General features: G+C 37.7%; 1 protein-coding gene across 2 annotated transcripts; it reads left to right on the forward strand.

Annotated features, from left to right (window-relative positions):
* Positions 1 to 2,965: 2,965 nt before the first annotated feature.
* On the forward strand, positions 2,966 to 53,904 carry LOC140518715 (serine protease inhibitor Kazal-type 1-like). Of its 2 annotated transcripts, XM_072631066.1 has the most exons (5): positions 2,966 to 3,111; positions 12,590 to 12,621; positions 15,254 to 15,357; positions 45,731 to 45,775; positions 51,407 to 53,904. In XM_072631066.1, exons 1-4 carry the CDS (start codon positions 3,060 to 3,062, stop codon positions 45,765 to 45,767), a joined length of 225 nt encoding a protein of 74 aa, XP_072487167.1. In that variant the 5' UTR covers positions 2,966 to 3,059; the 3' UTR covers positions 45,768 to 45,775; positions 51,407 to 53,904. The 2 variants fall into 2 exon arrangements, with proteins under 2 accessions (XP_072487167.1, XP_072487166.1); XM_072631065.1 differs by lacking the exons at positions 45,731 to 45,775; positions 51,407 to 53,904 and adding an exon at positions 21,685 to 21,809 and having other exon boundaries at positions 2,968 to 3,111.
* Positions 53,905 to 72,089: the final 18,185 nt, after the last annotated feature.

The following is a 72,089-nucleotide window of genomic DNA, read 5'->3' on the forward strand; positions in this document are numbered from 1 at the left end:
ATAAATTAAGGAAAATATGGGATTTTGTGGGACTGGAATAATTGTCTGTTGTTTCCCAGTTGTGGTGGCTGTGGATCTGTGGGGCCCTGGGAAGTGGGAATTGCCATAACCCGGGCTCTGGTGGATTAGCCCCACTCCTGACTGCTGGAGAAGTGAAGGCCCTGAAAGTGTGCTGTATTCAGAAACTCAAGAATAGCTGCGAAAGTTTGGAATGGAGTTCTGGAAACTGAGAAGAAAACTGCCTTTATACTGACCTAGAAGAACGGGAAAACTGCCAGTGTGACAACTCTGGTGAGGTGAGAGGAAAAATGCAGAAATATCAATGTGCCAAACTTGGAAAGGTGAGAGAAACAGGATCAGAAAGCTGCCTGATTGCAGACTCAGGTGGGAACTGGGAGTGGCTGGTTCCTACTGGAGGAAAATGAACCCAGGAGCTCAGAGTTCAGCCCTGGGGCAAGGTAGGGACTACATAGCAAGGCACTGATTGTTCATTTTGACAGCTTTTTCCTGGGACAGTTGGAGCCCCAGGGGGTCGAGTTGCCTATGATGGGGGGGGGACAGGGTCCTGTACCCCCAAGATTCCACCCTGATGACTTTCTTGTCTAGCTGACCCTCAGGACTTAGAAGCAGGGGCTGGACCTTTGTGAAGACCTGGACTTGACTCATTAGAAACTATACCTGAGGGTAACTGCAATGGCAGTGTGGGGAGGAGGACACACCCCTAAGAGGAGTTTGCTTGGACCTTTCTGTCTGGGATTGGAAGAAGGAAGAGATGTTTGCTCTCTTCTCAAAGAATGATGTTATATTATGCTTTGGGTTTGTTTAAAGCCATATGGCCACTCTGGTCATTAGTTACTACATTATGCATTCTGTAATTGTGAATTATTTTATATTTACTTAAGAAATATTTATGCCTCTATTTGTTTGAGGATCCATGGCCATTTAGATTGTAAGGTCAAGGATCCTGAAAGGGTGGAGTGTGATGGCAAACCAAGTAGGATCTTTGGCACTTTTAATTTTATCATAATCAAGAAGTATATTGGCTCTATTTGTTCCAGGATCTATGGTCAATTAAATTGTAAGGCCAAGGATCCTGGAAGGGTGGAGTGTGATGGCAAGCAAAGTAGGATATTTTGCTGTTTTTATTTTAATGTAATCAAGTGCCTCTGATTGAATCTTGCCTTTATCAACCAAGAGTCTTTACTAGGAGTAAAGTACAGAAACAAGAGTTTCTTTAAGTAGAAACAGCATATGTATTTGTATTGCTAATTATTATAATGTGATTAAAGATCTTCCCTACCCATGAATGGGCCTGACCATTAAAGGGAGTATGATTAGGGAAGATTTATAGGAAGGCCCACACCTTTTGAAAATGAGGCATTGGTTCTCAAGGGTTGGGAAGCCCTTTTGGTCTAAAAAAAGTATAAACACCCCGAGTTGAAGTTTTACTTGGGGTTTAGTTTTTGGAAGAAGCTTTGTGTGCCAGATGAGACTCTGAGCAGCTGCTAAGGAGCCCCCCAGCTTTGAAAACCCAGATTTTGGTGCTCCTCTCTCTGTTAACTATGGGAAGATAGTTGGGCCTAGCTGTTGATTTGTAATTGTATTTTGTATTGTAATGCAAATTGTATTTTGTATTGTAACTTGTATTTCTCATGTCAGAACTTTTTCAAGCACCGTCTGTTGATTTCCTGAACTAAGTGAATGATATATGTGCTTGATTAAAAGAAATCGTGAACCCCTCAAAATTTGCCTTTCCTTTTAGAAAAGCAGATCAAAGAACCTATGATAATTGGCCCCCTGTGTATGTCAGGTGCCTACTGTTACTCATGCAACAGTGAAATTAGACCTGCAGGCAACTGGGTACAGAAATCTATCTTGTCCTACAATAAAATAGAGGGGAAAGGGATAAGAGAAGAAGAGGTGGGTTGTGATAGAAAGGAAGGCAGATTGGGAGAAGGGGTTATCAGAATACATGCCATCTTGGGGTGGGTGGAGGGAATAGGTGGGAGAAAATTTGAAGCTCAAAATCTTGTGCAAGTGAATATTGAAAATTGAAGATAATTTTTTTTTTTTAAAAAAAGCAGACCTTGGAAGAAAATATAGACTATCTAGTTCTACTCAATCTGTAGTAGAATTGCTACCACTGCTCTTAAGCCGGGGAAAGGAAGAAAACATGCATTTATTAAATTTCTACTATTTTCCAGGCACAATGCTAAGAACTTTACGAATATTATCCCATTTGATCCTTGTAACAAATCTGGGAGATAAGTTCTATTATTATTCTTATTTTACACTTGAGAAGACTGAGGCAGACAGAAACTAAATGACTGGCCAAGGTCACACCACTTGTAATGCAGGGGGTCAAATTTGAATTCAGGTTCTCTTGACTCCAGGCCCAGTTCTCAACTTACTTCACTAACTAGAAATCACAGATACACACACACAAATGCACACATATATATGCACACATTAACAAACCCACACACAAAGGATGGAAGTCTAGTGGATGGAGGCAAAAATGAAGGAGTCTATGGAACATAAAAATCCAAGGTCAGATTCTAAGAATGCACACAAACATATAGGAGGAATACTGAGTAGAGGTACACACACCAAATGGAAAGATCAGGAGCACACACACAAGAGAGAGACTGGGAGAAGAGGATAAACACAAGGATGAAGGAGGTAAATGTTGGGGGCTAAAGGTGAGGACATAAACATATTTACTCACTAGATGGGCGGTTGTGAGAGAGGATTAGGTAAGTCACCCACAGACCTAGGTACACACATACAGAACAGAAGTTGGGGGTTGGATGAGAGCATGGCAAGTGAATTTGGCTCTCCAAGGACAGTGACCATCTCTAGCAAGTTAGGTAAGAGGGCAGAGGTCCACTTAGGGCTTGCATGTGGCAGTAAGTCACGTGAGAACATGATGTAATTCAGCAGGTGGAGCCCATGGCCCCTACATAAAGCAGCCTCCTAGACTCCTGTGAACTCAGGACACCTACCCTTCTTTGAAATCTTTCCATTTCAGCCTCAGCTAGAGGTAAAGAAATCTGGTCATGAGGCCTCTTGGAATAGTTCTGCTGCTCTCCCTGGCTTTATGCTTCTTGGGTAAGTTTCTCCTTGGGCATAGTACCGTCTCAATGGGGCCAGTACCCCTCAGACAGTCCTTCATCCAGAGCTCAATTTGACTCTAGCTACCCTGTCATGGGAGTTTTTGCTCCATTGAGAGAATTCCTGAGGCTAGAAGTTTTCTCACCAACCATGCTGGGTGGGAGGGAACAAGGGGTTTACTAACCCTATTTTACAGAGAGGAAAACAGATTCCAGATAGGTCAACTGGGAACACAACTAATAGGTGGCCAACATGACCTTTAAACCTAGGTCCCTCCTGGTTATAGGACCCAGTATACAGACTGCACCCATGAGGACCTGTGTCTGGGGTATGGAGAAAAGACATTGATAATGATATAACAGACAGAATTCCTATACTAGACAGGAGGTTGGATGAGAATTTTTACTTTCTTTTATGGCACAAGAAAGTGCAACAAAGAGGCAGAGGCAGGGACAGAAGCAGAGACAAAGGCAGAGACAGTAAGACTGATAGACACACGAAGAGAGAGACAACAAATGCTAGGTGGCATTCTTGGATTCAGGAAGACCTGAATTCAAATTCTGCCTCAGACACTAAAATGGGGAAAATAATAACATGTAACTCACAAGGATGTCATGAAGATATAATGAGATCAACATGTAAGGAGCTTAAATGCTAGCTATTACATAGTATTATTATTGTTTCAGTGATTTCATTTGATCCTAAAAACGTATAGGTGTGTTAGTAATTGTTGCATTTATTATACACAGGAGAAAGTGGAGCTAAGTGAATCTCCCAGAGTCATAGAGCTGGTGGCTAGGTCAGGATGTGGATCCAGATCTCTAGATCCCCAAACCAATTCCCTCACATCCACAGTCTGTTACTTGGGTTATTTAGTACAGATTCAAAAATGAGACGAGATGATGTGAAAAGAGCTCTCAACTTAAGGTCTGGATGCTTGACTTGGAAGCTTGGCTCTGATTATTAGCTGTGAGACAAATGAAAATTCATCACTCTGAGTCTCAGTTTTCCGATTTGACACTTGAGATTTTATGAGGTTGTGAGGAAGTAACTTTTATACATACTAAAGGGCCATCTCAATTGTGAGCTTCTAACAAAAATTGTAACAGAATTCTAACATACACAGGATGTATACTAACATACTCATGAGAGTATGTTAGAAATCTGCAAGTCCTACCTTTCTTATTTCTATAGATGAGCAAAAGGTGGCACAAGGACGTTATGCAATTTGCCCAGGTACTAAATATCTGTAGTGGGATTTAAATCCAGATCTTCATGACTGCTGGAATGTAAGGGCACTCTGTAACACTGCAAGTTTCAGAGCAGAGAAGGTCCTGTGTGGGTTAAGGGAGTATAATTAGTGAGACTTCCCTCCACAGATGAAATCACAAGTCTAAAGCCCACCCCACAGAACAAATTTATAGGACATGGAATCCATCCTCTGTCTGAGGCCAAGAATCCCTTCTGTCGATATCCCGGGAAGAAATTAGCCAAACCCTGCAGGAAAAATGCTGATAAGAAACTCATTGCTTCCCAGTGTTGCCCACTCCATTTTTTGTACACATATCCTTCTTATAGTCAGTCCAAACAGTTACACTCTATGACACACTTTACTCCATTCTTCTCTCTGGGGCCAAACAAAAGAAATCTAATTCCTTATTGACATGGCACCATACAATCACCAAGAATTAGCAGAGCTTCATCAAGAATAGGACATTCCTAACATGCATCATATCATGGACAGGAGAATTAACCTGGTGAGGTCATTGAACTACTGCAAATACAGACTGCCTTAGATTCTAGGAAAATGTTTGACAAAATATCTCATGCTATTCTTGTGGACAAGACAGGGAATCACAAGCCACAAAAGATAGGAGGAAGTGACTTCAGAGCTGTTTTAAGAGAGCCAAAGAAATGTCTCAGGATCATTGACTTAGAGATGGAAGAGACCTTGGAGAGCATGGAAATGAGGAAAGGGAAGGGCACTTGGATAGAGAGTCTAAATGACCTGTCACCCATCTCAAAAATAGAAAATGGCAGAACCACAATTTCAAGACAGGTTCCTTGACTGCAAATCCATCATACTTCCCATTGCATCAGGTCACACCAGTCATTGCTGCTTGAAAAGCAACTCACTTGAAAAGAGGTCCCTAGTGGGGGGCTCTAGGGAACTGCACTTTACCTTCACTGATTGATAATTTATTAGTCATTTTGATAGAGGCAAAGATGGCATGCTTGTTAAATTTTCTGATTGCAACAAATCCAGGAGGGAGAGCAAATACACACTGAGTGACAGGATTCAAAAAGTTATTGACAGGATAGAATATTAGATCAAATATACTGAGATAAAATATTAAGAAGAATATAAGTAAAAGTTCTCACTTGGGTCCAAAATGTCAACCTCACAAGTATAAGATGAGAATATGACTATCCTACTGTAGTTCACCCTTAAAAACTGTTAATGTCTTAGCTCAATGTGGATTTACTGTTCAGTATCATAGCGCAAAACAAGTTAATGTTTCCTTAGGCTTCATTCACAGAAGAATGTGTTCAATCTAGGGAAGTTATAATTCCATTATACACTGCCCTATTCAGACAACATAGCCAGTATTGTGTTCAGGATTTTGAGTGGCCCATGAAAAATGCAGGGGTTGCGAAAAAAAGTAAAGGTGAAATGGGTGTTTTGTCCATGCCCTGCTTAACCTCCCTTCCACTCATCACTATTGTGCCTCTCATGTAATTTAATTGGTGGATCCCCACAGTACACTCTCCTGTTTCTCCATGACCTGCAGCAAATAACCATTGTTACAGCTTTACTTGGAAACTAAGCTGCTACAAACCTGTCTATGACCCAAAGTTTAGTCTATTTTAATTTTGTCCCCTATCTGCCACCAAGATCTGCAGGTCTGCAGTACCAAATGCCACATTTAAGGAGAAATATTTACAAGTTTGGGAAAATACAAAGAAGATAGACTAAAATAGTGAAAAGCTTTCATATCATGACGTATGAGGATTCTCGAATTGAATTGAGTATGTTTACCCTGGAGAAGAGAAGATTTAGAAAGAACATGATTGCTGTCTTCAAGTATTTGGAAGGTCATCTGGTATAAGGATTAGTCATCTCCTGGTCATCCAAGGGGCTAGAATTAGGAGCAATGGGTAGGAGTTATAAAGGGGAAAATGCTTCATATTGGGGATAATTCCCCAAAATTTAGTGATCTAATAATGAAACAGGTTGCTGCTGGAAGTAGCTCCTTCCATCATTTATATCTTGACTAGACTCATTCCCTAAAAATTTGCAAATTCCCACCCACTGAAGGTGTTCAAATAAAGTCAGAAGACAAGTTAGGTATTTTCTGGGGTATATTCTTGTACAGGCTCTAATTAGACCAGATAGCACCTGAGGACTCTTCCAAGTTAAGCATCCTTTTATTGTGTCACTAAAATGTCCTTTCTTTTCTAGGGTAAACACATTTTCTTTAACTAAATCCTCATATTGTCTGATTTCCAGGTCCCTTCCCACAATTCTAAGACTGAATAGAAGCCCAATTTTCATATTTTAATATTCAACAAGGCAGTTTCTTAGAATCTTGATTCTAAAATCCAGTGATTTTAGAATTCTAAGATTCTCTGATTTGAGAATTTAGGAATGCTCTGATTCTAGGAAATTGTATAGGTGAATGTTGCATTTCCTAGGCTGTCCTAGTAAACAGGCTTGGTCATGGCTACTTTATCTATATCTCTCTACAACCCTTTGCGGCACAATCAAGAGCTACAATTGTAAATTAAAAAGAGGAAAATATAGGTATTATGAAAGGAAAAATTTCTTTACAATAAGAGATATTCAATAGTGAAATGACCTGTCTCAAGATGTGGTGAGTTTCCCGCCTTGGAGGTCTTCAAGTACTAGCTGGATGACCATTTGTTATATATGATAATATAAACATTATTTCTTATATAGAGGCTGGACTAGATGTCTGCTGAGGTCCCTTTCAATTCTCCAATTCTGTGATTCTCTGCCCACAAAACTACCTAAACCTCCTTCTACATTAAAAAGTAAAAACCCACTCTAGATCATTCCTACTTATTGTCATCCTCTTTTTTCTTGTCTTTGCCAGCCAAACTCCTTGAAAAAGCTATTTCCAGTTGGTACCTACACTTTCTTTCCTCTCTCTCTGCTAAACCCTCTAGAATCTGCATTCTGACCAAATCACTCAAATGAAATTGTTTTCTCTAAATTTATCTGTGGCATCTAACTTGCCATCTCTTAGCTTTTCCTTAATTTTCATCCTTAAATTGTGCAACAAGCAAAAGCATTAAGCACCCATTCCCCTCTGAATTTTCATGACACTGCCATCTCTTGGTTCTCTTCCTAGCCATCTGACTGCTCCTTGTTCTCCTTTGCTAGGTCACCATCAATGTCATTCTTGCCAACTCTGGGCTTGTCCCCAAGTCCCTAACATTGGGCCTCTTCTCTTTTCTTGCTATACTCTCTCATCTGGTCACCTTTTCAGTCCTTGTAGGTGAAACTATCAACTCTAAGTAGCAGAGTATGAGATCTATATATCTAGACCTGACTCTCTCTTGAGCTCCAGTTATGTGTCACCAACTACCTGTTGGTTTTTTCAGTATGGATATCCCAGAAATTCAGAATGTCCAAAATAAGTACCTTTACCCCCCAAAACATTACCCTTCCAAATACCCCTATTATTGTCAAAAAAATCATCATCTTAAACCATTTAGTTTAAGTATTTTGCAACCTAAATTCACAACCTTGGTGTGGCATTCAATTTTTAAGTCTTGCTAACCATATGTATCCAGAAACCAAAATTTGCCATTTCTACTTCCATAACATTCCCTTTGTAAAATACAGAATCCTTCCACCTAGGAAATCATGCCTCTCCCCGCCACCTCCAAGCAGTGGGACAAGTTTGATACAAAAGGAAGAGGGAGCTCCAGATTCATTATAGGTAGTAGTTTAATCAATCGCGTTGCATTATGGGCAGTATGATGGATCCTTCCAAGAGTTGACAATTTTTGGTGCAGGCCAGAGGCCAGACCACAGGTTGAATCACTGTAAAACCCCCAGGAAATCTCAGTGGTAATTATGAAAGTCAAAGAAAGGGAGTTGGAGCCATAGAGTACATCACTGATGATGGATAGATATTTTGGATTTCTGCTTAGTAATAAGCTCATTTCCAAGATTGGGCATTAAGCCAATGTAGATGATTAAATGCCCATGTGCAAGATTTTATACTGGTCATGTACTGAACATGAACGGGTAACTGTGTCTTTGTTATGGCTTTCATCAGTCACAATATCTAAGTTATGAATCAGGGCCTAAATTATGATTCATTTTCTAAGTTTTGATTTTTAATAGGTTACCATGTCTGGGCTCCCACATTTCAAAGAGTTAATGGTTTTTCCTTTCTTACTTATGATTTTTGCCCAATCAAGACCTCAAACCCTGGTCTACACTTACACAGTCACCACCCTCATTTAAATCCTTATCCCTTTTCAACCTTGACTTGCAATATTTGATCCTCCTGTTGTTCTCCAGTCTCTCTTCTCTCCAGTCCTTCCCCAACCCAGCTATTGAAATGATTTCCCTAAAACACAGGTATAACCATGTCATCCCCTACTCAAGTAGTTTTCAAAGCTCCAGTGGTTTGCTGTTGTCTCTAGGGTCAAATATTAGACTCATTTGCCTAACGTTTATGAGTTGACCCTTCTTTGGTTCTCCAATCTCCACATCATTCCCCTCCACATGCTCTACAATCAAGCCATATGGCACTGTTTGCCTCTTCTCCCTCCAGACACTGCATCTCCCAATTCCATCCCTTTGCACAGGCTGCTTGCTATGTCCAGAATGTTTTCCCTCACTTCTTTCTCTTGGACCCCCTGATCTACAACTCCTTCAAGACTCAGTCACCTTCTGCTGAGGTCTATCTTGATCTCCTCAGCAATTAGTGCCTTCCCAGGCAAGGTTATATTGCCTCTGATTTATATGTCATTTATAGCCCTCTGTATGTACAAATTATGTCCCCCATTTGAACATAAGTTCTTTGAGGGTAGAGATAGTTTGTCTTTGTATTTGCAATATTTCAAATAGTTCCAAACACATAATACATACTTAAATAAGACTTATTGATTGATGAATAACCCTGTGAGAGAGTTATTTTCCCCAGTTTACAAAAGAGGAAATGGACCCTTAGAAGAAAGAAAAGTGACTCACTCAAGCCCTCACAGCTGGTCATTGTCAGAGCCAAACTTCAACCCCTAGGTCTCTAATTCTACTTTTGTTCTCTTTTCATCTACATTACCCTGCCTTCCAGGTGATACACACTCGAGAAACGTATAAGAGAAGAAATGCTTGTTACATGATACTTTGTATTCATATTTGTATTTAAACCATACTTCATATTCATTTAGAACTTAATACTCTCTCAAGCAATTTTGCACCTACTGTCTAATCAGTGGCCCATTACAGCCCCTTTGAAATAAATAGAACAAAGGCTGCTATGTCCATTTTGCAAATGGGCAAGTTCAGACCAGAACTGAACAGTAGCTGATTCCAGATCATACAGCTGAAGACAGAGCCATGACTGAAGCCTGGGTCTTCTTCCACCAAATACTCTGACTTGAAAGCATTTGAATCCTACATTTTGTGGATAGGGAATGACAAGAGCTTTGGATTCCTTCTCTGCTGTCCAGGAATTAGGGTTATTTTTCACCTAGTTTAACTACCTTTTCTGAGAATCATTTTCAAAACCCTGAGAAACACAATAAGTTAGATAGAAAGGTCATTCTCTTGTAATAGAATAAAACATCAGCAGATTTCAGGTAATAATTACTTTAAGATTTTCAGAGATCTTAGATTTCTTTCATATAACTTCTTTGCTCCTCTAGAGAAAAATTGCTGCCCCATTCTTCTCCTGACCAACCAACATCTTAACATTCTTTTTCATGAATTACTATGGTCAAAATATGGGTCCTCTAGAAACCATTCTTCTGAGGATAAGCATTTGCACAGTTAGCTAGTCTGATTGCTCAGAACACAAACATACCCTCTGAGATTACAGCATTACTGCCTTGAATGAACCTCCCAAAGTTTGTGCTTTCCTAACATAGCATTCAAGAATGCCTCAATGAGGTAACAGAAAAGTTTTTAATGAAGACAGCCAAGAATAATAATTTCAATTTAGATAAGAGAATTGGGGTTCAAATCTTCCATTTACTGCCTGAGTAATTTTGAGTCTTAATTTCCTCGTCATCAAAATCACTGGGTTAGCATAGATGACTCTGAGGTCCTTTCTAGTTCTATGTCTATAATTCTATAAAGGAATGCTTTTATTGGCAAAGCATTTTATTTATAATACCTCTATAAGGCAGATAGAATAAGTATCATTAATACTTTTTTACAACTTAGGAACTCAGTGTCAGAGAGAAGTAGCTCTTCAATCTTCCCCAAAACAGTGACTGGCAGAGTCAAGGCTGAAGCCAAGTTCTTCCAGCTCAAAATGCAGCAATCTTTTCAGTTCACAAATCCGAGGGAAAGGGTCTAGGAGTGAGAACATTGAAAGAGTCTGAGTAAGATGTAACTCATTTTGCAAGTCATCCAGAAAAGATGAAAAACAATCTCACAGAATTATTTATTTTATTCACTTAAAAATAGATTTAGACAATACCAGAGGTAGATTGACCCTTGAGAAGATGAAACATGCTATCCATTACATAACATTGATAAATTTAGGGTGTGAAATGAGATCTATATTCTTGTGCACAGTGATTGGGGGATTTGTTTTGTTTTACTATGCATAGGTACTATGATTTATTTTTTTCATTTTTCCCAATGAGGGGATTCAAAGAAGAAACATTACATTCCTATTTTTCTATTTCTTTGTTTTTTAATAGAAAAGTGGGTGGGGGAGATGGTATATATGTGATAAATTGCCTGCATGTTCAAATGGTATCACTGTATCAATAAAACTGAAAGTGGTGACCAAAAAGGGAAAGTGAAAGGTGATGTAATTTTGCATTTTTGTCTAGATAGACTAGATCTAGATTAAGAGTGTAACTAGTGGCTTAATAATGAATATTTATGATCAGGCAAAGAAAGGAGACTATTTAATTATATAGATCAAATCAAGGGTTTGAAAAAGAAAGTCTAGGATGGCTCTCAGGCTGTAATTCTAGTTGCCTCTCGTTGCCCTTGACAGAAACAGGGACAGTTGGAGGGAGGGTAGGTTTGGGGGAGAATGTGATGAGTTTTCATTTTGGACATATTGAAATTTAGGATGCCTGTGGAACACCCAGGATGAGGTTTGTCCAGGGGCAATCCATGATGTAGAATTAGAGCTCAGGAAATACATGAAGACTGGCTATGTGGTTTTCTGAGTCATGTGCAAAGAGATGAGGTGATCAAGTCACTCAGACAGAGAATGTTGAGAGAGTAGAGAGCCCAAGACAAAGCCCTGGAGTATGCCTATGCATGGGGTTAACAGAATGTATATGATGAGGCAACAAAGCAGAATGTGGTGGAGCTATCCAAAAGGAAGGAGGAAAACCAGGAGAGAGCAATGCTGTGGAAACCCAAAGGGGAGAAAATACCTAGGATATTGGAGTGATCAACAATGTTGCAAAGTTCAGAAGGAAATCAAGATGCATAAAGACTGAGAAGAGGACATTTAATTTAACAGCCAGGAGATTTGAGAGAGTGGTGATTATCCAAACAGACCAAGCATGTTCTCATTTTTATGACTACTCAGTTTATGTTGCTTGAAATTTCCTGCCTTCCTACTTCTGCCTGTCAAAATATCAGTTCCAAACCCACAATGATCCAAGAAGTTTTGACCTTTCCTACAGTATTTATCAGATTTTGCATCGTCTTATATTTATTTGCATTTGTGCCTTTTCCCATGAGAAGGTCTCTTATTTATATCTGTACCCCATTCTGGCTTCTCCAGAATTATAACATCTCAATAAATCTTGATTAAATTAAAAGAAGAATATAGGATATAGAACACAGATTGTTAGAACTGAAAGTGACCTTCAAACATGAAACCTGAAGTGACAGACCTGTAAGGGAACCCTTAGACCATCTAGTTAAACTGAATAGAAATTGAATTGCAATGACAGAAAGAGACTGGTCCAAGGTCACATAATGATTGCATAGCACAGTAAGGACTATGCCCCAGGGTCCTGATCACCAGATTCAAGTGAAATAATGCATAGAAAAACACTGAGTCTTTGTTCAATTGACTGGACTTTTGTCTAATTCTGCCACATTTTAAGGGAGAGGGGCTTGTGGTAAGACCAGTAGAGCAGTGTCACAGCATCCAACCAGCTGAGGGGTGGGTGAAGAGGCTAGGGCTGTAATCCAGATTCTTCTTGTTCCCTTTTTATCCCTCTCTATCCCCAAAGTATCTGTCTAATAGACAAGACAAGCCTAATCCTTTGAAAATTTGTTTCCTAGACACCGCACAAGCTTCAACGGATGTCCTAGATGTAAGACGAGCCTCTAATTTATCATCTGAACACAATTCCCATGCTGTGGTGGAGGGACCAGTGATTTCCACAATTCAGTATTTCCCTTCTAATGGCCTTCAGCACCGGAATGGCACCATGCTTTTACCAAGATCAATAGTTGTTTCCTCTATCTGAACCTCAGCTTTCTTCACAGTTAAATGAAGAGATGGGACAAAGTGATCTCTGACATCCTATGTCTTTCATATTCTGAGGTTCCTTCTAGCTCTGACAGTCTAAGTTCTGTGCTTGACATTCCATGTCCTATGTCCTGGTCTCCTTTCCAGCTCTATCTTCTGTGCTCTATGTTCCAATATTCTGGGTTCTGGGTTCTGGGTTCTGAGATCCCTTCTAGCTCCAACATTCTTTATGTCCCTTCCAGAACAGACATTTTGTGTTCTGTGAGTATCATTCCATGTTCTATATTCTACCTTCCAGCTCTGTTCCACTGTGCTCTATGCTCTGACAAGCTGTATTCTATGTTCTAATCAGGCTTGTTTCTCTAACATTCTGTGTTTTTTGCTCTGAAGTCCAATGCATCTCTCAGTGTTCTCCACTATTTGTTCTGACATCTCTCTTAGCTCTCCCATTGTCAAACAAAATGACACTCTTTGTAATGATGCAAACTTCAAAGATTGTTTTCTTTCTCTTATTAATGATCATTTCAGTGTCTTTTCTGCTTGTTGATAAAAATTAAACAGAGATAGACAGGAAAGATTCTCTGAAAGGGAGAGTGGCCCTCATTCTATAGGATCCAGAGCATTTCATGGGGGCATTTATCTGTGTCAGCTGTAAGTAATGAGCACCATTCTTCTCTCCACTGACCTGTTCTATGGGCCTCTGTTTCCTTTTCTGTAAAAATAGGGGAAATAACCAATGCTTTCACTCCCTTGGAAGATGTTTGTGGGTTTCAAATGAGAAAATATGTTCCAATCACATTACAAAGTGTGAAACACTACAGAAATGGGAACTTCAAATGGCAGCTACCCCATGATGACCACCCCACATAATGTGTCATATCTTTACATCAGGTGATCATGGAATAGCTTTCAAAGTCTCCATTTCTGTACTTCATAAAATATAAATAAACATATATATGTATTTTTTCTCATTTGAGAATATATTTTCTCATATATATTTACTTTCTCACTTCCACAAAAGTTATCCAAAAGAGGGAAAGCAAGACTTATTTCTCCCATTTTACAGAAAAAGAAGCTAAGACCCAAACAGGAAAAGTTACGAGAAGAGGACATGAGGGTCCACTTTGTCCAACGTTTCATTTAAAGATGGGGAACTAAAGCCAAGAGAAGATATGCTAATGTGAAACTAAGTTACCTTAAGAGAGGAATCATGTCCAGAATAAGAGACACGATAATCATATTATGCTCTGCTGTGGTTAGACCGCACCGTCAATATTTATTAAATTCCATTATGGGCAATAAGTATTAGGAAGTGCCTTGCTTAACTGCAGCAAACAAGACAAGGATGAGTAAGGTTGGTGATGTGACATATTATGCCCTCTGAAGAACATTTAAAGAAATTATGAGTGTTAGCCTGGGGAGGAGGAGATTTTAAAAGAATAGGACTGCTGAAGGGTGTCAGGTAGAGAGTGAATCATCTGATTTTTCTCAGTCCCAGAAAGTAGAAGTAGGATTGATGGAATCTATCTACAAGATGGCAGATTTTTGCCTCAATCTAAAATGAAAAAATTTATAATAAAAGCAATCCTAAAGTGAAATAGTCTGCCTTGGGAGTTAGAGAGCTCTCCATGAGTGGAAGCATTTCAGCAGCAACTGGACAAGCCCCTTTAGGAGGTTGTAGCAGAGATTTCCTTTTAGGAATTATTGGTCTCTTTTGCTTCTGAGCTTCCCCCCCACTCTGAGATTCCATCATTCTGTCAAGTGACTTGTCCAAGGTCAAAGGGCCAGATTGAGACATAAACAGATGTCATTTGATTTTTCATAAAATTCCAGCAATTCAATTCAACAAGCATTTGTTAAATACTTTCTATGAGCTGAGCAAGAAGAAGCATGACATCTGAATAGAGAGCAGGCCTTGGAATTAGGAAGACATGAGTTAGAGCCCTATATCTGTCCCCTACTGTCCATGTGACTCTGGGTAAGTAATTTAACTCTTTGTGACCTCTTTTGGGAGTTTTCTTGGGAAAGGTACTGGAATGTTTTGTTATTTCCTTCTTCAGCTCATTTTACCAATGAATAAACTGAAGCAGAGTTAATTGATTTGCCCAGGGTTATATAGCTAGTAAGTATTCAAGTTTGGATTTGAACTCAAGTCTTCCTGACTACAGGCCTGGCATATTATCCACTGTGCCACAGAGCTGTATATAATTGTTTATTTGTTATCCCCTCATTAGACTGTTGATGGCAATCCTGCAATCAACAGTCAATCTTGTCTCTCTGTCCCTGGATGGCAACAATGGTGTTTTACTATGCTTTGCATTTTCAGTGCTGAGTATACTGCCTGGAACATAATAAGTGATTAATAAATGTTTATTGACTGACTGACTAAATCCCGGCTCTGAAGTTCTGAGTATCTAGGTGTCTTAGATATAGTAGGAGAATCTTTTTTTATTACTTCTTTATTTATCTTCTAGCCTAACTGCTATCCTAAGCCAGGATGCCCCAGAACCTATAAGCCTGTCTGTGGCACTGATGGAAAGACTTATAGCAACACATGCTTGCTGTGTCATGAAAATAAGTAAGTAGCACTATGACTTTCTTCTGAGGTAATATTTGAAAGCAAATTATACTCACTTCCTAGAACATGAGAGGACCTTAGAAGTCATCTATTCATCTATTCTAGTTCTTAACTAAGGATCTTCAGGGTGGCCCCTTGCCAACAACTCAATGGGAAAACATCATGGGGTTGATGAATTTGGATGGGGAAAAAAATTCCATCTTTATTTTCACTATCCTCAAACTGAAATTTCTCATTTCCTTTAATTATGAAAGTAGGCAACAAACTGAAAAGGGGTCTATCAGCTTTGCCAAACTCCCAAAGAGTTCTCTCTCTCTTTCTCTCTGTCTATGTCTCCATCTCTGTCTCTCTCTCCATCTCTCTGTCTCTTTCTGTCTGTCTGTCTCTCTGTCTGTCTCTCTGTCTCTCTCTCTCTCACTCACACACACACACACACACACACACACACACACACACACTTTTAAAAAGAAGACAAAACAAAACTCTGATCTAGTCCAAAATCTTCATTTGGTAGAGACCATAAAGGAGAGGGTGCTGACTTGCTCAAGGCCTCCCAGGTAATAAGTTACAGAAATGGAATTCAAGCCTAGGTGTCCTAGCACCTAATCCAGTGTCTTTTCTACTATACAATGATATCTCTAATCACTTGTATCTCTCTAGATGTGAACAAGGTTCAAATGGTCAGTGAGAGAGGAATGGAGATGATACAAATTGGATCATGAGTACAACGAAGTCAAGGAAGAATACAGCAGATAGTGAGAAGTCTCTCTTAAAGAGTTCCCTTGAGGACATTTTACAAGGTGGAAGAGGAAGGGGAACAATCTTGGTCTTATAGCCAGGAAACTCAGGATCTACTCCTAACTCAGCTACTCACTTGTATCATGATCCTGGGCAGGTCACCTCACCTCTGTATGTCTTGGTTTCCTTTTCTGTCAAATGGAGGATTTGGACCAGATGGTCTTTAAGTGCCATTCCCTGAACTTCTATCTACAGGTAGAGCTTTGTGTTCTATAATCTTCCTTATTAGAAGATCCATGAGTGTTACCCAGAGAGTATTGTTTTACGGAGATTAAGCATCTAAGAACTAGGGCATGGCCTCCAGTTCAAAGCCCAGAGGATCTAAACTCTGATTCCCCTCTACCACCATATTCTCTGACCAACATCTGTCATATTCCTTTTTTTCATGCGTTCTCAACACTCTGGCTGGGGCAATATATAAAGTGGACATACATATAAAGCGGTGTACATTCATAGATTCATTCTCAGTTAATCTCCTTCATGCAGTCTTAATCTCAGCCAAACAGATTTGCTTGCTATTCTCTTCACATGAAATTCCACCTTCTTCTTTTATGTCTTGCCATAGGATGTATCCTATGCCTGGTATGCCATCCCTGCACATCTTTGCCTCTGGGACTCCCTAACTCCATCAAGGCTCTTTTTAAATTATCACCTACTACATGAAATACATGATTTTTTTTTCCTTCTGGCCATTTGTTGAGTCATTCTCCCCATTCTTTCAGCCAATTACATTGTGCTTACTGAGTATACATTTTGCATTTCACTCAAGTAGCTTAAGCTTCTTGAAAGCAAGGATCTTTTTATGTCTCGGTTTGTTTGTTTATTCCTACTATCTATCCCTCAGCAGGCGCTTAGTAAATACTTCCTGAATTGAATTAAATGGAATCTGAAAGCCTACTCAAAATATACACTACCAGATTAGGAAGGGACTTTATAGACTATGCAGGACAGCTATTATATTTTAAAGGAAAGGAAATTGAATTCCAGGGAAGAAAATTTCCTTGCCAAAGATCACACACATCACTAGCAAAAGATAATGAAAATCTTTTCTACAATTTGCAGATCACTGCCCTTTCCTAAGGGCTACCAGATCTGGCCTCAGAAAATGACTAGCTGTTCGTATCTGGGCAAGTTACATAACCCTGCTTGCATCAGTTTTATCACCTGTAAAATGAGCTGAAGAAGGAAATGGCAAATCACTCCAATTGCTATTCATTCTTTGTTCTCAAAAAGGATCTGAATCTTTAGCAAGACACCCTCAAATGGTGTCCTTGAGAATAGGACAGGGCTGTAATGACTGAAGGACAATAACAAAAACAAAGAAGTTCAAAGGAGGAAAATGTCAGTGAGATGTGGAGGAGCAAGGGAGGTGGAGAAGGTGAGACTTGAAAGATGAATATAATTTGAACAACTTAAGGAAAGGGGGAGGACCTTCCATACCAAAGGAACAACTTGATAAAACAGTCAAAGAAGGACTGTGCCTTTTGAGACTATAGAATCTGGGGTCTAACTTTGAGACTGAGGTTTAAGATCTAAATTTCTTCCTTGCATAGGACATATTTCCAAATTATTTTGCAGTTTTACCCCATTTTTCCCCCATTGTGGCTTTCTCCTTATTGGGGACTGGGACAGAGGGGAACTATAAAGGGCTGCTATACCATGTTGGTCCCTGACTTGTGCCTCTCAGGGTGAGGGATTATGAAGAACCCTCATTTCTTGAGCCTGGCTTAGTATTTTGAGACATTCCAAGTGGCTGATAATTTCAGTTCATTTACAAACCTTACTAAGGTGAACTTGGAATCACTTGATAATTTTCCCATGGTCTGGATAAGTGATTGGCATGAACTTACATCTTTATCAGCCTTAGGGGGCACAAATTAAAATGATGTGTTCTGGATTTCTAGAATTCTCCCAGGTTCTGAGATAAAGTCATAAACTCATAGAATAAAGAATGTCAGAGCTGGAAGTGACCTTAGAACACAAACCTTAAAATGTACCTATACCTTAAATATATATATTTCCTATTGACTAGAACCTCTAGGGAACCTCTGTATTTATGTCTGAATCAAGGATTCTTCCTTTCTTTTATATCTTAAATCACTTTGGCAGTCTGGTGGAACCCTTTTCAGAATCATATTTTTAAGAGAATAAAACAAAAGACATAGGATTACAAAGTAAATTGAAATAGTCAACAAAATATTAAGAACAGAAAAAAGTCCTCAGAGTTCAAAAACTCTTAGTAAGCCTTTGTCTTACTAGACTGATTGTCCAAATTCAGGGTGATGAAAATGTTATGTTATATTGTGCATCAAAAATAAGTAATTTATAGACTCTAATCAAATTTGGTTGTATAGCCCATAAGAAATTTTTAAATGTAATATTTTTCTTAAAAGAAGCAAAGATAATACATAGGATAGACGCAATAATTAAGATGATTAAACTGAAGAGGAGCAGGATCCTAGCATAGCAATGGACTTAATTCATGTGAGAACTAGGAGTCCTGGGAAAAGAGAGGACAGGAAAAATGGAAGAACTCTGAGGCCAGTAAAAATATTAATAGGTAACACTGATATAGCACCTACAATGTACAAGGAAATGCACTAAGGATTTTTCAATTACTCTCATTTACTCCTCAATATAACCTTGGGGGAAGGTGCTAATATTACTCATTGTTTTTGGAAGACAGAACCAAAATATTTATTCACATACCAGAAAGCCAAGTCCATCATAATTACAAAGAAATCTACTCACAATAACAAGACAGAGGGAAATACCATCCCCAAGCCTTCCTTCTACTAGGCTTTCCACAAATCAGCTCCCTTAAACAAATCACAAAAAAGCTCTCTCACTCACATTAGCCAGCTGCCTTTCCCAGCTATGATTATACTCTTAACTTCCTCTCAGGTCTGCTCTAGATCTGCCTCTTCCTGTTCTACCCTGCCTGCTCCAATCATTCAGCAAACTCCTCCCTCCACAGACTCATGTGACGCAGACTTCCAGGTGACAGGATATGTCACATGGGTCTTATTAATGAAGGGGAAAGATCTTCCCATTTGAATTACCATCCCAAATATTTCATATGTTTTCAAATTTTGTCATTTCTACATCTTCATTGACATCTAATTCAGGCCCCCATGACCTCTCTTCTGGACTATTGAAGTACCAGCTGCCTAATTTCCTCTCATTTTTCTCCTCCTTCCATTTCATCTTTCACTCAGATGTCAAAATTATTTTTTCCCAATTTATTTACTTAGTTTTGGTTTTCCACATTCATTTCCACAAGATTTTGAGTTTCAAATTTTCTCTCCATCTCTCCCCTCCCCTACCCCAAAATACCATGCATTCTGATTACCCTTCCCCTCAATCCATCCTCCCTTCTATCACAACTCTTCCTTCTCTTATCCCTATCTTCCTTCTTTTCTTGTAGGGCAAGATAGATTTTTATACCCCATTACCTGTATTTCTTTTTTTCCCAGTTACATGAAAAAGCAATTCTCAACATTTGTTCCTAAAACTTTGAGTTGCAACTTCTCTCCCTTCCTTACTCCCTACCCATCCCCACTGAGAAGGCAAGAAATTCAATATATGCTACGTATGTGTAGTATTGCTAAAGACTTCCATAATAGTCATGTTGTAAAAGACTATGTTTCCCTCCATCCTATCCTGCCCCCCATTTATTCTATTCTCTCTTTTGACCTTATCCCTCCCCAAAAGTATTTACTTCTAATTATCCCCTCCTCTTGTTTTCCCTCCCTTCTATCATCCCCCCAATACCCCACTTATGCCTTTCTCTCCTACTTTCCTGTAGTGTAAGATTTTCATACCAAATTGAGCGTGCATGTTATTCTCTCCTTAGGCCAAATGTGATGAAAGTAAGTTTCACTTTTTCCTCTCACCTTCCCCTTTCCCCCTCCATTGAAAAAGGTTTTTCTTGCTTTTTTTATGTGAGATAATTTGCCCTGTTCCATTTCTTCCTTTCTCCTCCCAATATATTCCTCTCTCACCCCTTAATTTTATTTATTTAGATATCATCCCTTCCTTTTCAACTCACCCTGTGCCCTCTGTCCATATGTGTGTGTGTTTGTGTGTGTGTGTGTGTGTGTGTGTGTGTGTATAATCCCTCCAACTACTCAAATACTGAGAAAAGTTTCAAGTTACAAATATTACCTTTCCATGTAGGAATGTAAATAGTTCAGCTTTAGTAAATCCCTTATGATTTTTCTTTCCTGTTTGTTTTCGTGCTTCTCTTGATTCTTGTGTTGCAAAGTCAAATTTTCTATTGAGCTCTGGTCATTTCGTCAAGAATGCTTGAAAAGCCTCTATTTTGCTGAATGACATTTTTTTCCTTTGAAGTATTATGCTCGGTTTTCCTGGGTAGGTGATTATTGCTTTTAGTCCTAGTTCCTTTGACTTCTGGAACATCATATTCCAAACCCTTTGATTCCTTAATGTAGAAACTGCCAAGCCTGTGTTATACTGATTGTATTTCCACAATACTCAAATTGTTTCTTTCTGGCTGCTTGCAATAATTTCTCCTTGACCTAGGAACTCTGAAATTTGGCTGCAATATTCCTAGGAGTTTCTCTTCTTGGATCTCTTTCAAGAGGTGATCAGTGAATTCTTTCAATATTTATTTTACCCTCTGGTTCCAGAATATCAGGGCAATTATCCTTGATAATTTCGTGAAAGATTATGTCTGGGCTCACCAAGAAAGTGACCTTGTATTGTCTTATTCTTTTTTTCCCTTTTTTGGGCATTTTCCCAACCATTTACTTGACTTTTGAGATCTTTGTCAAGGGGAGGGTATTCTCTGGGGACCTGTAAGTTCTCAGTTCCTCCAAGGTGGCACAATCAAGGGAGAAGATTTTATTCCTCTCCTGACTTGTGCTCTCTAATATTATTCATTTTGAAAATGAAGACACTAAGGCAAACAGAGATTTAAGTGACTTGCTTAGTGTGCCATAACTAGTGAGTGTCTGATGCTGGATTCAAACTCAGATCTTCTAGACCCCATACTCCTCACCCCTATTTATTGTGCTTCCTAGCACAAAAGGAAAAGACCAACTAATAAGATGAAGTTGGAAAGCTCTGGATATCTTTAACCCAGAAAACAGAAAATGAGTCAGGGTGGGAAGAAAACCATAGGGGAAGAGATGTTATTCACTGCCTTTGAATATGGGAAGGATTGTTCAGGTAGGAAAAAATGCAGTTTGTTCTGCTTAGCCCCAAAAGGCAGAAACAAGAAGCAATGAGCAGACATTTCTAAGAGACTGGTTTTGATTCAAAACAAGAAATTTGTGACCAAAAACAATCTCACCATGCATGAAACAGCTGATATTCTGATGTTCTTTGTTCTAAGGCCCCTTCCAACTTCTACATCGTGTACTTTAAGGTTCCTTCCTACTCTAATGTTCTATCTTATCTTGTTCTAACAATCGCTTTCCGGGCAGAATTTTCTTTCCCCCTTAACGTCTAGATTTTGGGAATAGTGGTGACTCACAGTGCTTTATCTTTTCATTTCTTCTACAGGAAAAGACCTGTTCCTGTGGGTATCCAAAAAATAGGGAGCTGTTGAGGAACCAAAATATCCTGAGTCCCAGTGGGACAACATCATAGCTGGCCAGCCTGATTCTTTAATAAATGCATAAGATTGACTCCTGCAATTTATGTGATTTCTCAAGAAAAAAAATAAGTTGGAAAAAAGAAAGTGTGGCACTATAGATTGAAGACTGGCCTGTGGGTCAGTTTGAATTCTGCCCTTGACACAGTATTTCAAAAAAAGTTAACTTTTTTTTTTATTTTTTGTTTTCAACATTCACTTCCATAAGTTTTCAATTTTCTCCCCCTCCCTCCTCCTTCTTTCCTAAGAGAGTATGCAGTATTGTATGACTCTACACACACATTCCTAATAAACAAATATTTACATTAGTCATGTTGCATAGAATAATTATAATGAAATGGAGAGACAAGGAGAAAGAAAAAAAGAAAAGAAAATAGTCTCCTTCACTCTGCATTCTGACTCCATAGTTCTTTTTCTGGATGTGGATGGCATTTACCATCATGAGTCCCTTGGAATTGTTTTAGGCCCTTGCATTTCTGAGAAGGGCTAAGTCTATCAAAATCAGTCACCACATACTGTGGCTATTTCTGGTTTTCCTGGTTCTGCTCACTGCACTCAGCATTAGTTCATATAATAAGTCTTTCCAAGATTTTCTGAAGTCTACCTGTTCATCTTTTCTTATAGCAAAATTGTATTCCATTGCATTCATGTACAACTTGTTCAGCCTTTCCCCAATTAATGGGTATCCCCTCAATTTCCAGTTCTTGGCCACCACAAAGAGAGCTGCTATAAATATTTTTTACATGAGGGTCCTTTTCTCATTTTGATGATCTCTTTGAGATGCACCTCTAGAAGTGGTATTGCTGGGTCAAAGGGTATGCACATTTTTATAGCCCTTGGGGCATTGTTCCAAATTGCTCTCCAGAATGGTTGAATCAGCTCACAGCTCCAGCATCAATGAATTATTGTTCCAACTTTCCCACATTCTCTCCGACATTTATCATTTTCCTGTTCTGTGAAGTTTTTCAATCTAATAAGTGTAATATGGTACCTCAGAGTTGTTTTGATTTGCATCTCTCTAATCAAAAGTGATTTAGAGCATTTTTCATATCATCATAGATATCTTTAATTTCTTCCTCTGAAAATTACCTGTTCATATCCTTTGACCATTTAGCAATTAGGGAATGACTTGTATTGTTGTACATTTGACTCAGTTCTCTATATATTCTAGAAATGAAGCTTTTATCCCCCAGATTAGCTGTAAAAATTCTTTCCCAGTTTTCTACATCCCTCAGAATTTTGGTTATATTGGGTTTAGTTGTGCAAAAACTTGCCAATTAAATGTAATTAAAATTATCCATCCTGCACTTCATAATGCTTTCTATCTCTTCTTTAGTCAAAAATTCTTCTCTTCTCCATAAATCTGATAAATACACTATTCTTTGCTCCTCTAGTTTGTCCATGGTATCAATCTTTATACCTACATCGTGTACCCATTTGGACTTTATTCTTTTGTAGGGTGTCAGGCATGGGTCTATGCCTAGTTTCCACCACACTGTTATCCAGTTTTCCTAACAATTATCAAACAGTGAATTCTTACATCAGAACCTGGGGTCCTTGGGTTTATCAAACAGGAGATTGCTATATTCATTGCCTACTGTGTCTTGAGTACCTAGTATATTCCACTTGTCTACCCTTCTGTTTCTTAGCAGTACTAAGTGGTTTTGATAATTGCTGTTTTTTAACACAATTTGAGATTTGGTAGTGCTAGGCCAACTTCCTTAGCATTTTTTTTTATTAGTCCCTTGGATATTCTGGACCTTTTGTTCCTCCAGATGAATTTTGACATTATTTTATCCAGCTCTAGAAAATAATCTGATAATTTAATTAGTATGTCACTAAATAAGTAAATTAATCAAGGTAGAATTGTCATTTTTATGATATTGGCTCAACCTACCCATAAGCAACTGATGTTTTTCCACTTCCTTAGATCTGACTTTATTTGTGCAAAAACTGTCTTGTAATTGTGTTCATATAGTCCCTGGGTTTGTTTTGGCAGGTAAACTCCTAAGAATTTTATTTATTGTGTTTACTCTAGCTTTAAATGGGATTTCTCTTTCTATCTCTTGCTGTTGAACTTTTTTGCTAATATATAGGAATGCAGAAGATTTTTGTGCATTTATTTTGTAACCTGCAACGTTGTCAAAGTTGTTTATTATTTCAAATAGTTTTTTACTTGAATCTCTGGGATTTTCTAAGTATATAATCATATCATCTGCAAAGAGTGATAACTTAGTTTTTCTTTGCTGATTCTTATTCCTTCAATTTCTTTATCTTGTCTAATTGCCACAGCTAACATTTCTAGTATCATATTGAATAATAGCAGTGATAATGGACATTCTTGTTTCACTCCTGATCTTACTGGAAATGCATCTAGTTTATTTCCGTTGCATATAAAGCTTGCTGCAGGTTTTAAGTAGATACTGCTTATTATTTTATGGAAAGTTCCCTTTATTCCTATGTTCTCCAGTGTTTTTAATATGAATGAGTGTTGTATTTTGTCGAAAGTTTTTCTGCATCTATTGAGATAATCATGTGGTTTTGTTAGACTTGTTGTTGATATGATCAATAATGATAATAGTTTTCCTAATATTGAACCAGCTCTGATTCCTGGTATGAATCCTACCTGATCATAATGTATTATTCTCATGATAAGATGCTGGATTCTTTTTACTAAAATCTTATTTAAAATTTTTGCATCTATATTCATTAGAGAAATTAGTTTATAATTTTCTTTCTCTATTTTGTCTCTTCCTAGTTTGGGTATCAAAATCATATTTGTATCATAGAAAGAATTTGGGAGGATTCCTTCTTCCCCTATTTTCAAAAATACTCTGTATAGTATTGGAATTAACAGTTCTTTAAATGTTTGATAGAATTCACTTATAAATCCATCCAACCCTGGAGATTTTTTCCTAGAGAGTTCATTAATGGCTTGTTCAATTTCTTTTTCTGAGATGGGGTTGTTTAAGTATTCAAATTCCTCTTCTGTTAATCTGGGTAATTTGTATTTTTTAAAATACTCATTCATCTCATTTAGATTATCAAATTTGTGGGCATAAAGTTGGGCAAAGTAATTTCTAATTATTGTTTTCATTTCCTCCTCATTGGAGATGAGTTTACCTGTTTCATTTTTGATATTAGTAATTTGATTTTCTTCTTTCTTTTTTTAAATCAAATTGACCAAAGGTTTATTAATTTCATTAGTTTTTTCATAAAACTAACTATTGGTTTTATTTATTAATTCAATAGTTTCCTTAATTTCAATTTTTTAATCTATCCTTTGGTTTTCAGTACTTCTAATTTGGTATTTACTTGGGGATTTTCAACTGGTTCTTTTTCTAGTTTTCTCAGCTGCATGCCCAAGTCATTGATTTCCTCTTTTTCTATTTTATTTATGTAGTCATTCAAAGACATAAAACTTCCCCTAAGAATTCTTTTGCAGCATCCCATAAGATTTGGTAGGTTGTCTCATTATTGTCATTCTCTTGAATGAAGTTGTTGATTGTTTCTATGATTTCTTCTTTAACCCACTCCTTCTTTAGGAATACATTATATAGTTTCCCATTGATTTTTGGCTTGTTTTTCCATGGCCTTTTATTATATATAATTTTTATCTCACTATGATCTGAGAAGGATGCATTGATTATCTCTGCCTTTCTGCACTGGATTGTGAGGTTTTTATGTCCTAGTACATGGACAATTTTTGTACATGTGCCACATACTGCTGAGAAAAAGGTATATTCCTTTTTATTTCCATTCAATTTTCTCCAGAGATCTATCATATCTACCTTGTCCAGAGTTTTATTTACCTCCTTAACCTCTTTCTTGTTTGCTTTGAGGTTAGATTTATCAAGTTCAGAGAGGGAGAGGTTGCGGTCCCCCACTCATATAGCTTTGCTGTCAATTTCTTCCTTCAACTACCCCAACCACTCCTCTAAGAATTTGGGTGTTATACCACTTGGTGCATACATGTTTAGTAATGATATTGCTTCATTGTCTATGGTGCCTTTTAGCAGGATATAGTTTTCTTCCTTATCTCTTTTGATTAGATCTATTTCTGCTTTTGCTTTGTCTGAGATTAGGATTGCTACTCCTGCTTTTCTTACATCAGCTGAAGCACGATATATTCTGCTCCAACCTGTAACTTTTACCCTGTGTGTATCCCCTTGTTTCAAATGTGTTTCTTATAAACAACATATTGTTGGATTATGACTTTTAATCCATTCTGCTATCTGTCTAAATTTTTTGGGAGAGATCAATCTATTCACATTCACAGTTATGATTACAATCTGTGTATTTCCCTCCATCCTCTTTCCCACAATTTGGGCTTTTAGCTCTCCTGTCTCCCTTCCCCTTCTCAGTAGTTTTCACTTTTCATCACTACCTCCTACATTCTTCCCTTCCTTCTTTTAGCCCCCCTCCCTTTTCCTCCCCTTTACCCTTATTGCTTCTTCCCTCCCTTTTTGCTTTCTCTTCCATTTCTTCCCCTTTCCCCTTCTACTGCCTATAGAGCCAGTTAGAATGATATACTTAAGTTTATTGTTCCCTCCTTGAACCAAATCAGATGAGAGTACCTCTCAATCAGTGGTCATCTCCCTCCCCTCTTTCCCTCTACTATTATTTTGTACTTCTTCTTGTGATGTAATTTGCTATTTTCTACTTCCTCCTTTTCACACCTCCTGTTACAATCACTTCACATGCCTAAATCATATTTTTAACATGACATCATTGACTTTATACCTGTTCCCTCCATGTATATCCTTTTTGTATTTCATAATAAATGTACAATTCTCAAGATTAACAGGTATCATCTTCCCTTATAGGCAGGTAAACAGTTTGCCCAAATTGAGTAATAAATTTTTGGGTTTTTTTTTCACCCCTGTTTACCTTTTTATGCCTCTCTTGAGAGCTGTGTTTGAAGATCGAATTTTCTATTAAGTTCTGATGTCTTTGTCAGGAGGTCTGGAAATCCCTAATTTCATTGAATGACCATCTCCTTGTCTGAAATGTTATGCTGAACTTTGCTGGGTAGTTGATCGTGGTTGTAGTCCCAGCTCCTTTGCCTTACAGAATATCGGATTCCAATTCCTTCTATCTTTTAATGTAGAAGCTCCAAGGTCCTCTGTGTTCCTGACTGTAGCACCTCTATATTTGAATGGTTTCTTTCTGGCTACCTGTAGTATATTCTCCTTCACTTGGTAGTTCTGGAATTTGGCAACAATATTCCTTGGTGTTTTTAGTTTGGGATCCCTTTCAGGAGGCGAACAGTGGATTCTTTCAAGGACTATTTTGCCCTCTGGATCTAGGACTTCCGGGCAGTTTTCCTTGATGATTTCCTGGAGGATATTGTCCTGACTCTTTTTTTCATCATGGCTTTCTGGCAGGCCAATAATTCTTAAATTTTCTCTCCTGGATCTGTTTTCCAGGTCAGTTGTTTTTCCAATTAGATATTTTACATTTTCTTCTATCTTTTCATTCTTTAGATTCTGCTTGCCTGATTCTTGCTGTCTCACAGAGTCATTAGTTTCTACTTGCCTAATTCTAATTTTGATCAAATTGTTTACTTCAGTTAACTTTTGCATCTCCTTTTCCATCTGTCCAATTGTTCCCTTTAAGGAATTATCTTCTCCAGTCAATTTTTGTACTTCCTTTTCGATTTGTCCAATTTTTCCAGTTAGGTTTTGTGCTTCCTTTTCCTTTTGTTCAATTTTCCTTTTTAAAGAGATGTTCTCATCAGTGAATTCTTTTTTCAAACTTTTAAAATCATTGGCCAGTTTCTCTTCTATTTCCTTCTTCAGCTGTTCCAGGAGAGTGGTTTGTGCATGTGAACAGTTCATAGTCCCTTCTGAAGTTTCAGACGGAAGAACACTCTCACTACTGACCTCTTTGGGTATTCATGTTTTGGTCCTTGTCCCCATAGAAAGATTCTGTGGTTTTTTCATTCTTGTTTTGCTTTTCCTTTTTCATGATAGTGATTATGTGTTGTGGCTTCTGGTTCTTTCAATTAGAAGCTGCAGAACTTGGTGTTGAGCTGACTTGTGTGAAAAAGCTAAGAGCAAGTGTCTTTTTATCTTTTTGTTTTGTGTTTCCCCTATCAGCACTGGGGTTATCTTGTTAAGTGTGTGGGAGGGGTGGTCTGGTCACTGGAGATCTCAACTGAACTGAGGCAAAGTCAAGATCAGGGGATGATGACCCCAGCTGCCCTATTCTCTTCCCATTTCCCCTGGAGTGCTGAGGCACTCCTGGGTCCTAGTGCTAGTTTCCACCCCTCCTGGGGCTCCTGTCCTAGCACTGAGGCTCACCTGGGTGGTAGTGTGAGTTTCTACCCCTCCTGGGGCTCCTCTCTTAGAAATGAGGCTTGCCTGGGTCCTAGCATGAGTTTCTACTGCCCTGGCTCCCCTCTCCTTCTGGTTTTCTGTTCCACAGTAGGAGGAATACCCCTTAGCTATTTTCCTAGCCTCAGGTGTTATGAGATTATTTTCCCCCTCTGCTATTACCACTGATCCAGGATTTTTCTGGGGAAATATTTTATGGTTCTTTCGAGATCATCAAGGTGGGAGGAGACAACATTTCCTGATCACTCCACCATCCTGGCCCCGCTACTGTCTCAGTTCTCCCTGGAGCCCTCCTGCTCTGCTAAGCTGGACATGCTGTGCTGTGTGCTGTGGTCTCACTTCCATGGAAGAGGTCCTTCCCATCGACCTTCCAGTCTGTCCTGGGCTGTGAATCTGCCACAATCTGTCTCCTATTGGATTCTGCACCTCCAAAATTTGGTCAGATTCTCTTTTTAAAGGTATCTGAAGGAGTTTGTCTAAAACTTAGGTGAGTCATTGCTCTCACTCCACCATCTTGGCTCTGCCCCTTCTCCTTAACTTCTTTCTTGTTTTGAGGTTAAATATATCATGTTAAGAGAAGGGGAGGTTTAAGTCCCCCACTAGTAGAATTTTGCTATCTATTTCTTCCTGTAACTCCCTTCATTTCTTCGCTAACAATTTGGGTGCTGTATCACTTGGTGTGTACATATTTAATAATTATATTACTTCATTGCCTATGTTGCCTTTTAGCAGAATATAGTTTCCTTCTTTATCTCTTTTGAATAGATCTGTTTTTGCTTTTGCTTTGTCTGAGATTAGGATTCCTACTGTTGCCTTTTTTTTTTATTATTTCAGCTGAAGAATGATATATTCTACCCCAATCTTTAACCTTTACCCTGTGGGTTTTCCCCCTTTGCAGATATGTTACTTGTAGGATTATGGTATTTAATCCATTTTGCTATCTGCTTCCATTTTATGGGAGAATTCATCCTATTCATATTCAGTTACGATTACTGTCTGTATTTTTCTCTCCATCTTATTGCCCCCCTCCTCATCCTTTTATTTCTCCCTTCTCCCTTACCCTCCTTGAAACAGTTCTGCTTTTGACAACCTCCCTCAATCTGCCCTCCCTTCTATCAGCCCCCCTCCATTTCCTTTCCCTTTTCCCTTACTACTTCTTACCTCCCTTCTGATAACCTCCTCCCTTTTCTTTCCCCTTTCCCCTTCCACTGACTGTAGGGCAAGTTAGATATCTGTATTTAACTGAGTATGTTATTCCCTCATTGAATCAAATCTGATGTGAGTAAAAGTTCAAACAATGCTCATCTTCTTCCCCCTTTCCCCTCAACTATAATAGAGCACTTTCAAGCATTCTTGATAAAAGAGCAGAGATAAACAGCAAATCTGACTTTCAAATATAAGAATCAAGAGAAGACTGAAAAGGTAATCAGGAAAGAGATATCATAAGGGACTTATTAAATTTAAACTGCTTACATTCCTACTTGGAAAGATGATATTTGTAACCTTTTTCAATATTATTGAAGTTGGAGAGAATAATAAAATTAAGGGGTGAGAGAAAAATGTATTGGAGAATGAGAAAGGGAGAGGTAGAATGGGGTCAACTATCTCACATAAAAGAGGCAAGAAAAAAACTTTTACAATGGGAGAGAAGACAGGAGAGATGAGAGGGAATAAGTGAAACTTAATCTCATTGAATATGGCTTAAGGAGGGAATGACATACACAAGTGCATATGAAAATCTTTCTTACCCTAGAGGAAAGTAGGGAAAAAGTGGTAAAGAGAGACTGAGTTGTTAGAAGGGATAGTAAATGGAGGAGGAAGTAATCAGAAGCAAAGACTTTTAAGGAGAGATAGGGTCAAAGGAGAGAATAGAATAAGTGGGGGGGTTAGGAAGGAGGGAAATAGAGTTAGTCTTTCACAACCTTAGTGTGATGGAAGTGTTTTGCATGAAAAGCGGGTCAACACCTTGCTAAAGGAGACCCAAAAAAATGCTGAAGAAAATAACATCTTGAAAAATAGGCTAACTCAATTGGGAAAAGAGGTTCAAAAAGCCAATGAGGAGAAGAATGCTTTAAAAAGCAGAATTAGCCAAATGGAAAAGGAGGTTCAAAAGCTGACTGAAGAAAATAGTTCTTTCAAAATTAGAATGGAACAGATGGAAGCTAATGACTTTATGAGAAAACAAGAAATCACAAAACAAAACCAAAAAAATGAAAAAATGGAAGATAATGTGAAATATCTCATTGGAAAAACAACTGACCTGGAAAATAGATCCAGGAGAGACAATTTAAAAATTATGGGACTACCTGAAAGCCATGATCAAGAAAAAGAGCCTAGACATCATCTTTCATGAAATTATCAAGGAAAACTTCCCTGATATTCTAGAACCAGAGGGCAAAATAAATATTGAAAGAATCCACCAATCACCTCCTGAAAGAGATCCAAAAAGAGAAACTCCTAGGAACATTGTGGCCAAATTCCAGAATTCCATGGTCAAGGAGAATATATTGCAAGCAGCTAGAAAGAAACAATTCAAATATTGTGGAAATACAATCAGGACAAAACAAGATCTAGTAGTTTCTATATTAAGGGATCGAAGGGTATGGAGTATGATATTCCAGAATTCAAAGGAATTAGAATTAAAACCAAGAATCACCTACCCAGCAAAACTGAGGGTAATACTTCAGGGGAAAAAATGGTCTTTCAATGAAATAGAGGACTTTCAAGCATTCTTGATGAAAAGACCAGAGCTGAAAGGAAAATCCGATTTTCAAACACAAGAATCAAGAGAAGCATGAAAAGGTAAACAGCAAAGAGAAATCATAAGGGACTTACTAAAGTTGAACTGTTTACATTCCTACATGGAAAGACAATATTTGTAACTCTTGAAACTTTTTTCAGTATCTGGGTAGTTGGTGAGATTACACACACACACACACACACACACACACACACACACACACACACACACACACACACATAGAGAGAGAGAGAGAGAGAGAGAGAGACAGAGAGACAGAGAGCCCAGGGTGAGTTGAATAGGATGGGATCATATCTTTAAAAAAATGAAATTAAGGGGTGAGAGAGAAATATATTTGGATAAGAAGGGAGAAATGGAATGGGGCAAATCATCTCTCATAAAAGAGGCAAGTAAAAGACTTTTCAGTGGAGGGGAAAAGCAGGAAGGTGAGAGAAAAAACATGAAGCTTACTCTCATCACATTCGACTAAAGGAAGGAATAAAATGCACACTCATTTTCGTATGAAAACCTATCTTACAATACAGGAAAGTGGGGGAGAATGGGATAAGCAGGGTGGGGGAGATGATGGAAGGGGGGGAGATGGTGGAAGGGAGGTCAATGGGAGGAGGGAGCAATTAGAAGTCAACACTTGGGGAGGGACAGGGTCAAAAGAGAGAGCAGAAGAAATGGGGGGCAGGATGGAACGGAGGGAAATATATGTAGTCTTACACAACACGACTATTATGGAAATCATTTGCAAAACTACACAGATATGGCCTATATTGAATTGCTTGCCTTCCCAAAGGGGATGGATGGGGAGGGAGGGAGGAAGAGAAGTTGGAACTCAAAGTTTTAGGAACAACTGTTGAGCACTGTTCTTGCATACAGCTATGAAATGAGAAATACAGGTAATGGGGTATCGAAAGTTATATTGCCCTACAGGACAAAAGAGAAGATGGGGATAAGAGGAAGGGAAGGATGTTAGGAGATCCAGAATCTTAAGGAAGAAAATGACACCTTTAAAATTAGAATTGGCGATTTGACGCCAGTAAAATTATAAGAGATCAAGAAACTATTAAATAAAATATGAATAATTAAAAAATAAGAGAAAAAGTGAAACATAAGAAAAACAACATATTTGGAGAAAGGCTCAAGAAGAGATAAAATAAAATAATCAGACTAGATAACAGTTATGATCAAAAAAAAATTTGGTAAAATACTACAAGAAAATTGTCCTGAAGCATTAGAACAAGGAAGTACTGTGGAAACAGAAAAAGTTCTATGATCACCACTTAAAAGAGATCCTAAAGGAAAACTCATAGGAATATCATAGTCAAATTCCTAAAACCCCAGCTAAAGGATAAAATATTAAAAGCATCAGTATTAAAACAAAGTAAATATGATGGTGCCACAATTAGAATCACAGAAGACTTAGTAACAAGGACACTAAAGAACTACAAGTCTTGGAGCACTATATGTCAAAGAGCAAAAGAATTGGGGCTCTGCCTGAAAAGTAAAAAAGATAAGCATAATCCTGAATGGAAAATGGACATTTGATAAACTATCAGAATTTAAAGATTTTGTTTAAAAAAAACTTGAACTTTATAGAAGATTTGATATACAACAGCCAAGAAAAATATAAGATATATATGAAAGTCTGATGGTAAGGGATTCAAAAGGACAGGCTATTTTTTTACACGTGTAAAATGTAAAATATATGTCTAAGATTCTTATTGATAATTGGATAAGTCATAAGAAAGATTGGGATAAACCTGAACATGATATGAATTTAAAAAGTAAAATCATTTAGTCAGTTAAAAAGAGCATTTTGTATAAATGAGGAGCAAGGAGAGAATCAGTACAAAGGAATTAGATAAGAAGGTGGACTGGCAGTTCTGGTAACCTACTATCATCAGGAATGGGTTTAAGAGGGAACAATACAAATATATTTAGAAGAGTATAAAAGTCTTCTAAATTCAGAAGACATAAAATGATGGGGACATAAGAATGAAGGCCAAGAGAGGGATATTTAGAGGGCAGGGTGAGGGAATAGGTAAAAGGCGGGGTATAGAAGGGTGTTTAAATTTATGGGAATGGGAAAGTAGGGGAGGGATCTTTGGAGAGGGTTATTCAAGTAATAGGAAGGCAAGGCAGTGGGTAAAAGTAAAGTGGAGGAAGCAGGAGGGATGAGGTAAAAGAGATAAGCACAAACATAAAAACAAAGATCAGGAGTAGAATTTGGTTGGGAAAGTATGTGTCTATGTATGTATATATGTATATGTGTATATCTACACCTATAGAGAAACATAATCAAACTTAATTGTAGCCTTAGGGAGGGGAGGAGGGAAAAAAGAACAAAATAAAACAGTGCCCAGGAGAGAACAAAAGGAAACTTACAAGGAAGCAAAGAAAAGATGGACAGTTCTCAACACAATGAATTATTTATGATATAGGCTTTATTGAAATGAAAATTTATTGTAACATATTTTGAATCCTCATATTTTGATTTCTCTTCTATGTTCTGCTATGTACATGACATGCTTTTTTCTTTCTTACTTTGTATTTAAGTTCTAATATTTAAGTTTATGAAATGTTTTTGTTTTTTTTTTCATATTCGATATTTGTGTTCTGGTCTTTGAATCTAATAAAATTTTTAAAGTGGAATAAAATACATATAAAATTAAGAAGCATTGGCCATGAACCTTCAATTATCTCCCCCACAAAGCATGGCACACTGCTTCAAGGTAAGATAAATATTTGTGAAGCAGTCATCCTGAAGTATGGGGAATTAGAGGCAACCCAGCTGAACTCTTTTAACATTTCTCTCCAAAGAAATTTGAAGTAATGCTCAAATCAGATTTTGGGGTGCCACCGGCAAAAAAAGTTCAGGGTGAGTCATTTTCCAGACCTGATAAAACATGGAACATCAGTAGGAGAAGTTTATGACAGTAGGGTAAAAGTGTATGGGTAGCCCACACAATCAATTGCAACAACAATGGCCACAGCAGCAGATTCAGGAGGTCCCAGCCCAGACAGTAAAGCAGCAGAAAAAACTGGAAAGAAAAAGATTACAGGGGACCCTTCACAGGCACTGCATACAGCTGACACTGATTGGCACCTGTATTACCTAAATACAGTATTTGGTCACAGTTTCAGGGTACAGAGGATTGCTGAGTGTTGGTCATAAGGGAATGGGGTCTCTGCTCACAATTCTAATGCAAGGAGAGAATGCTAGCTAGAGTTTCTGGTTACAGGGAAAGAGGGGCCTTTGCAAGAAAAGGCTAGACTGCAGAACAGAACAGCAGTCAGGATCCAACTGGGAGGATCATCAGATAGAAAGATCCATCTCACACAGATGAAAGGGAAACAGTCCAGGATGGGAAGAGGGTGCCTAAGCAAACAGGCAGCCAACAGTCAGCACCTATTCACCATGCTTCAGCATAGCCCCAGGCAAAAAGCCAGCCTCTAAGAGGCCAGACTACCGCTTGTTTCATATCTTTTGATCATTTATCAATTGGGGAATGGCTCTCATTTTTATAAATTTGACTCAGTTCTCCAAATGTTTGACAAATGAGCCATTCAGAAGAAGAGTCTTCCTGATCCCAAGTCCAGTGCTATCTGCTGCATGACCTAGCTGCCCATTAGTCTTTCAATAAAAATAATGAAAAGAAAATGTTGCTCAAGGACATTATTTCAGGATCCATAGTTAAAGAAAGGGTTTCTCATGAAGATTAGATAAAAATCTTCTGACTAAAGTACTGAGAAAAATGATTTCCTAATTTTTTTAAGGGAGCAGGGGCTTTATTGTGCTTCAATGTTTTCATCTTTGAGGAAGACAGTGCATGTTTTGTGAATTTACCCTGAAAATAATCATGCATATTCACAGTAGCTGCTGTGGGTATTGCATTGGTATTATACAGATGAGGAAATTGAGGCCCTGAGAGATCAAGTGACTCTCTTAGGGTTTCACAGAAAATAGTATTTAAGATCATACACCTTGAGTTACAAAGGCCTTTATAAAGAGTCTAGTACAACCACTGCATTTTCCAGATGTGGAAACTGAGACCCAGAGAGGGTGTAACTTTCTCACAGAATTCAAGAACTAGAAGGTACCTTGGCAGCCATGTACTTAAACTCATTCATTAAAGGAGTCCTTAGAATAACATGCTTCATAAGACATGTTGGGAAGCAGTGTGGTACATTGGAAAGGATAATAGAGGTTTGGGATCAGAAAACAGGTTTGCTTTCCAGCATTACTACTTTCTCTATCTCCTGACTCATACTCCAGTTCTTTTCCAGAAAATCACACAAACCCCCAAGTGGCTTTTTTATTTAATATTTATTTAGTTTCTACTATATTCAGGGACATGTGGATATCGATATGGGTATATGTATATTTCCCCTTGTGCATTTTGTGGTTTTCACCTGTCTATCAAGAAGTAGGTAGCAAAGTTCATCATTAGTCCTCCAAAATCTTGATTACTCATTATCTTGACCAAAAGTTCTAAATCTTTCAAAGTTGTTTGTCCTTACAATATTGTTATCATTGTGTAGATTGTTCTACTGGTTCTGGTCGCTTTATTCTGTATTGATTCATTGAAAGTTTTTTTGGAACCATCTACCTTCCTCAGTTCTTACAGCCCAATAATATAACATCACATTCACATACCATATGAATGATTCCCATTCTTTGTCATCTCAAAAAAAGCTATAGATACTTATAGACAGATAGATAGATAGATAGATAGATAGATAGATAGACAGACAGACAGACAGACAGACAGACAGACAGACAGACAGACAGACAGACAGACAGACAGACAGATAGATAGATAGATAGATAGATAGATAGATAGATAGATAGATAGATAGATAGATAGATAGATAGATAGATAGATAGATGGATAGATCTTTAGAGTTTGTTGTACTTAGGACTAATCCTTCACTTGGCCTGCCTTCCTTCTATTTTCCCTTCGCACTCTCACAACTTTCCCTCTTATTTCTCTGTTGAGTGAAAAGAATTTCTTTTATTTAAAATTATTTAGTATTTTATTTTTCCCCAGTTACGTATAAGAAACAAGGAAGCATAGAACAAAATTTAAAAACAAAAATATATAAAAATAGAAATATATGCCTAGATCTGTATTCAGACTCTATCAGTTCTTTTGTGAGATGGATACTATTTTCTATCATAACTCCTTCAGAGTTTTGGATTATTGTACTGCTGAGAATAGCTAAGTTATACACAGCTGATCATCTTACAATATTTCTTTTGTTTTTTACATAGTACAGTTCACTTTGGATTAGTTCATGTAAGTCTTTCCAGGTTTTTCTGAGAGCATCCTGCTCATCATTTCTTATACTACAATAATGTTCCATCAAAATCACATACCACAATTTGTTCAGTCATACCCCAGTTGATGGGCATCCCCTCAATTTCTAATTCTTTGCCACCAGAAAAGAGCTACAATAAATATTTTTGTACATATAGGTACCTAATTTTAAGCAAAGTCTCATGAGTTACAATATCATCTTTTCATGTAGGAATGTAGGCAGTTCAACTTTAATAAGTCTCTTTTTTTTCCTTCATGTTTACCTCTTCATGCTTGTCTTGATTCTTGTATTTAGAAATCAAAGTTTTTATTCAGCTCTCGTCTTTTCATCAAGAATTCTTGGAAGTCCTCTATTTCATTGAATAACCATTTTTCCCCTGAAGGGTTATACTCAGTTTTGCTGGGTAAATGAATCTTGGTTTTGATTCTAGTTCCTTTAACCTTCAGAATATCATATTCCAAGTCCTTTGATCCCTTAATGTAGAAGCTGCTAGATCATATGTAATCCTGATTGTATTTCCACAGTTCTCTAATTGTTTCCTTCTGACTGCTTGCAATATTTTCTCCTTGACTTGGGAAATCTGGAATTTGGCTATAACATTCCTAGGAATTTTCCTTTTGGGATCTCTTTCAAAGGGAGATCAGTAGATGCTTTCAATTTCTATTTTACCATGTGGCTTTAAAACATCAGGGCAATTTTTGTAGATAATTTCTTGAAAGATGATGCTTAGCCTCTTTTTTTTTATTATGACTTTCAGGTCTTCCAATAATTTCTAAATTCTCTCTCTATTTTCCAGATCAGTGGTTTTTCCAGTGAGATACTTTACATTATCTTCTTTTTTTTCATTCTTTGGACTCTGTTTTATAATTTCTTTATTTATCATAATATCATTAACTTCCATTTGTTCCATTCTAATGCTGAAGGAATTATTTTCTTCAGTGACCTTTTGGAAGACCTTTTCCATTTGACCAATCCTGTTTTTAAAGGTATTCTTCTCCTCATTAGCTTTTTGAACCTCTTGCCATTTGGATTAGTCTATTTTTTTTAAGTGTCATTTCCTTCAGTATTTTATGGGGTGGGCGGGTCTCCTTTAATGAGCTGTTGACACATTTTTCATGATTTTCTTGCATCACTCTCATCTCTCTTCCCAATTTTTCCTCTATTTCTCTTACTTGATTTTCAAAATCCTTTTTGAATTCTTCCATGACCTGAGACCAATTCATATTTTTCTTGGAGGCTTTGAATGTAGGAACTTTGACTTTGTATTCTTCTGGTTGTATGTTTTGACTTCCTTGTCACCAAAATGAGATTCTATAGTCTGAGTTGATTTACAGTGTTTGCTCATGATCCCAGCCATATACTTGTCTTTCTAACTCTTTGTTAAGGTACGACTCTGCTTCCAATGGGGATAAATGTATTTTCCCAGGCTTCAGGGTTTTGTATCAGCTGCTTCATCTCCTGTCATCTGTGAGCACAGAACTCTGGAACCAGCTGCTGTTACAGATGTCACCACCACCTCCACTGCTGCTGCCTCTTCTGCCACCTCCACCAGCACCTTTTCCTCTTTCTCCTAGGGTCTAGGGCCAAAACCCAGTCAGACCAGGTTCCACAGTTTTTTCACTGACCTTTTATACTGTCATTCATGTTTGTGGGTTGAGAAGTCTGGAAACTGTTACAGCTGCCAGAGATTCAGTTCCCTGAGACTTTCCCTGACCTTGTCTGTGCTGTAATGGCCCATAGTAGATTATGCTCCACTCCATTCTCAGTCTCATTAGATAGACACTTCTTGTTGACTTTCCAGGTTGTTTTTGGCTGGAGATTTCTTTGACTCCATCATTACTTGGGTTCTACAGTTGTAGAATTTGTTTAGAGTCATTTTTATTAGTATTTGTAGTGGCTTTGGGGGAGAGCTCAAGCAACTGCTTCCTTTTCCTCTGCCATCTTTGCTCTGCCCCAATCTGTGTTCCTTTGGAATAATTGGATCAAACCACCATTTGGTTCAAGTACTTTAACTAAGTGTAAGAAAGATTTCCTGTCATTGAATCAAACAATCAGAACTTAGTATTATCATGACCCACCTACCTGAGTCATCAATGCCATTACATGAGCGATTAGGCTATCACTTTCATGTCAAATGGCAAAGCTTTCTCAGAATTGGGAAGAACATAGTGGGAATTTCAGGAACCAAGATGGTGGAGTAGACAGTAAATTGCTGTAGTTCTCTCATATCCACCTCCAAATGACAAACCAGCTATAAAATAATACTCCAGAACAAAGTCTGGAATAGCAGAGGCAACATGAAAATGGGGTGGAGTGACCTTTTAGCCTGGGACACTTAGAAGATCAATAAGAAAGGTCCATCTCGCTCTGGTAAAAGGACAGTGCATAAGATTGGAAGCACACCAGCAAGATAGTAGGAAATACCACCTCAGCAAACCAGTGGAAGATTCTGAACCCTAGTGCACTAGAGTAGCCAAATATCAACATCAGGATCCCCATGTACCTTAGCATAGCCAGTATTACCAGCAGAATCCAACTCTGAGAACTACCACATGTTTGGGAGAATCCCCAGGTAGGCAGGTATCCACTAGTACCTGGATCTGCAAGTGCTTCAGCATTACTCTGGGTAGGCAGATTTCATCCAGTGATGTGACCTTCCAGTGCTTCAACGAAGCCCAAGGCATAGATACATCCTCCAATGTAGCCCTGAGGAAATAAAGAAAAGAACCTGTCAAGAACTGAAAGATTCCAGCTCCAAAATCTGCCATATGCTTTAGTGTGGCCCCAGACAGACAGGGACGGCCAGATCTCCAAACGTTTCAGCACAGCCCCAGGCAAACTGGTACACTACCATATGGGTGCCTAAGCAAACAGGCAGCCACCAGTCAACACAAGACTCCCATGTTTCAGTGCAGCCTCAGGCCACCTGGCAGCCTCCAGAGACCACACCGGCACTTGCTTCAGTGTAGCCCTAAAGAAACATAGAAACAACCCACCAGGCCCCTCCACACATGCCAGACATCATGACTAGGAGCTAAACTTAGCACCAGGTAAGCTGCCAGACCCCTACAGCATCTAGCTACTCCAACCACCCACCATTGCACCCACTTAGACCAGCACCAGACACAGAAGGTCCCCCATGGACCTCAAGGCAATGTAAGTGCAGCACTAGGTAAAGAACCAGGGTCTGCAGTCACTGGCACAAGATGCCTAGGGCAGTGCAATTTACACCCCAGGAAGACAGTTCAAATTTAAAAGAAAGTAAAAGTGCCAAAAAAATTGGGGGAGTGAACAGAAAGCAACAAACAAGGAATACGAGTATAAAAAGTTATTACAGTGACAGGGGATACCAAGACTCAAATGCAGAAGAGGGCAACAATCTCAAAATACCTATGGACTAAACCAAAAGAAAAATGGGAAGTTATCTCAAGTTCAGAAAGAACTCATGGAAGAGATCAAAAAGGAGCTTTAAAGTCATATAAGAGAGGTAGAAGGAAACTGGGGAAAAGAAATGAGAATGATGCAAGAGAATTATGAAGAAAGACTGAACAGTGTGGAAAACTACTTAAAAAGTAGAATTGGCACATGGAAAGGGAGATACAAAAATTCACTGAAGAAAACAACTTCTTAAAGAGTACAGTTGGCCAAAAGAAAAAGAAGTACAAAAACTCATTGAGGAAAACAACACCTTGAAGGTTAGAATTGGGCACGTAAAATCTAATAACTCTACTAGACATCATGGATCAACCAAAGAAATTTAAAAGACTTAAAAATAGAAGAAATTGTAAAATATCTTATAGGAAAAACAACTGTCTTTTATCATCTTTTGGTCCTGGTTGCTCTTTTATTCATCCATGAAATATCTTATCTGGTTTTTTTCCTTCACTGATTCCCACCAAAAGTCTCTCCACCATATTTTCTCCTTTCTGTTCCTGGATTTCCTTTAATGATTATTTCTTTTTAATATACAATTCAACTTTCATGGGAATAAGGGAGGAAAAAAATTATCCTTTTCTTTTCATCATAGTGTCCTTAATGAGAGGGTGGTATAATGGAAAAATTCAATGGATTTCGAGGCAGACAACCAGAGTTTGAATCTCATTTCTGTGTACTAGTTGTGTGATCTTGGGCAAATCACTGAACCTCTCTGATCTTCCATTTGTCAAGTGACCAATTAACATAAAATGACAGGATTTGAATAAATTATCTATAAAGTTCCTTCCAATTAAAAACTACTAGGATTCTGTGATCTCCCCAACCTATAAGCTGTGGCTTTGAAAGACAATAAAATGCAATGTGAAGAGCCTTGGACTGGCTGTCAGAAGAGCTGTATTCTAATCCTAGCTGTCATTGACTGACTGCATTACTCTTCACAAGTCACTTCTCCTTTCTGACTTCAGAATTCTTGCATATAACATAATGATGAACATATTTATGTTTCATGGAGGATTTTAATAATCATTGAAAGAATAAACTACCATAAACAGCTCTATTACTATAAACCCCTAAAAATGTAAGCAGTTATACTGATCCTAGTCTCTGTTTATAACCCCTCCTCTGGATCTTATCATTTTTTTTTCTTATTTGAATGAGAGTCATAATTTGTCATTTTATGGAACTTCTGATGAGTAGTTCTTTTTTCCAGTACAGGTAAGCACTATCTCTTGAATTTATAAACTTGAAGAGTTACCTGATGGACTGAGAGGTGATGTGTCACACAGTCAGTAGGGATCAGGAGCAGGGCTTGAACCTACACAGGCAATACTGGGTCAGAAGCAGGATTCAAACTGATTCAGAAGCCAGTCTCCTATCCACAATGCTACACTTTCTTTTTCCAACATATGTTTTTCTTTTTCATAAGAAATCACATAAATGTCAGGAATCAATCTTATGCATTTCTTAAAGAATCAGGCTGGCCAGCCATGATTCTGTCCCATTGAGATCCAGGATATTTTGGTTCCTCAACATTTCCCCTCTTTTTCGATGTGGACACCTCCATACCTGTAGAAGAAATGAAAAGATAGATCACTCTGTGTCACCACTATTACAAAAATCTAGTCCTTGAAATGGGAAAGAAAATTCTGCACAGAAAATCATTATTAGAAGAAGACAATATATAACATTATGGTAGGAAGGAAACGTAAAAAACAGAATGTAGAAGTTACAAGGAAGATTAGAACAAAGTGGATGGCCAGATTTTTTTTGGTCAGAAACTTATTTTGAACCAAAATCAGTTTCTTAGAAATTTCTGCTCATTGCTTCTCGTTTCTGACTTTTGGGGATAAGCAGAACAAAGTGCATTCTTCCTACCTCAACAATCCTTCCCATATTGAAAGGCAGTGATTAAACTCCTCTCCCCTATGCTTTTTTTCCCATCCTAATTCATTTTCTTGTCTCTGCATTAAACATATTCAAAACTTTTCAACTTCATCTTATTGGTGATTTCTTTCCTCAGTGCTAGGAAGCACAGTGGATACAGTTGGGGGTCCTGGCATCTAGAATAACTGAGTTTGGATCCAACTTCAGACACTCACAAGCTATGTGATCCTATGCAAGTCACTTAATCTCTGCTTGCTTCAGTTTCTGTAATTTTAATGGTGGGTACTGGGGAGAAGAGTTAAAGATTGTCCCTGCATATCAATTGGCCTCAGACACATTTTTTAATTTCTAATGAGGCACAGGGTCATGAGGTCATTAACCTCAAGCCCTGAAAACAGTATATGTACTCTGAGGTGAGGTTTTGCTTTGGGGCTTATTTTTTGGAAGAAGGGTGGTGTGCCAGATAAGACTCTGAGCAGCTCTTTTAAGAAGAGCTTTGAGGGCAGAGCCAAGATGCAGAGTAGAAAGACACACATATGCAGGCTCTCTCCACACAGCCCATAAAATATCTGTAGAGAGGGATTCCCAACAAATTCTGGAGCAGCAGAAGTGGAGAAAGACAATGGAGGAGATTTCCAGCCCAGGGTGACCTGAAAGACCCATGGGAAACGTCTGTTGCACCAGACGTGGAGCAGAGCCTAGCCCAGCTTTGGCTGCGTGGCATGGCTCTGGGAGGAGTATGCCTCAGGGGCAGAATCTCCAGTTGCAGCAGCAGCAGGTTCGCAGATCCCTCAACCCAGAGGCACCAAAGGTCACTGACAGGGTTTTTTCAGCTGGCCAGGAAGGGAGAAGGACCTTCCCATAATTCTGGCCTCAGGCAGTGGCCATAGAGGCCACATTGGGTGGGAAATAGAGTGGAGCAAATTATCTCTCATAAAAGAGGCAAGTAAAAGACTTTTCAGTGGAGGGAAAAAGCAGGGAGGTGAGAGAAAAAACATGAAGCTTACTCTCATCACATTCGACTAAAGGAAGGAATAAAATGCACACTCATTTTCATATGAAAACCTATCTTACAATACAGGAAAGTGGGGGAGAAGGGGATAAGCAGGGTGGGGGAGATGGTGGAAGGGGGGGAGATGGTGGAAGGGAGGTCAATGGGAGGAGGGAGCAATTAGAAGTCAACACTTGGGGAGGGACAGGGTCAAAAGAGAGAGCAGAAGAAATGGGGGGCAGGATGGAACGGAGGGAAATATATGTAGTCTTACACAACATGACTATTATGGAAATCATTTGCAAAACTACACAGATATGGCCTATATTGAATTGCTTGCCTTCCCAAAGGGGATGGGTGGGGAGGGAGGGAGGAAGAGAAGTTGGAACTCAAAATTTTAGGAACAACTGTTGAGCACTGTTCTTGCATATAACTAGGAAATGAGAAATACAGGTAATGGGGTATGGAAAGTTATCTTGCCCTACAGGACAAAAGAGAAGGTGGGGATAAGGGGAAGGGAGGGATGTTAGAAGGGAGTACAGATTGGTGATAGGGGTAATTAGAATGCTGGTGTTTTGGGGTGGGAGAGGGGAGAAATGGGAAGAAAATTTGGAACCCAAAATTTTGTGGAAATGAATGTTGAAAACTTAAATAAATAAATTAAATTAAAAAAAAAAAAGAAGAGCTTTGAAATCTAAAGGTTAGTGTTTCTCTCCCTAGTAATGATGTACATATGTCATCTGTATGGTCAGAGAGTTGAAAGCCTGTCTGTTGGTCTTTCTGCTTATAATTTCTGCTTGCAATTTCTACTTGTATTTTCTCTGAAGTTCAGGGTGCTCACTTTTTTCCTAAACTAAGTGAAAGATACATGTGTTTAATTAAAGTAAATTGTTGACCCCTCAAAAGCTGCTATCCTTTTAGAAAAGCAGATCTAAGAACCTATATAGCAGGACCTCCTCAGTATGCTAGGGGCCTTGCTGATAATTTCCTCATCTTCAAAATGAATAATATTAGCACCATCCTCCCAAGGTTGTTGTGAGGATCAAATAAGAATAATTGCAAAGTCCTTGGTGCATTTCCTTGCACATTGTAGATGCTATACAAGTGGTAGCTATTAATATTTGTAAATGCCTCAGATTCCCTCCTTTCTTCCTGTCCTCAGTTTCCCCAGGACTCCTATTTTCCACATGAATTAAGTTCACTAGTATGCTAGGATCTCCTTGCCACAACGTGTACCTATGGCTGAGTGACTTACCTTTTTCTCTCTCATTTCTCTCAGCTAGTGAGTAAATATGTTTATGTCTCCACCCTCATTCCCCAACCTTTCCCTCCTTCAGCCTTGTGTATCCTCTTCTCCCAGTCTCTCTCTTGTGTTTTTGATCCTGTTCTTTCCCTTTGGTGTATGGGTCTCTATTCATTCTTTCTCCTGTATGTGTTTGTTTGCATTCTTAGAATCTCACCTGGGTAGTTTATGTTCCATAGACTCCCTCATTTTTGCCTCCTTTCGGTAGGCTTCCATCCTTTGTGTGTGTGTGTGTGTGTGTGTGTGTGTGTGTGTGTGTGTGTGTGTGTGTGTGTGTGTGTGTTTATTAATGTGTGTATATATGTATATTTCTGTGTCTGTATGTGTGACATCTAGTTGGTGAAACAGATAAAGAAATGGCCCTAAAGTGAAGAACACCTGAATTCAAATGTGTCCCTGCACATTATTAACAGTGTGACCTTTGGTAAGTCACTTAGCCTCTGTCTGCCTCAGTTTTCTCAACTGTATAATAAGAATAATAAATAAATAATAAACAAATCATAATAATAATGAGGATAACAAAATACACCCAGGTTTGTTGTGAGGATCAAATCAGATAATCTTTGTAAAGCTCTTAGCACTGGACCTTGAACTTAGTAGGAATTTAGTAACTGCGTGTTTCCTTCCTTCCCCTGGCTTTTCTTAGGAGAAGAGGAGTGGTATCCACTCTACTACAGACTGAGTTGAACTATATAGTTTCTACAATTCCCTCCTGGGTCTGACTTTTTAAAGCACTCAGAAACACATTGGCTGGTGGCAAGGCCACTGTCTGACACCAGAAGGTGGAGTTTCAAACCCCTTGTGTTGCTCCTAATTTTCTGGGTGACCTTGAGCGAGTGATTTAGCTTGTTGGGCATGAGTATCCTTATTTATAAAATGAGAGATGACAGAGGAGCAGAGAGTGTCTGAGGTCTCTCCCACACCACATCCTGCCCTGGCTGGGAAAGGAATCTTCTTTTCTTTTTTGAAATTTCAGAACTCTTCCCTTTTCTCTCCTTATCTAATCAGCAGCCAGGAAGAAAACAAGAAAGGTGTTATTGTCCCCATACTGTCCCTGGGAAGATAAGACACAGGGACCTAAACTAATTTCCGAATGTCCAGAAGTAAGTTAGTGGCTGAGTCAAAGTTAAAGTCATGGCCTCTTGACTCAGTCCAGAAAGTCATCACTTTAAGCAGTGAGAAGGAAGTTAAGAAGCAGATCAGAGGCAAGAATATCTTTACTGCAACAACCTTCCTTATACATTTCTGGTCAGGTGGATGATGGGAAACCATAAGAGTAACATTTGAAACTTAAATGAGATAATGTTGTTACTACCAGTTGGGGAGGAAGTAACTATCAACTAAATCTCAGGACTGATCATCTGGAAGATTATATGTTCTTTAATGTGGCAGAATCCTACTTGTCCAATAAGAATGAGATTTTAGAATGAATAGATGTCTATTTCCATTTCCCTGGTCAGAGCACAATTGTAATATTGTATCTGGTTCTGGGAATCAGCTGTGAGAGTCTATGAACTTTGCAAAAATGTATTATTCTTGTTCTTCTCTCCTTGTTGACCTGAATAGAAAAGAGGCCTTTAGGAATAAGGGCTGTTTCATTTCTTCTTCCTGTCCTTGCTTCCCTGCCTCTCTCCTCCTGCTCTCCAAAACTCATTACTCTGCTTCACTCCACCCATTTTACTCTTCTTTCTTATCCCTTATTTTTTTAATGTCATTCCCTTAAACATACCTTATACACATACACTCTGTTTATCTTTATTCCTTCTATCTGTACTTAGTCACACCGTTAAGTTACATGTAGTGATATAAACCTTTTAGCTCTATTGAATACCTTCTGTTTTCTTTCCTGTTTTCTCCTCTTTATGCTTCTTTTTGTTCTTGATATTGGATATCAAATTTTTAATTTAGTTCTGGTTTTCTCTGTTTGCAGGTTTGCATCCTTCTATTTCATCTCACTCTATTTTTAATTTGCCAGGTAAGTGATTTTTGGTTGTATTCCTAGCTTCTTTTCCCTCCAGAATCATGTTCCATGATCCCAAATCCAAGTCTTGTGTGATCCTGATTGTGAATCCCTGATATGTGAATTGTTTATTTCTGGCAATTTCCAGTACTTTTTCCAGGATCTGATAGTTCTGAAATTTAGCTATAATGTCCATTGAGGTTTTTATTTGGGACCTCTTGCCTATGGTGATCAGTGAATTCTTTCAATGTCTGTTCAGCTCTCTGTTTTCAGGACATCAGGGCAGTTATGCTTGATAATTTCTTGAAAGCTGTTGTCCAGGTCCTTCTTCTGATAATGGCTTTCAGGGAAACTAATGATTCTGATATTGTCTCTCCTGAATCTATTTTCTAGGACAGTTGTTTTTCCCATGAGTTATTTTACATTTTCTATTTTTTTAATTTTTAATTTAATTTTAACCTACTATTTTATTAATATTATTAATTTATTTGTTTTGAGTTTTCTACAATCACTTTCATAATTCTTAGATTTTTCTCCCCCATCTCCCCAAGATAGTGTGCAATTTTATATGGGTTCTACATATACATTCTTATTAAACACATTTTCATATTAGTCATGTTGCATAGAAGAATTAAAATGAAAGGAAGAAAACATGAGAAAAAACAAAACATAGCATAAGAGAAAATAGTCTGCTTCATTCTGCGTTCCAATTCCATAGTTCTTTTTTTCTTGAGGGAGATGGTATTTTGACTCAAGAGTCCTTTGGGAGTGTTTTAGGTCCTTGCATTTCTGTGAAGGGCTAAGTCTATCAGAAAGAGTCCTTGCACACTATGGCTGTTACTGTGTACAAAGTTCTCCAGTTTCTGCTCATTTCACTCATCATCAGTTCATATAAGTCCTTCCAGACCTCTCTGAAGTCTTCCTGTTCATCATTTCTTATAGCACAATAGTATAACATTATATTCATATACTACAACTTGGTCAGCCATTCCCCAGTTGATGGGTATCCCTTTGATTTCTAATTTTTGGCTACAACAAAGAGACCGGCTATAAATATTATTGTATATATGGGACCTTTTCCCATTTTTATGACCTATTTGAGATACAGTCCTAGAAGCACTATTGATGGGTCTAAGAATATACACACTTTTGTAGCCCTTTGGGCATACTTCCAAATTGCTCTCCAGAATGGTTGAATCAGCTCACAACTCTACTAACGATGAATTAGTGTTCCAACTCTCCCACATTTTCTCCAGCATTTATCATCTTCCTGTTTTGTAATGTTAGCCAACATGACAGGTATGATGTGATACCTCAAAGTTATGTTTATTTGCATTTCTCTAATCAATAGTGATTTAGAACATTTTTTTCTGTGACTATAGATAGCTTTAATTTCTTCTTCTGAAAATTGCCTGTTCATATCCTTTGACCACATCAATTGAGGAATGACTTGTATTTTTGTACATTTGACCCAGTTCTCTATATTTTCAAAATGAGGCCTTTATCACAGACATTAGCTGCAAAAATTCTTTCCCAGTTTTCTGCTTCCCTCCTAATCTTGGTTTCACTGGATTTGTTTGTGCAAAAAAACTTTTCAATTTAATGTAATCAAAATTATCCATTTTGCAGTTCATAAAGTTCTCTATCTGTTATTTGGTCATAAATTTCTCAATTCTCCATAAATCTGACAAATGCACCATTCCTTGCTCCCCTAATTTTTTTGTGTTATCAGCTGTTAAAGCTAAATCATGTATCCATTTGGACTTTGTTCTTGTGTACAGTGTCAGGCATTGATCTATGCCCAGTTTCTGCCACACCGTTTTCCAGTTTTCCCAACAGTTTTTGTCAAAGAGGGAGTTCTTATCTCAGAAGCTGGAGTCCTTGTATTTATCAAACAGGAGACTGCTATATTCATTGACTAGTTTATCTTGAGTACCTAACCTATTCCACTGATCTACCCCTCTGTTTTTTAGCCAGTACCAAGTAGTTTTGATGATTGCTGCTTTAAAATACAATCTGAGATCTGGTACAGCTAGGCCACCTTCCCAAACATTTCTTTTCATTAATTCTCTTGATATTCTGAACTTTTTGTTCTTCCAGATGAATTTTGATATTATTTTTTCTAGCTCTAGAAAACAATTTTTGGTAGTTTGATTGGTATGGCACTGAATAAGTAAATTAATTTAGGTAGAATTTTCATTTTTATTATATTAGCTCAGTCTACCCACAAGCAACTGATGTTTTTCCAATTGCTTAGATCTGACTTTATTTGTGTGAAAAGTGTACTGTAAATGCGTTCATATAGTTCCTGAGTTTGTTTTGGCAGGTAGACTCCCAAGTATTTTGTAGTGTCTACCACAATATTAAATGAAATTTCTATTTTTACCTCTTGTTGTTGGGCTTTGTTAGCAATATATAGAAATGCAGATGAGTTTGTGAATTCATTTTGTGTCCTGCAACTTTATCAAAGCAGTTTATTTTTTCAAGTCCTTTTTTTTACTTGATTCTCTACAATTCTAAAAGTATATCATCATATCATCTGCACAAGGTGATAACTTAGTTTCTTCTCTGCCTATTCTAATTCTTCAATTTCTTTTTCTTCTCTTATTTCTAAAGCTAACATTTCTGGTACCATACTGAATAACAGTGGTGATAATGGACATCATTGTTTCATCCCTGATCTTAGTGGAAATGCATCCAGCTTAACTTTGTTACATGTAATGCTTGCTGATGGTTTTAAGTAGAAACTGATTTTTATTTTATGGAAAACTCCATTAATTGCTATGCTCTCCAGTGTTTTCAATGCATCATTATGATTCTTAACAATCAGAATCATAAATTACTGGGGAAAAAAACACATAGATGTAGACCTAATTTCCTCAGGACTTTCTGCTAACAGTTTTTCCATAAAGGATCTCTAGTGACTCTATTGACCTGTCATTCTCATCTTCCCATCTTCCTCTGGGCATTAGGAATAAATGTGAATAGAATTGCTCAGAACAAAAAGAGATGAAAGGAATACTCATTCTAGACTGGATGTTGAAACGTGGCATCACTGGTAACTGAAGGAGAAAATACCTTGGGAGTATGTACCAGTCCATCATAGAGTTTGTGATTGAAAGACAATATGGATATAATCTGACACATGCTAGTTTGGTAAAGGCAGATGTCAGAGGATTCATAGCTCAAATCTGGCTTCAAACACTTGAGAGTTCTGTGACCATGGGCAACTTATTTCACCCTGTTTGCCTTAGATTGTTTATCTGTAAAATGAATTGGAGAAAAAAATGGCAAACCACTCCAGTGTCTTTACCAAGGAATCCACAAATGAGGTCACAAAGATTAGGGGACAAATGAATTGACTGAAAAAGAGCATACTTAAGTAATGTCCATTTGTGACAGGGTTACTGGACTGGTAGATCATGGGAATGCTAGAGATATTTTATATTTGGATTTCATTAAAGCATTTGAAAAAGTTTCTCATTCTGCATTGTAGACAAGATAAAGAGATGATGGTTATAAGAAAATATAGTTAAGTGAACTTAGTATTGGTTGAATGACTGAATTCAAGTGAAGTCAGAGTCAACAAGGAGGGAGATCTCTAGAGAAATGCCCTAAATCTCTCTCCTTGTCTCAATGTAGTGCACCAGAAGTGCCAAATATGCTGCTGAATGCATCAGAACCAAATTAAAATATAATTTGGCCACATTTAGCAAAATAAATAAAAGGGCAATAAATATAGTTGATAACTATAGCCACTATGTGGCTTTTAAGTCAGTATGAGGCAGCAAAGATCCTTATGTATGGTGAGTTTGATACTACTACTATTAATCTTTTTTAAAAAATCAGTGACCTGGATAGACTCATTGAAGCCATGCTTATTGGATTCCCTGGTGATAAAAGTCTAAGAAGGATAATTAACAGATTGGTCAAGATTCAGATCCAAAAGGATTTCAATAGACTATAACAATATGACAAATTTAGTGACATGATATTTATAAAGATTAGTTTAAAATCCTGCACTTGTATTTGGAAATCAACTGCAAATTCGGGATAGAGGAAACAAATCTAGAAAATAATTGTGGGAGAAAAAACTGGGCATTTTAGTGAACTCTAAGCTCAATGTAAGTCTCCAGTATAATATGACATCTAAGACCTAAGATACAGATGAAGTATCTGTTAAGTGCTTACTCTTACCAGGCACTTTGATAAGTACTAGAGACACACAGATAAGCAAACAAGACAATTTTGCCTTCAAGGATCTTAGGCAAAAAATAGCTAAAGAAGAGCTGGGAAGTGTTGGGGGGAGAGGGAGCTCAGTAAAGGAATCTTTCAGGTTGGATAGGCAGTTGGTTAAGAAGGGAGAAAAGTCCAGAGATTAAGTTGAGTAGTTGAATTGAGTAAAGCAGTCTGAGATGGCATTAAGAGAAGGATCAGGTCTCAAACAAACAGATTACTAGTCTTGCTGCACCCTATTGAGGTCAGGCCACATCTCCAGAGTGGGAGGGAGGAAGATCAGTGAGGTACAGTAGAAAAAGCTTATGTTCAATTTCTAAAGGGAGATCAGTAACAAACAGGAGCAGGCCCAGAGAAGGAAAAATATCAGAACAATGGGAGAACAAGAGGCCATGCCATTTTAATCAGTTGATGGAGCTGTGATCAAGAGAAGAAAATTTACATGGGACATAATGGCTATCCTCTAGTATCTGAGGAGTTCTCATTGGAAAGCACTTGATGTGCTGTCCATAGAGTATACAAACAAGAGCAATGGATCCATCACAGGAAGGAACATTTAGGAAGAATATCAAGAAAAGCTTCTTGGGGAGTCAGAGCCAAGATAGTGGAGCAGAAGTACAGACCTACTTTAGCTTTCCTCTCATAACCCATAACATACCTGTAAAAATCACTCCAAATACATTCAAGAGCAGGAGAAGCAACAAAATGACAGAATGAAACAGACAGCCTGGAAGGCCAAAGAGAAAGGTACCAGGCTCAGAGAAGAGCGCAGTTCAGACTGGGCCATGCTGCTCAGACAGGACTGGAGCAGGCTTCAGGATGCAGAACTACTGGCAGCAGCTGTGATTCCCAAATTTCTCAATCCCCTAATGCCAAAGACAGCTGCAAAGTCAGTAAGTTCTTTCACCTGAATGAGAGGGAACACAGTCAAGCCCCAGCTCTGGCCCCAGGGCAGCAGGATTCACTTTTGGAGCCCTCAACCTAAAGACCTTTTGGGAATCCAGTGGCTTATCTGAATCTCAGCCCTGAGTGGTGGTCCTAGGGTGAGAAGTAGTGCTGCCATTGGTGTGGTGGAGCTGGTGGTAGATATGGGGAGAGAATCCAACTCACAGTTACAGGACAGAAAAGAGTACTTATGGTTACTCACACACCAGAGAACAGGCGAGGAGAGGAATAAACTCCTCTCCTTTGATTGTGCCACCTTGGAAGAACTGAGAACTTGCAGGTCCCTAGACATATCTTAGAGAACAGCTGCACAAAACCACTGAAGCCTAGGGTAATATACTCTCCACTTGACAAAGGACTCAAAAATCAAGTAACTGACTGGGAAAATGGCCAAAAATTGGGAAAAAAATAAGACTATAGAAGGTTACTTTCTTGGTAAACAGGTATTTTCTTTCATCCTTTCAGAAGAGGAAGAACAAAGCATACCATCAGAGGAAGACAACAAAGCCAAGACTTCTAAATCCAAAACCTCTAAAAATATATACAATGGTCTCAGATCATAGAAGAACTCAAAAAAGATGTTGAAAATCAAGTAAGAGAGATGAAGGAAAAATTTGGAAGAGAAATAAGGTCAATGCAAGAAATATGAAAAGCGAATCAACAGTTTCCTAAAGGAGACCCAAAGAAATGCTGAAGAAAATAACACTTTTAAAAATAGACTAACTCAAAAGACAAAAGATGTCCAAAAAACAATGAGGAGAAGAATGCTTTAAAAAGGAGAACTGATCAAATGGAAAAGGAGGTTCAAAAGTCCACTGAAGAAAATAGTTCTTTAAAAGTTAGAATGGAGCAGATGAAAGCTAATGACTTTATGAGAAGCCAATACATTATAAAACAAAACCAAAAGAATGAAGAAATAGAAGACAATGTGAAATATCTCATTGGATAAAACAACTGACCTGCAAAATAGAACCAGGAGAGATAATTTAAAAATTATTGGTCTACCTGAAAAACATGATCAAAATACAGGGCATACACATCATCTTTCATGAAATTATCAAGGAAAACTGCCCTGATATTCTAGAACCAGATGGTAAAATAAATATTGAAAGAATCCATCAATTACCTCCTGAAAGAGATTCAAAAACTAAAACTCCAAGGAATATTATAGCCAGATTCTAGAGTTCTCAGGTCAAGGAGAAAATATTACAAGCATCCAGAAAGAAACAATTCAAGTATTGTGGAAATACAATCAGGAAAACACAGGATTTAGCAACTTCTACACTCAGGGATCAAAAGACTTGGAGTATGATATTCCAGAGATCAAAGGAGATAGGATTAAAACCAAGAGTCCCTTACCCAGCAAAACTGAGTATAATACTTCAGGGGGAAAATGGAATTTCAAAGAAATAGAGGACTTTCAAGCATTCTTGTTGAAAAGACTAGAGCTGAATACAAAATCTGACTTTCAAATCCAAGAATCAAAAGAAACATGAAAAGGTAAACAGGAAAGAGAAGCTTTAAAGAACTCATTAAATTTGAAGTGTTTACCTTCCTACCTGGAAAGATGTTATTTGTAACTCATGAGACCTTTTTCAGTATTAGGGAAGAGGGAATATATATGTAGACATGTATGAGTACGTATGTGTGTATACACACACACACATATTATGTGTGTAGGTATATATATTTACATGGGTGTATGTGTGTATGTATATGTATACATATATGTATATGTGTATCCATATACAAGTTAAGATGTTAATTGTAATTCATGAAACCTTTTTCAGTATTAGGGTAGTTAGAGAGAACATATATATATATATGTGTGTGTGTGTGTGTGTGTGTGTAGGTATATATGGGTATATTATATATGTGGTGGGAGAGGTAAAATGTAGCAAATAATCTCACATAAAAAAGGAAACAAAGAATTTTACAAAGGAGTGGAAGAGGGGGGAAATGAAAGGAAATAAGTAAGCTTTACTTTCATGGGATTTGGCTTAAGGAGGGAATAACATACACTCAATTGGATATTGAAATCTATTTTACCCTGCAGGAAGGCAAGGGGGAATTAGATAGAAGAGGGAAGATAATAGAAGGGACAGCAAATTGGGGAACGGGAAAATCAGAAAGGGACAAACATTACCATGGGAGGTCAGGTCAAGGGAGAGAATGGAATAAATGGAGGGAAGGATAGGATGGAGGGAAAAATAGTTAGTCTTTTGCAACATAGCTATTATGGAAGTATTTTACATTGTTACCCATGTATGACCTATATTGAATTGCTTCTTTTCTCAATGAAAGTGGGTGGAGAGGAAGGAAGGAAGAGAATATGGAGTGAAAGTTAGTAATAAATGTTAAAAATTGTTTTAGCATGCAACTGGAAAATAATATATAGAGGAAATGGGGTATAGAAATCTACTTTGCCCTACAGGAAAATAGAGGGGATGGAGTTGGAAGAAGGCAGGTAATAGAAGAGAGGCCAGACTGGAGAAAGGGGTGAATGGGGTACATGTTGTCCTGTGGTAGGGGTGGGGCTAGATGGGGAGAACATCTTGAATTCAAATTGTTGTGGAAGTAAATGTTGAGAAATGAAAATAAATCAATTATATGTGTAAAAAATAATTTAAAACTGCACTGGCTTTTGAGACAGCCTATTTTAAAGATGGGTGGGAAAAGGTGATGTCCTTTCACAATATTCTTCCTTCTAGACCTTTCTGCAGCATTTAATGTTTCCACTTAGAAATTCTTCTTTGGATTTCTGTGATACTGACTTCTCTTGACTCAACTATTTATCTGGTCATCTCCTCAGTTTCACTTGTGGGATCATCATTTCTGAACCACCAACCAAACATGAGTGTAATCCAACACTCTTTCCTGGACCTGCTTTTGTCTTCTTTCTCTATGGGCTTTCTATAAATCACATCAATTCTCATGAGTTTGCTTATCATTTCTATGCAAATACCTATCACATTTACATATCAATCAAAACTCATTCATCAAGTACTTACTGTGTGTTAGGCAATGTACTAAGTGCTAGGGATACAAGGCAAAGGGAAAAACAGTCCCTGCCCACAAGTAACTTACATTCTGTGGGAAAAACCTATCCATAAATAGGTACATAAAAGATACATAGAGAATAGAAGTCAGATAGTTATGTAGAGTGGAAGGCACTAGAAGCTAGAAAGAATGGGAAGGACATCCATCCTGAAGAATGTAGCAATTGAGCCAGGTCCTAAAGAAAACAAGTCCTAGTCTCTCTACAGAGTAACAATCCTAGATGAGGAGCAGAACATTTCCCACTGGCTGTCAAACAGACATCTCAAATTTAATAGGCCCCAAACAACTTTCACTATCTTTCCAGAAATCTCCACTACGCAAAATCATTTTCTAACCCTTTTACTATCAAGGATAGCAATATACTCCAGTTGCCCAAGTTTACAACCTCAGAGTTGTCCTTGATTCCTCCTTCTCCCACACTCCCTATATCCAATTGGGTGCCACATCTTATTGATTCTACCTCTGCCTTAGGTGAGCTCATTATAAGGACTCACTTGAACTATTGCAATATTCTGTCCTAATCCAATCACATGTGCAATATTTTCTCCAGTTCTGGGCACTACAATCTATGAAACACATTGATAAGCTGAAAATTCCAGTGAAGGGCAATGAGAATGCTGAATGGTCTTAGATTATGCTTTACCATGGATAAGCTGAACAGACAGAGAACATTTAGCCTAAGAAAAGAAAATTCAAGAGGCATATGAAAGCTTTCATTAATTTTTTTAATGTCTGTCATATGGAAGAAAGATCAGACTTGATATATTGGGTAACTCAAGAACAGAACCAAGGGTGGAAGCTCTAAAGAAGTGAATGGAGACTTCATGTCCTAAAATTAGAATTGTCCAAATATAGAATGGCTACTTTGGAGGAGGCAGTGAGTTTTCTCTTATTGTGATCTTTGAGTAAAGGCTCAATAGCTGCTTGTGAAGTATATTATGCTGAGGAACGATTAGGTATTAGCAAAGATGATTACTTAGGTTCTTTCCAAGTATAAAATTCTGAGATTCCCTGATCTTAGTCTGATAATTGGGGCCCTTGAATGCCTGGCTCAGAAGTTATGCCTCATGGAAATTTCATATTTTCCCCATTATAGTGCTTTAGATAGAGCAGGTATTTAATAAATGGTGTGCTGCATTGATAAAAGCTAATGCCAGTTAAACAGAATTACAATGAGGGCACTAGAAATAATAGTCTTGCTTTTTACTGTCCTCGTCCTCCACTTGGACCCCACATTTGAGGAAAGACTCTATGTCTGAACATTACATTTTTTGTCCTGAAGTATCTTTCCTTCTACTATGAGAATACAACTTGTTCACAGATAAGTAAATACATGAAAATATATGTTTGTGCCTGTGTTTGTATACACACATACACACAAACACACACACATATATATGTAATAGATAGATACATATATACACACATACATACATACACACACATAAAAGTACAAAGTTATTTGGGGTTGTGGGATGGGAGAATGTCTATAAACAACTGAGGGCATTGGGAAGGGTCCCTTAATGGAACTGACCAACTGAGCTGAACCTCTAAGAGAAATAAGAGTTCCTCAAAGAGGATGTGAGGTAAGAGCGCACTCAGGTGGGAGATGGAATGTTGTGCCCAGAGGCCAGTTTGGATTGCATGACAGGAAATGGTATACATGCAAAGGGTAGATTAAAGTCAGATTGTGAAGGCCCTTTAATACTCAAGAGAAGAGTCTGCATTTTAACATAAATATGAGCCAGTGGATACTCTTGAGCAAAGGACTGGTGGGATCAGACCTGTGTTTTAGGAATATCCATTTGTCAACCATGAGGAAGATAGATTGGAAATCAAAGAAACTATATTCAGGAAGATCAGCTATAAAATGATTGAAATAGTTCAAATAACTTCCCAGAAAAATGGTTAAGATGCCTAAAGAAGAGGGAAAAGTGAAAAGCATTTACTAAGTTTCTACTCTGTGCCAGCACTATGTCCTAGACAAAAATATGAATAAGAAAAATAAGACAGTCAGGAAAAAGGGTGAGTTTGGAAGGAAAAATAAGTTCAATTTTGGAAATGTTGAGTTTGGAGTATTTAGGGAATATCTACTTAGAGACATCATTGAGCAACTGGAGATGAGCAGTGGGCCTCAGAGGAGAGATAATAATTGGATTTAGATTTCAGAGCCATCTGTCCAAAGATGATAGTTAAATTCATGGGAATTCATGAGATCACCAAGAGAGAACAGAGAAAGACATGAGAAGATCCAGGATAGAGCACTGGTGGCATATCTTTAAATAGGGGGTGAGAAAAGGATGACCCCTCCAAAAAATAAAACTGAAAAGGAGCAGTCTGGAAGGTAGCAAAATGAAGAGAGAGCAATGTCATCAGAACTCCAGAAAAGTAAAATATCTAGAAGAAAGGAATAGTTGACATTCCTATTTTGCCTGAAGCATTGTAGAAAAGGATGATTTCTCCATCCTCCTTCTCTTTGACCTCTTTGTAGCTTTTCACATTGTTGATCATTCTCTTCTCCTTGGTTCTCTCTTCTCTGTATGTTTTTGGGACATCACCCTCTCTAGGTTTGCCTATCTGACCCATCTCATCACTTCCTCTCTATATTTTTTACTAGATTTTCTTGCAGGTCACTACCTCCAACTTATTCCTCAGAATTCTGTCCTGAGCCTTTGTCTCTTTTCCCTCTATACTACTTCACTTAGTGATCTCATCAGTTCCCACTGATTTTATTACTGTCTTGGTGCTGATGATTCTCAAATCTATCTTTGCTGTCCCAGTCTCTCTACTGATCTCCAGTCTTGCATCTCCAACTGCCTTTCAGAAAGACATCCAGTAGACATCTACTAAATTCTGCCTCAACAAAATAAAACTCATTATCTTTCCCCAAAACCCACCCTACCTTCTACCTTTCTGATTACTATAGAAGGCAACACTTTCCTTCCAGTCCCTTGGGCTCACAAGCTTGGTGTTATTGTGGACTCCACCTTATCTCTCATCTCATATCCAAACTGTTGCCAAGACCTGTAAATTTCACCTTCTCTAATATGCCCCCTTCTCTCCTTTGATACCACCCCCACTCTGGTGTGGGTTCTCATCACCTCATTGCTTTATTGAATAGTTGGTTGGGGGTTCTCCTGGCCTCAAAGCTCAGGCCTCAAATCCATTTTCCATTCACCTGCACAGCTGATTTCCCCAAAACACAAATTTACTTATGCTACCCTCTTACTCAATACACTCCATTGGCTTCTTATTGCCTCCAGGTACAAATATAAAATGCTCTGTTTGTCATTCCAAGACCTTCAAAACTTAACCTCCTGCCCTTCCAAGCTCTTACACCTCATTCCCCAAAAAGTCCTACTTGATCTAGGGATCCTGGCCTCCTGGATATTCTATGATCAAGACACTTCATCTCTTAGGTCCAGCATCCTTTCTGGCTGTCCCCCATGCCTTAAATGCTTTCCCTCCCTCACTCCAACTACTGACCTCCCTGCCAAAACAACTCCAAATGGGTTCACAACTGAAAATGAATGTACAATACCCACTGGGCCCCTTCCTACCTTTTCAGTTTTATAGTTACTCACTTTAACACATTCCACAATCAAGCTATACTTACCCTCCTCAAAAATGACACTCTCTCTCCCAAGTTCATACTGCACCATCCCAAGGCCAGAATGTTCTATCTCCCCACTGCCAACTCTATTTCTCTGGCTCCCTTTACAACTCAATTTGAGTCCTAGCTTTTCAGGATGTCTTTCCTGGTCATTCACCTTCCCCTGGCAACTTATGCCTTCGCTTCTATTGCTTTCCATCTACTTCTCATATGTCCTGCATAGAACTAGTCATTTTACAAAATGTTTCCTTTGTTAGCTTGTAAATTCCCTGAGGGAAGCACAGTTTGGGCATCTCTGTATCCCTAATGATTACAGCAGAATCTGGAACATTGACTGTCATTTGGTCATATTCATGTCCAACTCTTCATGCCTCCATGGACCATAGCCACCAATACTGTCCAAAGGGATTCCTTGACAAAGATGGTGGAGTGTTTTGCCATGTCTTTCTCCAGGGCATTAAGGCCTTCCTTGCTGAAGAAGACCCTGCTATCAGAGAAATAATGACATGACTTGCATTTGACTTTGTTTTGAGTGAAGGAGGGCTGTGCAGGTCACCAGCCTAACTTCTCCTCCAGAGCTATCTGAATCCAGTGACCAGATATTCATTAGGATGACTGGAGATGACCCAGGATGAGGCACTTTGGGTTAAGTGACTTGCCCAAGGTCACACAGCTAGTGAGTGTCAAGTGTCTAAGGTGAGATTTGAACTCAGGTCCTCCTGCCTCCTGTACTGGTGCTTTATCCACTGCACCCCCTAGCTGTCTCAATTAGAGAAAGAGAATATTGGAAGAGAACCCCCACCTTAGGCTTTCAGTGGGAAATTAAGATTCTTTGCTTTGGGTTCCACAGCTGGCCAATTTGGAATACCAGACTGAAAGTTAAGAAATAAACAGCCAGTAGCTTTACAGAATTGATAGAGAATCAGAACCTAAGCAACCCAAGCAGGGGCTGAAAGGTAAAATAATTCAAGGAGGAATTCTGCTGGAAATTAGTACAAATTAACAAACTCCTTGTACAGTCTGAGGGAAAATAATAATAATATTGTGGCTCTATTGATATGTAAATTAACTTGTAGGTTTCTTTTGAAAGGAACAAAGACACAGGAAGAAACTGCTATGTATTTAGATCATTTGAAATGTAAAGGAGGAAAGATATGGGTGGGACAGCAGCTTGTCCATGTGCTAGACCCTTGTGCTTTTAGCTACTCCCTCCCACCCCTCACCACTCCCACTTCAGAAAATGTTTAGCCTGATTGGGAAACCAATAGACAAAATTATGAAAGGTTATCAAATTTTAAAATGGGTGCTGACTGTGGTAAAGATAGCGATTACTGTGAGTTGTAATTATTGCTATTAGTTTTTAAGCTTCCAAGTTCCATGCTTGGAAGCCACACCTTATCAGCTTTGATTCAAATTACTTAGGTCTTTTGTCTGGACTAGGTTCTATAGTGAATCTGATTCAAAACATTTTTTGTAGAAACTGAGGAAATCTTTTTTCCCTCAGATAGGGGAGGGGCAGACCAACCTAGTATTTGTTCTGTAATGGGAATTAACAAGTAGAAGAAAAATCTCAGGTAGGCAACCTGGAGTGAAAAGTTGAGTTTTGATTTAATGAGATCTTAAAGCTAAAATCTGCACTTTATGTCAAAATTAAGTTAATATACCTGATACCATATAATGTGTTTAAAATTGTAAAGAAAAAATAAGGAACTTTCTGCCTTTTAACACATCTTGATCAGGGTTCCTCTATCATAGCTTCGACTGTGATTCACTTTAAAATTTCAATGATTTTTTTTAAATGTATATTAAGCATTAATACTCTCCAGATTCTGAAAGATGAAGACAAGGTGAGAGAAGTCTCTCAAACTTCAGTGAGTCTTTAAAAACTTTTTAGAAAAGAATAGGTTGAGAGTATCACCTAAGAAGTTACAGTTTGTGGAAAGAGAAGTGAAATACCTAGGACACTTGATAAGTAAGGGAATTAGAAAAATTAACCCTGTCAGGATCAAAGCTGCAACTGAAGTACCCCTCCCCAGGATTAAACGAGAATTGAGAAAAATGTGGGGTTTGACAGGGTTTGTAAGATATAAATTGGAGTTTTAAAAGGATGTGACAGAAAATTGACCACTTCAAACTTATATTTAGTTATAAATAAGCAGTGATAATGATGAGGTTTGCTATATAATGGTAGATTTTGCATTTGAAATTTTGACGAAAAATGTTTAATTTCTGAAGTATCTCATTCTTCCAAAGTAAGTATAATTAGAGAAGAATAAACTAGCTTGTGAAAAAGGACATAAATCCATCAGTCTGTAAGGTTAGTCATTAACATCTTTGCTTTGCTTAAGCTGGAATGGGATTCCAGTATAGATATTTACCTTAGTAAAAAGATGTAACTTATGAACTGTCTTGATTTATGATTAAAATGCAGATGAAAACTGGATAAATTGAGTAATGGGATTGAGAGATTTGGAAAGATAAATAAAGGTTTGATTGAAAATATGAAAGGTAGATAAGAAGGTTTGGGGTTATTGCAACCTCTCCTGTCTTTAGATACCTTAGATACCTTGGATACCTTTGTGCCAATTTCAAGAGGCTTAAGTATGTTGTGAGAGGATTAGAAAGTATTTTAAGAGGACAGAATAATTCTGTAACTTGAAATGACCCTATCTGATGTTTACCAGCCAATATTTATTTGGTATTGAAGACTTTATGAGACTTCAATTTACTAATGTTTTAAGCTCTGATTACAAGAATAGTTCAAGCCTGTTTCATCTAAGGATGCATTAAGCATGTTTTAAAACAGTTTATTTCTGCTATTAAGAAGGGAATTTTAGCTGAAATAGTTTTTGCTATAAATCAAGCATTTACAAAAGTATGATTGTGAAAGGGAAGTTTGGTGATCATGCCTAGGCTTTGATTTAAGATATTTTCTTGTAATTTTTGTCAGTTAGGTTCAAGAGGGTTTTATGATAAATTTGAAACTGTTCTTAAGAGGGGGGGAAATATTTGTTGTATGAAGAAATGTTTTGTATAATCTTTTTTTATTATTTTATTTATTTTCAGTGTTCTGAAATCACTTCCATAGAACTTAGACTTTTTCCCTCCCTCCTTCTCCTTTTCCCCTATCTCCCCCCTCCCTCCCTGAGATGTCATACAATTTTATATAGGTTCTACACATATATTCCTTTTAAAGAGGAATGCAATAGGAATGTAAAACCTTAGTCATGTTGCACAGAAGAATTAAAATGAACTGAATGAATTAAAATGAATGGGAGAAATCATAAAACAAGCCAAAACATAATACAAAACAAAACAGTCTACTACATTCTGTAATTGAATTCCATAGTTCCTTCTCTGGATGTGGAAGTCACTTTGTCTTAAAAGATCATTAGGAATTTTTTAAGTCTTTTCATTGCAATGAAGTTCTAAGTCAACCAGAAAAAATCCTCACACACTGTGGTTGTTGCTGTATACAAAGTTCTCCTGGTTCTGCTCCTTTCACTCAACATCAGATCATATAACTCTTTCTAGGCCTTTCTAAAGTCTTCCTGTTCATGATTTCTCATGGAACAATACTATTCTATTACATTTATATATCAAAATTTATTCAGCCATTCCCCAGTTGATGAGCATCCCCTTGATTTTCACTTTTTGGTCTCCTCCAAGAGTGGTACAGTAAATATTTTTATACATGTGGAACCCTTTCCCATTTTTATGATCTCTTGCAGATACAGTCCTAGAAGCAGCATTGCTGGGTCAAAAGGTATGCACATTTTTGTAGCCCTTTGGGCATAGTTCCAAATAGCTCTGCAGAATGGTTGGATCAGTTCACAGCTCCAACAACAATGAATTAGTGTTCCAACTCTCCCACATCTTCTACAACACTTATCATCTTTCTGTTTTGCCATATTGGCCAATCTGATAGGTGTGATGTGGTATCTCAGAGTTGTTTTGACTTGCATCTCTCTAATCAATAGTGATTCAGAATATTTTTTCATATGGCTATAGATACCTTTAATTTCTTCTTCTGAAAACTGCCTGTTCATGTCCTTTGACCATTTATCAGTTGGGGAATGACTTGTATTATTGTTCATTTGACTCAGTTCTCTATATATATTTTAGAAATGAGACCTTTATCACAGACATTAGTTGCAAAAATTCTTTCCCAATTTTTGCTTCCCTCCTAATTTTGGTTGCATTGAGTTTGGTTCTACAAAAACATTTCAGTTTAATGTATTCAAAATTATCCATTTTGCACTTCATAATGCTTTTTATCTCTCGTTTAGTTAAAAATTCTTCCCTTCTCCATAAATCTGATAGATGCACTATTTCTTGCTCTATTAATTTGTTTATAGTATCAATCTTTATACCTAGATCATGTAGCCATTTGGACTTCATTCTTGTGTACAGTGTCAGGCATTAGTCCATGTCTAGTTTCCACACTGTTATCCAGTTTTCCCAATAATTTTTGTCAAACAGTGAGTTCTCATCCAAGAGGATGGGGTCCTTGTGTTTATCAAACAATAGATTGCTATATCCATTGAATACTGTGTCTTGAGTACCTAATCTATTCCACTGGTCTACCCTTCAATTTCTTAGCCAGTACCAAGTGGTTTTGATAATTGCTGCTTTGTAATATTTGAGATCTGGTAGAGCTAGGCCACCTTCCCCACCATTTTTTTCATTAGTTCCCTAGACATTCTGAACCTTTTGTTCTTCCAGATAAATTTTGATGTTATTTTTTCTAGCTCTAGATAATAATTATCTTAAAGTTTGATTGGTATGGCACTGAATAAGGAAATTAATTTAGGTAGAATTGTCATTTTTATTATATTGGCTTGGCCAACTCATGAGCAACTGATATTTTTCACTTATTTAGATATGACTTTATTTGTGTGAAAAGTATTTTGTAATTGTGTTCAAATAGTCCCTGGATTTCTTTTGGCAGGTAGACTCCCAAATATTTTTTACTGTCTACCCTAGATGTAAATGGGATTTCTTTTTCTATCTCCTGCTATTGGTCTTTGTTAGTAATATATAGAAATGCAGAATATTTGTGTGGGTTTGTTGTGTAGCCTGAAACTTTGCCAAACTTGTTTATTATTTCAAGTAGTTTTTTATTTCAGTCTCTGGGATTCTCTAAGTATATCATCTGCAAAGAGTAATAACTTAGTTTCTTCCTTGCCTATTCTAATTCCTTCAATTTTTTTTTCTTCTCTCATTGCTAGAGTTAAAATTTCTAGTACCATATTGAATAATAGTGGTGATAATGGACATCCTTGTTTCACCCTTGATCATATTGGAAATTCATCTAGCTTATCTCCATTGCATATAATGTTTGCTGAAGGTTTTAGGTAGATACTGCTTATTATTTTACCTAAAGTTCCATATATTCCTATGTTCTCCAGTGTTGTCAATAAGAATGGGTATTGTATATATTCAAAAGCTTTTCTGAATCTGTTGAGATAATCATGTGGTTTCTGTTAATTTTTTTGTTGATATGATTAATAAAGCTAATAGTTTTTCTAATATTGAACCAGTTCCAGGTTCCTGGTATAATTCTTACCTGGTCATAATGTATTATTGTCATGATAAGTTGCTATGTTCTTTTTACTAAAATCTTATTTTAAAATTTTCAATCTATATTCATTGGAGAAATTAGTCTATAATTTTGTGTCTCTGTTTTGGCTTTTCCTGCTTTAGGTATCAAAATGATATTTGTAGTACAAAAATAATTTGGAAGGTTGTGTCATTATTATCATTCTCTTGAATGAAATTCTTGATTGTTTCTATTTTTTGTTGTTTAAGCCATTCATTCTTGAGGATCAGATTTGGTTTTCAACTAATTTTGTGTCTATTTATTACATATAATTTTTATTACATTATGATCTGAGAAAGATGCATTGACTATCTCTGCCTTTCTGCACTGGATTGTGAGGTTTTTATGCCCTAGTACATGGTCAGTTTTTGTATATGTGCCATGTACTGCTGAGAAAATGTATGTTCCATTTTATCCCCATTCTGTTTTCTCCAGAGATCTATCATATCTACCTTATCCAGTGTTTTATTCACATCTTTTCTTCCCTCACCCCTTAATTTTTATTTTTTTTTTATGGATATCATCTCTTCTGATTCAACTCAACCTGTACTCTGTCTATGTGCGTGTGTGTGTGTGTATGTGTGTGTGTGTATGTGTGTGTGTGTACAATTCCTCCACCTACCCAAATACTGAGAGAAGTCTTAAGAGTTACAAATATTATCTTTCCATGTAGGAATGTAAACACTTTAGAAAGTCCTTTATGATTTCTCTTTCCTGTTTGACTTTTCATGCTTCTCTAGATTCTTGTGCTTGAAATTGCTTGCCTTCTCAGTGGGGATGAGTGGAGAGTGAGGGAAGGAGAGAAATTTGAATTCAAAGTATTGGAAACGAATGTTTAGAATTGTTATTGCATATAACTGGGAAATAAGAAATACAGGTAATGGGAAATCGAAATTTATCTTGACCTACAAGAAAAGAGTCAAATTTTCTTTTCAGCTCTGGTCTTTTCATCATGAATGCTTGAAAGTCCTCTATATCATTGAATGACCAATTTTTCCCTTGAAGTGTTGCACTCAGTTTTGCTGGGTAGGTGATTCTTGGTTTCAATCCCAGTTCCTTTGAATTCTGGAATATCCTATTCCAAACCCTTCAGTCCCTTAATGTAGAAGCTGCTAGATCTTGTGTTATCCTGAATGTATTTCCACAGTACTTGAATTGTTTCTTTCCAGCTGCTTGCAATATTTTCTCCTTGACCTGGGAACTCTGAAATTTGGCCACAATATTCCTAGGAATTTCTACTTTGGGGTCTCTTTCAGGAGGTGATCAGTGGATTCTTTCAATATTCATATTTCCCTCTGATTCTAGAATATCAGGGTAGTTTTCCTTGATAATTTCATGGAAGATAATACATAGGCTCTTTTTTTGATCATAGCTTTCAAGTAGTCCCATAATTTTTAAATTGTCTCTCCTGGATCTATTTTCCAGGTTAATTGTTTTTCCAATGAGATGTTTCACATTATCTTCTATTTTTTCAATCTTTTGTTTTTGTATTGTAACTTCTTGGTTTATTATATAGTCATTAACTTCCCTGGCCTCCACTCTCATTTTTAATGAACTATTTCATTAAGTGATATTTTGAACCTCCTTTTCCATTTGGCTAATTCTGCTTTTTAAAGCCTTCTTCTCCTCATTAGCTTTTTGGGTCTCTATTTCCAATTGAGTTAGCCTATTTTTAAAGGTGTTAATTTCCTCAGCATTTTTTGGTTCTCCTTTAGCAAGCTGCTGACTCGCTTTTCAAGCTCTTCTACTGCCTGAGCCCATTTCATATTCATTTTGGAGGTACTAGAGGCAGAAGCCTTCACTTCCTCTGACAATATGGATGCTTCTTCCTCATCTGAAAGGATAGCATGAGATACCTGTTCACCGAGAAAGTAACCTTCTATGGTCTTATTTTTTTCCCCATTTTTGGGCATTTTCCCAGTCAGTTGCTTGACTTGTCCAATTCTAATTTTCATCAAATTTTTTTCTTCAGTTAACTTTTGCATCTCCTTTTCCATCTGTCCAATTATTCCTTTTAAGGCATTATTTTTCCAGTAACTTATTGTACTTCCTTTTCCATTTGTCCAACTTTCCTTTTTAAAGAGCTGTTCTTTTCAGTGAATTCTTTTTTCTTACTTTTAAAATCATTGGCCATTTTTTCTTCTATTTTCTTCTTCAGCAATTCCAAGAATGTTCTTTGTGCATGCGAGTAGTTCATAGTCCCTTCTGAAGTTGCAGATGGGGGTACAGTCTCAATACTGACCTCTTTGATATTCATGCTTTGGTCCTTGTCTCCACAGAAAGATTCTATGGTCTTTTCCTTCCTGCTTTGCTTCTTACTCATGATGATGACACTTTGTGTACTGTGACCTCTGGTTCTTTCAGCTAGATGCTAAAGAACCTATTGCTGAGCTGGCTGGTGTAAGAAAGCAGAAGCCAAGTTAATTCTTTATGTGTGTGTATTTCCCAGGATTAGCCCTGGAGCTAGCTTGTTAAGTGTAGGGGAGGGGTGTTCTGGTGATGAGAAATCTCCTCAGCTGAGCTAGAGAAGAGGCAAATTCAGCAGCTGGTGATCCCAGCTGCTCTATTTTCTTCCCATTTCCCCTGGAATGCACTCCAGGGGTCTTGGTGTTGGTGATTGTGAGGCTCCACCTGCCTTGGTCTTCAGATCTCCTCTGAGTTCCCTGAGGTGGGGCTGTCTGGGACAGGTCCAGTCCTCCCCCACAGTAGGAGAAAATTCCCTTAGTGATTTTCATTGTCTCACATCCTATGAGACTGTTTGCCCCTTCTGCTGATTCTACTGATCCAGGATTTTTCTGGGGAAATATTTTATGGTTCTTTTAAGGTCAACAAGGGGAGGGGGAGAGAGCATTTATTGATCACTGCACTATTTTTGGCTCCTGGAAGTTCAAGTAGGTGACTTACAGACATTTTATCTGAGGGCCTCAAGAGCAACCACTGCAGATACCTGGGGCTCTGTGGCTCTCACTTGCTTGGCTCCACTGGACTCCCACCCTGGGCCACTATTCTGCCATGCTGCCACTACCTCTGACCTCCCCGGGTCTTTCCTGCTCAGCCCTGTCACAGTGGGGATGTGCTGTACTGTGTGATTTGTGCTCCTCCACCCCCACAGAACTTTGCATAATCTTTTGAATGATTTTTGAAGACCTACCAAATTTATATCTGTAATCTAATTTGTTATAATATTTTAACTCTAAAGTGAATTAGGCTGATAGAAGTTAAGATAAAGGAGACCCAGAATTTTATGGCTCCAGGAAACTCTGTGATATTTTAAGACAAAGAGCCTCCAGGCAGTCTCCTCATTTCCTATGCCCCTGTCCTTTCTAAGTTCAGTCATTATTACAGAAGGACTTCTTAAGATCTAATCTGAAGTCAGCTCTGCCCAGATAGGTGTGGGAAAAGAAAAAAAAAAAGATGCTGACTCTTTCCTATTGTTTAGTGATATGGAAATTGATGTCTCTTTGGTCAGGATCAAGTGACCTACCTCAGTCACTGCTTGAGACCTCATTTTATTATAGCCCAACTCCTACTTGGATCAAGCTTGTAAGATAGCCAACTAAACTATTTGGGGTTACTGTTTTAACACTAAAACCTAAAGCTGATAATTGTTTGCTGTGTGTGATGTATGGAAAGGAGGGTTCTGCCCATTCAGAGCAGTTCTCATGGCTAATCAATAGGTACAGCCACCAACAGCTCTAAGGAGCTTGTTTGAGTCATGAAGTTCCTAAACAAGGAACTTGTTTTGGCGATAAGTGATCTCTAGTGATTGACGTTAAGGGCAAATTTAAATTTTGAGATGTGAGTCCTAGTAAATTTTTGATTAGCAAAACTTGCCATCTGAGGTAAAAGCTCTTGGAACTATAAGAAACCATCTTTTGAGTTATCTGATGGATCATAAAAATAAAAAAAGAATCCATCAATAGTCAATATTTAATAATCCTTCATCTGAGAGAAATGCCACAAGCTATTCAGAGAAAATGTGACTATCACAGGTGGATATCTTCATCTAGAAAAGCTGAGGGGACAATCCTAGCCTCTGCCTAGGATGGGAGCCTCCTGGCTCAGTTTTCCCATTATGTTCCTCTGAAAAGGAATGATTTTCTACCTGCCTGTTTCTGAGTCTGGCTATAAAGTGGAGATGACATCTAGTTAGGTCCTTGTTTTCATCTTTATAGAATGTTTCTATAATCAAAGCAGATAGTGAGCACAATACAAGTAGTGAAATCTTGATGTTTTCAATTAAATAATTAGGTAACTTGTTATACTGGCATAGTCTCGTGAAAAATAAAATCCCTGGAATAGGACATTCTTTCTAAATGTTATGGGAATAATTAGATAAAAGAAAGGAAACAAAAGAATAAATGTGATGTTGAGTCATTGCTCCATAGAACAAGACTGGGACTTAAATGTTAACCACAATAAAAGTGTATCTGTGTGAAATTGTTGAGGTTAGGGGTGCTTGAATCCCCAAAATAGTGACACGCTGGGTCCTGCTCAAATGAATTCAACGGAAGCCTTCTTTCAGCTAAAGAGAGTCAAAGTTTGTCAAAGTTTCTCAATATTTGATAGATTCTTAAGGAATCTCAACATTTGCATTGCTAATATCAGCAGCCAGATGGAGCTGTCAGCCTTTATAATGCTCACGTAAGCCAGTTGGATGGAGTCTGAGCACTTTGAGGAAAGCAAGGTAGATCTTATTTACAGAGGGACTGGGGAAGAAGTCCAGGGATCAGATGGTCTGGGGGTTCCAGGGATGGTCTTGATGGGAGTGACCAGTAGCTGGACAATTGGGTTGATAGTATTAAGGGTGGGAAGTAGAACAGATTTGGGCATAGCAATAAGAAAAACTTTATAGGCCTCAAGAGATCCAGATTAAGTGGGAAATCCAAGGGGCTTTCAAGGTAAGGCTTTCCAGGGCCTTTTAGACAAATGGGACTAGAACTCTTTCAGAGTGAAGGACAGAGGTCCCTACTTGGGCCTATGCCTCACTGGAACAAGGTCCTTGCAGGTTTCAAAGTGATGTAAGAACAATTGATTGAATTAATGAGACTAAATCAGAAACATCTTCAGTTTAAGGAAAAGAATTTCATTCTAAGTTTCTTGGAGGCAGGTAACCTCTGGTAATATTTTGCACTGATGGAAAATTGATGGAAATTTGATGGAAAATTTAAATGTTTCTGTTTTGAATTGAATTCATTTCATGAACATAAGTTGAAGCTAGTGTTCACACATGGGAGTGTGGTTAGAAAGAGATGTAAATCTATTAGGGCAATAACATGACTTTAATGGTAAATTTGATTTTATGGTTATTATTTAATCAGGAACTAGAACAAGTATGGAAAAGCAAGATGTTCCTCAGCCAATGTGAAATTATAGTCATATCTAAAACTGACTATTGGAACCTGCTATTTTAAGATTTTATGGGTTTATTAACTGACTGTTCTTATAAGTCTAACTCCAGTTATGAATACTAAGAAAGGCTGTCTGAATCACTGATCCATGATGCCAGCAAGCCTGTGAGATGCTAGTATGAACTGCAAAAGGTGATCTCATGGCAAGGTTGGGAGAATGGCTGTTCCACCTGAGCTGAGATAGAATTCTCCTGACTCAATTTCTCCACTGACACGTGGCAGACTTTAAGTCTGGATAAAATGCCAGTTGACAACGTACTCCTGACTGAAATTCATGTGAAGTTAGGGAGATGTTTTCCTGTTATGTCCCTATATTTAATGGCAAATTCCTATAATCAAAAGTTTTGTAAACACAATGCCAGATCTATTAAATAATAGGTTGGCAGGGGAACATCTGAGGTTAGGATTTTAAACCAACAACAATAAGTTAGCATACTTAGTTAATATTTTTGTCTCTGTTGGTTTGTGGTTTATTTTGTAAATGCTTTAAAAGAAACAAAACATGACCAGAAGTTGGAATTGTTTTATTACATGATTAGATACTATGTTTAAAATTTCTTATTGTATTTATGTAGGTACTGAAGCCTGTTATTAATTCCTTAGTAAAATCCCATCCTGTTGATGAGGGATTGAATACTTAACTAATGTAAATTGTAAAAACTGGGTTCTAATGGAAATTTCTTAAATGGACAATTGGGCAAAGTTGCACTTTTTATTCTGTAAGAATGATAAAGATATAAGGCTTAGAAATGAAAATCTAAAACTGGGTCAAGGTCAGTTTTGTAGGAGAATGGATATCTGGATTTCTACAGGAAGATAAAGAGAAGAAGATGCTGAGATGCAGTGCTGAAGATGACTTGAATGAGAATCCAGACTAGAAAATTGCATCAGATGATGCCCCTCCACAGATTGCTGTGTGAGATGGAACCTCTAAAAGGAAAATTTACCGATATACCTTTTTTTCTTTTGAGTCTCTTGTGTCTGAACTAATGATAGGGGACTACCCCCTTGTAATTTGTCAATGCATTGGTCAACTTTGCTGCCTTCCCATATCCATATATGGGAGATAGATGAGGGGAAGAATTGATATGGGAAAGAAAGTGAGGAGGTATTGATTGGAATTAGGTGAGGAAATATAACCTATATTGAAAGAAAAGGACAGATTGTGAGAGACAGCAAAGAGTTAAGTTTCCAGAGAGTTACAAGTTGCTGAGGTTATTAAAATAAATCACATAAGAAAGTTAGCAAACTGCAGGTGGCCCTGACCAATCAGAAAATGCTTAGTGACTTTCAGAAAAACCCAAGAAGAAGATAAGAACTGGTTCAGCTTAAACCAGCTGGGGTCAATGACAGGACAACCTAAAATTCCAACTGTGCTTGCTCAGATTGTGACCCAAGAGAGAATGGATCAATCCATCCTCTGATGGAGGATCTGTCCTGAATTAATAGTATAAGAACACTCTTACTTCTGTATCCAGGACTCCCTCCTGAAGAGGGGTGAAGTCAGCTTTGGCCAAGGTGTTCAATTCCTCTGAACTCTGCAGTAATAAATTTTCCTTGGTACCTTTTTGTGTTTCAAACATGTTTCTAACATGGTGGAAAAGCTATAGAAAAACAAAGAATAATACAAGACAAACAAGAAGATGATGAAAGGAAAGTAGACCAATTAAAATAGGAGTTCCAGAATTTTAAGGAAGAAAATGGTACTTTGAAAATCTGAATTGGGCAAGGTGAAGCCAGTGAAATTATAAGAGAACAAGAATAATTAACCAAAATATGAATAATGAAAAAATAAAAGAGAGAGTGAAACATATTATAAGAAAAATAACAGATTTGGAGAAGAAATCAGGAAGATAAAACACAAAATAATCAGACTAACTGAAAACTGTGATCACAAAAAAGAATCTTGATACAGTAATACACAAATGAATTAAAGAAAATTATCCTGAAGCACTGGAACAAGGGCGAAAAGTAAAAGTAGAAAAAATCCATTAGTCACCACTTAAAAGAGATCCTATGAGGAAAACTCATAGGAATATCATAGTCCAATTCCAAAACCACTAGCTCAAGAATAAAATATTAAAATGATCAATATTAAAACAATTTAAATATAGGGTGTGACAATTAGAATTACACAAGACCTAGCAGGAGAGACATTAAAGGACTGCAGGACTTGGAACACTATATGTAAAAGAGCAAAATAGCTAGGGTTCAGGTCGAAAATATCATACCCAGCAAAGTTAAGCATAGTCCTGAATTAAAAAATAAATGGGCATTTCATAAGCTGTCAGACTTTTATGATTTTTTTATATTATTTTTATTTTTTATTTTAAATGCTCTACAATCACTACCATAAAACTTAGATTTTTTTTTGACATACAAAAGCCAAGAGAAATATAAGGTACATGCTAAAGACTGATTATAAGGGATTCATAAAGGACAGACTATTTCCTTTTTATATATGTAAAATGTATACATAAGATTCTTATTAATAATTGGGTAGCTCATAGGAAAGATTGGGGTAAACCTGAGTAGGATATGCAAACAAGATTAGGAGGGAAGCAGAAAAAATGGGAGAAAAATCTTTACAAATGTCTGTGATAAAGGCCTCATTTCTTAAATATAAAGAGAATTCAATCAAATTTACAAGAATACAAGTCATTCCCCAGTTGATTAATGGTCAAAGAATATGAACAGGTAGTTTTCAGAAGAAGAAATTATAACTATCTAAAGTCATATGAAAAATTCTCTAAAGCACTGTTGATTAGAGAGATATAAATCAAAACTACTCTGAGGTAGCACATCACACCTATGAGATGGGCTAACATGACAAAACAGGAAAATTATAGATGTTAGAGAAGATGTGAAAGAGTTGGAACACTAATTCATTGCTGATGGAGCTGTGAGGTGATCCAACCATTCTGTAGAGCAATTTGGAACTACACCCAAAAGGCTATTTTAAAAAGCATGCCATTTGACCCAGCAATATTGCTTGTAGGTCTGTATCTCCAAGAGATCATAAAAATGGAAGAAGGATCCACATGTGCAAAAATATTTATAGCAGCTCTTTTTGTGGTGACTCAAAACTGGAAACTGAGGGAATACTCATCAATTAGGGAATGGCTGAACAAGTTGTGGCATATGAATGTAATGGAATGCTATTGTGCTATAAGAAAGAATGAACAGGGGAACTTCAGAAAAGCCTGGAAAAATTTATATGAACTGATGCTGAGCAAAGTGAGCAGAATCAGGAGAACATTATACTCAATAAGAGCCACAGTGTGTGAGGACTGTATCTCATAAACTTAGCCCTTCACAGCAATGCAAGTAACTAAAACATTTCCAAAGGACTCATTATGCAAAATGCCATCCATATCCAGACAAAGATCTGTAGCATCAGAAAGCAGAATGAAGCAGACTATTTTCTCTTTTGTTATGTTTTGTTTTGGTTTTTCTCATGGT

Source organism: Notamacropus eugenii, chromosome 1 (genome assembly GCF_028372415.1).
Source record: "Notamacropus eugenii isolate mMacEug1 chromosome 1, mMacEug1.pri_v2, whole genome shotgun sequence".
In the NCBI taxonomy this organism is placed as follows: Eukaryota; Metazoa; Chordata; class Mammalia; order Diprotodontia; family Macropodidae; genus Notamacropus; species Notamacropus eugenii.

Excerpts from the sequence above, each read along its gene's own strand:
- LOC140518715 (XM_072631065.1), top strand. The coding sequence starts at position 3,060 with ATGAGGCCTCTTGGAATAGTTCTGCTGCTCTCCCTGGCTTTATGCTTC. Across the intron at positions 3,112-12,589 it reads CCTGGCTTTATGCTTCTTGG|ACACCGCACAAGCTTCAACG; the intron begins GTAAGTTTCTCC and ends TTTGTTTCCTAG. Across the intron at positions 15,358-21,684 it reads TTGCTGTGTCATGAAAATAA|GAAAAGACCTGTTCCTGTGG; the intron begins GTAAGTAGCACT and ends TTTCTTCTACAG.